We start from the raw sequence: 58,831 nt of genomic DNA on the forward strand, positions 1-58,831 counted from the left end.
AAACCCCTGCCATTATTTCTTCAAATATCTCTTTCACCTGATCTTTCTCTATCTCTTTCCCTTTCCCTCTCCCTCCAGCTCTTTCTCCCTCTTCCTTCTGGAATTCTAATTACATGTGTGCGTTACAATTTTTTAAAAAATGATACCACATCTCCAGATGTTCTGTTTTTCTTAGGGTTTTTTTTCCCCACTCCATTGCTGTTTGCACTTCAGTTTAGATCATTTCTATTGATTGACCAGTGATGCTTTACTTTGCTGTGTCCAGTTTGCATAAGCCTATAAAAAGAATTCCTTATCTTTGATATTATATTTTCTATTTCTAGCCTTATTTCTGTTCCTGTTCTAGTTGTTTGCTTAGTTTGTTTTTGTTTTTAGGTTCAGTTAATGATAGTTGTGAGATTGTTGTCATATTTTTGATCATCTTCTTTTGCTTAGATAAGCTCCTTTAACATTTCATATATAAGGGCTTGGCAATGGTGAACTCCTTTAACTTTACCTTTTCTGGGAAGCTCTGTATCTGCCCATTCTAAATGATAGTGTTGCTGGATGAGTAACCTTGGAACATGGGTTCTTGCCTTTTATGACTTCAAATACTTCTTTCCAGCCCCTTCTTGCCTGTGGGTTTCTTTTGAGAAATCTGCTGATAGACTTATGGGCGTTCCTTTGTAGGTAACTCTCACCTTATCTCTTGCTGCTTTTATCTTCATGTTTAATCTAAATAATTGAGTGAATCAATCAAGACATTGGATACACTTGATATAAATGAATCCATTCAATTAAACAAATATATATTAAATACTATTATGGCCTAGGCATTGTGGACAAGATAGACAGGATCCTTGTCCTCAAGGAGCTTTTAATCCAACAATTACTCTCTGTTTCCCTTGTTTTTTGACATGAAATCTATTATAACATTGAACGAACTATATTGGAACTATTTTGTTTGAAAGCTGCCTCCTGTACTGACCTGTGAGCAGCATGAAGTTAAAAACTAGAGCTTGATCACCTGCCCCCTTGTACAAATTAGTGACTTTACACACTAGCACAATGTTCCATTCCTGTTAGAGGGTTTGCTGTGTCCTCAGGACTTTTCTTCAGTTTGCACAATTCTGTTTCTTGCCTTTTGACAAAAATTCAGGCAAAAGTAGGCCTTAGAATATATTCCTCATGATCAGATGAAAATGGAGCTTTAGGCAATCAAACACTTTTGTGCCCAGCACAATTTATAGATTGGGAGAGAGAGAAATATATATATAATGTATATATGATGTTTTATACATATTATATAGTCATGTGTATATATTGTATATATGTATATGTATGCATGTATATTATATATACATGTATAGTAGTATATATGTATATATTATGTATATGCATATATTTATACACATATTTATGTGTATGTATATATTATGTGTATATATGTATATATAATATGTATATGAAATGTTAGTACGTGACAGAAAAGTCCAAAATAGTATGCCACCTGAAGAGAGCCAAGTGATCAATGAGTGAAAAAGAGCACTAGAAAGCAGGTAATGGTGCAGTGCAGCAAGCCCATGCTGATGTCCAAATTAATTGTGGAGACCAGGAGCCAACACTTTTGTGTCTTTCTACCATGTATTTGAATTAAGTGGGCCCAGATTAAAACTATATAGACACTGTTACTTACCCCAGAGACCAAACAAAATTTGGACCAAGACTGAGTAACTTGAGAGTGGCCACCCTTACCCTGACAGGAATATTTGCTCTGGGTGGTAGACTTTGCTTGACTAAGAAAATAAACTTAATCAGTTGTCAGACACCTGTACCAACAGAATATTCCAAATTTTCTTCACCTTCTTTCTGGTGTCACACTTGTGGAAAGGACAGATAATAAGGACTAACAATAATTTGCACTTAAAATGAATGGAGAATGGGAAGCTTGGATGCAACTGCCTCATCCTTGTCAGAGTTTGAAGCTGGAGATCAGGAACATCTGAGAGCATGCAGATTTCAACTGCTACACAGAGGAACCCTTCAGAGTAGTTGGTACCCATAGGTCATTTCATAAAGCAGATGGTAGCAGACCCCTTGCGCTGGAGTGAGGATATGAGGTTTGGAAGGTGACATGCTCATCCCCCTCCTTGTCCCTTGCCGTTAGTAGGGGTGGGGGGAAGGAAGGAGGCGGGAAGAGAGTGCAGGGAAAATAAAGAGGAGGTTGTGCTTCATCCAGAGAAACCACAATGCTACAGAGCTCTGAGGATTTGATATGCTTTCAAGGTCTTACATGTCAAAACAATGGTGAATGGGAATGATCAGGAAGGAATAATAACTGGCTGTCAGGATCCTTCTTAACCATGGTGATTATCTCCCAGCAAAAGTCAACAGGCAGAAGACTGATAAGACATATCATTTCCTCTGTTTACAACTCATTTAGCACTTTTTTTTTTATGTGGGAGACAATTTGTTCAGACTTTCAGGTCTCTAGTCAGCAAGTGGACATTTGTCCCTTATTCCTCATCCTCTCTGACTTCTCAAAACCAGAGAAGAAAAGGTGCCAGACCAGATGGTCAGAGCTTTGAAGCAGAAGCCTGTGTAACTGCCTTTGCCTGTAGCCAAGCATGTTCAGAGGCCCCCATGCCACCACACCCCAGCTGTGGGCAACTACTTCCCAGCTGCAGAGGATGCCAGCCCTCAGGCAAGAGAAAGGGAAATGAACTGTTGCCATTCATCACCTGTCTAAAATTCAGTCTCCACTTGTCCTGAACATCACAGCCAGACACAAAAAGGTCACTGCAAGTCAGAGGTTAAGAGGACGTGAGGGAGAACCAAGGTGCCTATATCCCACTCTCAGGGAAGGAAACAGGAGCATGACAGAAAGTTTCCCCACTATCTTCCTGTCCTTGAACTAAGTGGGAAAGCAGAGCCTTCCAATGTGTCTCTCCAACAATAAAATGATCTGGCTGAGGGGCTCCATTCCACTGCACTCATTGGTATGACTTCCAGAAATGTACTTGATTCTTCTAAAACCTGGTTCCTTCACCTGTAGAAGGGATATGAACACCTGCCTCTAGGTTTTTGTGAAGGTCAACTAAGAAATATGACAAGCTTTATGAACTACAAACCACTGTGTATATTATCATTAAGAGTACCTAAAGTCTTTCTGAAAACAATCTGGTTCTGAGTGTTTATTATTTTTCTATCCCCTTGTTTCTGCTCCTTCCTGTGTATGACCATGTTTACCCAGTGTGATTGAAGAAATCAAAGATTCAGCAGTGCCAGGTTCAACAGTGTATTTAGATCACCACAGTAGACTGCAAGGCATAATACCAGACTTCACAGGTGGATAGGCTGGGGGTCCAGTGCCACCTGCCTCTTACCAGCTATGTTACCTCTGATACATTTATCTTAAAGTTTCTGTGTCCTAAGTTTCTGTATGACTTAGGGCTAATGACACACATCTTCGAGGTAGCCTAAGTGAATTACTCTCTAAAGGGCCCAGCTTATCATAGTGTTAGGTCTTTACCTTTGTCGCTTAGAAGTATTGGCTCTGGGACTTTGAGCTGTTCTTCTGCTTGAGCCATAATGTTTTGGTCTGTTCGAGCCTGTTACATGTCAAGGGCGGAGCCTTAGATGTTCACCAGGGTGGGGCGACCTAGGTCGCTGGGTTGTGACGTATGTGGGGGCAGGGTCAGAGAGGGAGTAATGGTGTTTTTTCCACTTTCTCTAGTATCTCCCGTCCATTCTGCCCCCTCCCACAAGTAAATTGGGCCCTTCTTGGTGCTGGTTCCCAGATGTGTGGGCTTGTGTACGTTCTAGGTCCCTGTGGGTCTCTCCAACAAACTCTCCTGTGAGGCTGAGAGCCTCTCCCAGCACCTCAACCCCCAAAAGTTTTTTCAATTGGTGCTTTTAGGCTTTATTTCCTAGCACTCAGGCCCTGCATTTCACAGTCTGCCTCACTGTGTTTTTTTTACCTGGTTTATCTGCGGGTGAATGTGTGACCGTGGTCAGCCAGCCACCTTGCGCCCTCACTGGGTCTGCCAACTGCCGCCTGCGTGCCTGGGTCGGTCAGGCAGCCACTGTTTTTTCTGCCACATCCTCTCTCTGAGGGCTGCTGACTCCACCCCTCTTACCGGTCTGGACAAATAGTTCGTTGTTGTCGGACTTCCATACAGTTCAATTTTCTCCGTTTTGGTTGTATTTTTGTTTCTAAATCTTTGTTGTTCTTAAATTTGGTTGTGCGAGGAGGTAGTGTTTTCACCTACACCTCAATCTTGGCTGGAAGTCCTTTTTCCAGGTATTTTTATAACCTCTTTGCAGATATATATAAAAATAATAAATTTTAATTTTAAAAAAAAAGAGGTTATTCATGCCGCTTTTCTCCACAGGGGCCAGATTTCAAACTTTCTACCCCGGTTCCTACCTCAGTACCTTTTATACTGTTTGGGGAAATAAAACAAAATCCCTTCCCAACTGAAAAAACTTCTCCACAAAGTTTGAAGAGAAAGAAAACAAATTTATTGTTGAATAAGGATTAAATCAGAATGCTATGATGGATATCACAGGTGTTCCCTAAAAATAAAATCAGAAAGAAACCTCACCCTTTTATATAGCTAGTGTGGGCTGAATTTTTTCCCTTCAAAATTTTAAAGTTGAAATCCTACCCCAGCACCTCAAAATGTGACTATTTGGAGACAGAGCCTTTAAAGGGGTGATTAAGTTAAAGTAAGGCCTTTAGGGAGGGCCCTAATCTAATCTGACTGGCAGCCTTATAAGAAATTTGGACACATACAGTTACCAGGCATATGTGTGCACAGAGGAAAAACCCTATGAAGACACAATGAAAACGCAGCCTTTTGCAAGCCAAGAGACCTCAGAAGAAACCAAACTTGACTACTTTCAAGTTTGTTTCAACTTTCCCGATCTTGTTCTTAGATTTCTAGACTCCAGAACCATGAAAAAATAAATTACAGTTGCTTAAGCCATCAAATGTTAGTTTGTTATGGCAGCCCGAGCAAACCAATAACCAAGCAGATATAATCCATTACACACATCTTCTCAATATAGACAATAACTAGCCCTCAGCTAAGAGGACTTGACAGCACCAATGGACACAAATAGTTCATCCTAGATTCACCTGGTAATTGAGGTGGCCACTAGTGTGTTAACTGGCTTTAACCAAAGGAAAGATAAACTGAGATCTTCAAAAAGGAGGTAGTTGAGCAGATTGAATCGAGGCACCACTGAAGTTAGGCTCCTCTTATCCCACAGACAGAGCTGCTGTCTCCCTTGATGATTACATTTTGGAGAGATGGCTCACAAGACAGATGGTGGTGGCTGTGGTACAACAGTATGAATGTACTTAATGACACTGAACCATACACCTTAAAATGATCAAAATGGTAAATATTATATTATATATGTTTTACCACAATAAAAAAGAGAAATATGATCCCCAGGTTTTTGAGAAAGACATTCCTGGGTAGAAAAGTGGCAAGATGCATTTAAACATCTACATCTCCAAGGGGCAGGGGAAAATTTGTTTTCTAAAAAAATGCCCTAAGGAAGGGGAGAAGTCTTTTCTCCTACTGTCAACAGGCAGAATCAAGTCCTTTTATTTTATATTTTACATTCAATATATTAAAACTTAAAAACAGTTCACCCTTTTCTCCCACCTCCTACCTTCCACCTACTCTGGCATCCACCAATCTGTTCTCTGTACTGATGAGCTTAGTTTCATTTTCTTTTTAGATTCCACATACGAGAAATCATATGGTATGTACTGTTGTCTGTGTTTTATTTAACTTAGTACAGTGGCCTTGAGGGCCACCTGTGCTGTTGTAAATGGCAAGATTTCATTGTTTTTATAGCTAATATTCCACCCTATACAGGATGTGACAAAACTAGGTTTACAGTTATTCATGTGGAAAATGTAATAACAGATAATAATACAAGAATAAACTGGATGTTTGACACCTTCACAACCTTAAACCTACTTTCCCCCAGCTTGTATATACCAGAATTTCTTTATCCACTTATCCATCGAACCCCGCCTGGTCCAGGTCCCTTCCTCCCCTTACGTCCCTTTCATTTCAACCGCAATCGGCTTCAGGCTCCGTCTCTCTGCTTCTAGCCTTCCTCCGGGAACCACCCCTTTGGTTCGCCGACCGCCCGCCGTACCATTCCCTGGAGCAGAGCCCCCGTTCCACCTTCACGGCTCCACAAACCCCCTCATACAGCTTTCTTCCTCCTTCCAGTCGCCCCGCTCAACTCAGTCCAAGGCACTCCCACCCCTTCCCAGGAATCCCGGCTCGCACGGCGTGGTTCCAAAACCAACTATACCGACAGTACTATTGCTCCGCCAATCCGGAAAAACTTCCGTCAAACCCGCCCCCGCAACCAGTTTGTCGGAACTGGTTGTTCCGAAAGTGTTTACAGGACCTCCAGGTTAATCTCCACCCTCGGCAGCGCCTTCTTCTGATTGGCTCTGAGGAAACACACCCAAACGTCACTTCCGGCGGAAAAGGACGCGGGAGATTCGATTGGAAGGGGCTTGTCGTGCGGCTCGCTCCTGCCGGTTTGCCTTTTTGAGCTTTCGGTGGGCAGGATCCGTGACCTCCTCTGGTGAGTAGCTGGGGGAACAGGTTCTAGGGGAGAGCGAGGGCCGGAGACTCCCAACGAACTCCTGAGCGTCATTGGGATTGAGACTCGGATCGTCTTTGTTACTTTTTTACTGGAGTTAGCCTTTCTATGCGAAGGCGGTCTTAAGAGAGAGTTGAGAGTGAATAAGACAAGCATTTTAATTTTAGACAGTGCTGTCGTAATCGCTCATCCAGCGTTTAGTGATCATTTACTGTCCTGTCGAGTTGCACACGATGAGCGTCAGGAATTGGAAATGCAGAAAAGGAAATTGTAATACTCCAGCTTTGGACTTGCTCAGAGATAAATTTTCAGCTAGCCGCTATGCGACAGTAATATGTACTGAAAATGGGTCTTTTGTACATCGCTTTGATGGCCCAGAGGCAAAAGTGATTAACTGAGCGGTGTAAGCAAACCGGAAACAGGAAAGGTTTCCACATTCCTTCCTTATCGCTCACATCTAATCGGTTCAGTGCCTGCTGCGTAACCATGACAATAGCCTCCCAGCTGGTTTTTCTTCTTTTCAGTCTGGTCTTGTTACCTTCCAAGCCAGTCTCCACAATGCCAGGCTGATAAAGCTCAAATCTGATTAGGGCACTCCGAATTTAAAACTTTTCAGTCACTGCTGTTTTCCCTCATATTTAAGTCTAAACACCTTAATGTGGTTTACAGGGGTCTTCTTGTCTGGCCTTTCTCAACCTCTCCAACTTTTTTCACCACTCTAGCCCTAGGTTCCAGCCACACAGAATATCTTTCTGAGTTCCTAAAATACACCATCCTCCCTCACCTCCAGTTGTTCAATTTGCAGATAGTTTTTAAGTGCTTCCCTCCTCTGTACCAAGAACTGCTAGGTGCTGTGATTACAATGGTTAACAAGGGAGACTCATGTCTTAATGGGATGTAAGTCTTTGACGGATAGACTTGAGAGGAAAAACAGGAGGACCTACTGGTGTTAGGTTGGTGTAAGAAAGCCTTTCTGAGAAGTTGACACTTAAATTGTGGCTTAAGAGATGAGAATTATCTAGCCATTCAACAGAGGAAAGGAAGAACCTTACAGGGTGAATGGGTTGTGCAAAGGCCCTGGGGCATCTTTGTGGTCAAGAACCTAAGGGAAAAAAAGCAATGTTTCTGGAATATATTCAGAAAGTACAGTTGTGTGATATGAATCTGGAGAGATCAGAAGAGACCAGACCACTTGGGAGCCTAATGCAGCAACATAAGCAGGGGATGATGAGGGTTTGCATTAAGGTGGTGGCAGAATATGGGATGGAGGGTGAATGATGGTTTTTAGTTATGAAAATAGACTCCAGCATTTACCTATGGGTGCTATGTGGGACTTGGGGAAAACAGGAATGAAGGATGATTCCTAGGTATCTGGCATGAGTTACTGATGGAGAATAGTAACATTTACTGAAATGGAGAAAAGTACAAGAGGTTAAGGGGAAACTATGAATTAAGGTTTTTTACTTATTAAACCTTGAGATTTCTATGATACATTACATACAGTTAGCACTCAGGTAAACAGTTGAGATGTAGAAGTCAGGAACTTGTGCATTTGTGGCACTTCATTGACAGTTTACATTACCTTAGCTAATAGATTATAAATTCCTTGCGCACAAGAAAGAGCCTGTTTTTTCTCTCTGTCAGCCTGTCCCCTTCCACATTCCCAGAATAGTACTCTACCTATCATACATGCAATGGACAAACTGTGTGTTGTATTCACTACACACAGCGTAGTGTTTCAAAAATATTTTTCAGCAATAATTTTCCAGACAAAAAAAGGTTTTTATTTCCTTGTTTTGCTTATTTAATTTTCTATCTCATCTTCCTCTCCCTTCTCTTTCTAGAATTTTCATATAAGATTAGTAAATCATTTCTCAGGGGCTTGTTATTACTGCCTTTAGAAAAATTAGTCAAAGTCTGTGCCATTAGATTAACACCTTAATTCCTATTTGTAATCCACAGGTTAGGTGTTTATTCTATAAAACACTTTTGTGTAATTTTTCTCCTCTGATCATCTTTGAAAATAGTTGTAAATCATCATTTGTGACATTATTGGACCCACTACTCTCCCAGAGGTGATGTGACACGACTCCCAACTGTTTCATGAAAGGACCTATTTCTACACTCACAGGACCCCCTGCTATCTCAGGGAAGGATCCCTCACGTCACTCACAAAAACCAGAGGTGATATGACCCCCAAATCTCTCAGGGACAGGCCTTTCCTCGCACTCATAGGACACAGCTGATGTGACAGGACACCCTTCTTTTACAGGATGAGACCCCTCTCCACATTCACAGGACTTGGCTAATGTCACAGGTGCTTCTGCTCTTTCAGGCTGGACTCCTCCCAACCCTCACAGAATCCAGAGATGATGTCAAAGGATTCCCCGTGTTCTCTCAGGTGAGCCTCTCCACATTCCATACTAGATAAACAGAGCCAATGTTTAAGGATCCCCATCTTTCATGAGGTAACTCATCCCACACTTACAGGACTCAGAGCTGACATGACAGGATCCCTAACTCTCAGGTGGGACCCCTCCTAACACTCGGAGAACCCAGAGCTGATGGGGTAGGACCCTCTCTGCTCTCAGAGTAGGAGACCTCCTCACACTCAGATGCACACTGCAGGCAATGTTCCCTGCTGCCATTTTGTGGACTTCTTGGGAGTAGCACCTATTTACTAAGCCTCTGCTCTTACCATTTTTCGAGGACCTGGGAATCCCCCAAGGCACCTTACATCTTCCCAAGCTCATGATGTCTTATATACCAATAGTGGTAGGATCCACTACTCTCTCAGTGGGAGTTCTTCCCATAGTAACAGAATCCAAAATTCATGCAACAAGACCTAGTTTTCTCTCAGATGGGACTTTTACTGAACTCACAGGACCAAGTGCTGATTCAATAGGAACCCCTATTATCTCAGAAAGGGACCCCTGTCCACCCTCACAGAACCCAGAGCTGATATGACACTACTCCTTACTCTCTCTGGTGCAGTCCCAGAGCTCATGTGACAGGACTTTTTTCCTCTCTTGGGTAATACTCTTCTCAAAATTTAAGAGGATCCAGAGCTTATGTAAGTGGGGCACTGGCTCACGGAGAGAATGCTTTCAACACGGTGCACACTGCCACCTAGTGTTCATCTTTGTATAAAAATTTTAAAAGTTTTATTAAATTTATTTTTTAGACAGGGGAAGGGAGGTAGAGAGGGAGAGAAACATCAGTGTGTGGTTGCCTCTGTCACACCCCCTACTAGGGACCTGGCCCGAAACCCAGGCATGTGCTCTTGACTGGGAATCAAACCAGTGACCCTTTGGTTCACAGGTGGCACTCAGTCTGCTGAGCCACACCAGCCAGGGTGTGGGTATAAAACTTTTATTTAAAGTTTCAAAAGTGGGAATAGACAGAGCCAAAGTTTTGTGCTGGCATGTTGATTTTAAGCTTGTTGTTAAGAAACAGAAGATTGAGGAAGAACCTATAATTCTCATCTCATTTCTTCCTAAGATATTTAGTTGAAAAAACCTGGTTTAGCTAGAGAACTTTATCATAATCACCTCAGCTTTAGAAATTCAGACTCTAAGCAGGCATTTGTTGACCCACTTACCTTACTCACCCCCATGTCCTGTTGTTTTTGTCATTGTTTAACAAAACATAACCTGTCATATGCCCTGGCTGGTGTGGCTTAGTTGGTTGGAGCATCATCCAGTAACCAAAAGGTTACAGGTTGATTCCTAGTCAGGGCATATAGTTAGGTTGCAGATTTGATCCCCTATTTGGGCATATGTGATTCCTGGTCCAGGCGTGTACAGGAGGAAGCAATTGGTGCTTCTGTCACATTGATGTTTGTCTTTCTCTAAAAGCAATGAAAATATGTCCTCGCATGAGGATTAAACAAAGTTACCTGCATAACACCCATTTCACCTCTAAGGTCTAAGACCCTGTTCCCCCATTTTCCAGAATGTTCTGTATACCTAATATTACCTCATTGTCTTTGTTAGTCATTTGTATAGAAATTCACCTTCACACATATTAAACTTTGAATTTCTTCTGCTAATCTGATTATATTAATTTGATTATTAGCCCAACTATTAGAACTTACAAGGTGTGAGAAAAATAATTACTTTTTTTTCCATCCCACATAGTATTGATGAGTCTGCCACGTGAAATTAGTATCTGGGACACTGCTAACTTCTGGAGACAGCTGCAGCTGAGAGATCATGAGCATCGTCCGGCAAAGGTGAGCGTTATTCTTGTTTGTTTTTTCAACTTTCCTGGTCTATTTCTGCAGCTTTTGGTAGAATTTAGAAGTGCTGCAAGTTAAGTTTCCTCTCTTCTACATTTACATTGGCATGAAATAATATTTGTGAAGCTACCTGCTTGGACTTAGAGAGTCATGAGTTTTCTTTATTGAGTCATGGGTCCGTTTGCATCTAGCAGCTGGGGTCCAGTGTCCAGCATCAGCTCCAGAGTCTGTGTATGGGGTCTTGGTGACAGATCTCAGTTCCATCTCCAGGTTCTGTGTTCTGGTGTCAAATCTGTATTCAGCTGTGTGCCTGGGGTCTGGGGTGTCTTTGGGTGTGGCTTTATGTCCTGCGTTCATGTGTGGGGTCCATATGTAGCTCTGGCTCTGGGGTCTGGTGTATGGAATCTGGTATCTGGCATTCAGGGTCCATTGTCTGCTTTTGAGTCTGGGGCATAGGGTCTGAGGTCCAGGTTTTAGCTCAGGATCCACTCCAGAGTCCAGGTTTCACAGTCCAGGGTCGGTGTCTGAGGTCCAGTCTGGCTCTAAAGTCTGGTGTCTGCCAACCATTGGTCATTGTCACAGCCAATAGGAATTTCCAGATTGGAGTACAGTGAAAAAGGAAACTATATTCAATGCAAATAGCTCAATTGTGATACAGCATGACTGTGAGAACAACACAACTATTGAACAGCTCAATATTGTTACAGATGAATTATGAAGCAACACAGCTATGGAATAGTTCTGTAGCTGTGCTGCTATGGAATGAGTGCTACTTCTCAATAGTGAAGCATCATGGCTGTGAGGAGGCCCCAGGGGTAAGGCAGTCCTGGGAGACAGCTCGGCTGTGCTCTGCTCTGCTCCACAAGTGTTTGTCCAGTTTTGTCATTTCCTCTGTACTCTCCTCCATCTAGATGTCTTCATCAGTCAGTTCAATGTGGGAAGAAGTAATGGGATCAGTGGTAACTATACCCTGAAGTACAGTTTGTGTGAAAAGCCTATGTAAAAATGGCTATTAAGCTCTGCCTAATAATAACTTTTTTAATCCTCAGTTGAGGATATGTTTGTGACTCATTTTTAGAGGGAGAGGAAGGGGGAGGGAGAAAAACATTGGTTGGTTGCCTCCCATACATGCCCCAACTGGGAAGCAAACTGACAATCAAGTCATGTGCGCTGACCAGGAATCAAACCTGCAACTTTCTGGTGTACAGTATGACATTCCAACCAACTGAGCCACCCAGGCAGGGCTATTGTTAAAATATTTGATGCCACTTATCCATCAGGAACCCTCATTTGTAGGCATCTTTTTTGTTAGGATCCACATATCTAGTATGTGAGTTGCATGGGGGGTCCTGCCTGGGATAAGGGTTTATGGGAGATCTAGACACTAATATTCTATCTCAACTCCAACCAGGTATTGAGAAGCAGGGGATATGCCTGGGGAATAAGGTAGCAGAGACCTGGTAGCAAAATCTCCATTCTGGTTCAAGTCCATTGCCTGAAGGTCAGAGTGGGTCCCTGGAGAACAAGGCTAGGACAGACCTGGATGCTTTGATATTTCCCCATCTGCGCTCCACTCAGCATGTTAGGGGCTGAGGAGGGTACCTGAATAAGGAGGTAGTAGAGACCTGAGGGGGAATTACCATCTGGTTCCTGTCAAATGTGTGAAGGGTAGAGTGGATATTCAGGTTAGGGATAAGGAGAGAACTAGAGGTGAATTATTTACCCCCTGTTCTTATAACTTGTAAGGGGCTGAGGGGGGTCTGGGTGAACAGGGAAGGAGAAACCTGGAGACAGAGTCTCTCCTGGCTCCAGCAAGTGTGTGAAAAGCAGGGGGTGTCTTGAGGTTAATGGTCCAGGAGAGTCCTTGAGCGGAATTCTGCATCTCTGCTATGGTCAGCTTGCGTGAGCCAAAGGGGTTGCCTGGTGAAAGAGACAAGACCTGGAGACAAATATTTCATTGTGATTCCACCAAGTATATGATGGGCATAGCATGTCCTGGGGTCAAGGTTACAGAGAGACCTGGAGTCAAATTCTTCATCTCAGACTTAGCCTAGTCAGTGATGGACAGTGGAGCCAGGCTGCTTGGGCAGAAAGGTAATGAGCGACCTAAATGCAGTTTATCCATCCAGTTCCAGTCAGTCTTGCGACAGGTATTGGGGGTGCCTCAGGTAAGAAGCAAGATGAGACTTGGAGGCAATTTCTCTATCCCATCTCCAGCCTGTGTCCAGCCTGTGTTTGAGGATCAGAGGTGATGCCTGAAGTAAGCAGTACATTTTAGCCAGCTGGAGATCTGTGAGCACTTTATTCACTGTGTTTTCGCATGAGCATTTTTTCCTGGATAAGTTTCCTCTGGGACATGTCCCCCGGCCCAATTTAAAGGAGCATTTCTGGTGGGACCACTTTTCATGAGCAAATCCTGTGGACTGGTTCCTCAGGGACATTTTCTTTGGCCCAAATGTAAGTGAGAACTTCCCTTGTGGCCACATTTTGTGAGCACAACTTTGGGACTAGTTTTTCGGGAACATGTCCTTCTGGCCCAAATCAAGTACTTCCTATGGGACCACTTTTTGTGAGCACTGACTCTGGACCAGATTTGGGAGGGCGCTACTTCCTGTCACTTTACCTGAATGAGGAGCATGGTGAGTGGCCAGTAGTCCTGCTGCCATTTGCAGACATTTGTTGGCTTCTGTTCTGAGAGAACTTGCCTTTCCTCAGCATTTGTCCTTGGAGACATGACCAAGGGAAGAAAAGGTGAGGGGACACTTCCTGTGTGCAGTGAGAGGTTTTGATCTTCAGAAGGCCGAGGAAAGGAAGGGCTTAGTGTGGAAAAGGATCAGTTTTTCAGTTAATTTTTAGTGCTGTTTTGCACATGGCTTCACACCAGTGTATGAGGGCACGGCTGGTCCTACCTTGAGGATCTAGAGAGACCTGGGTGCAAATTCTCTGTTCCAGCTTTAGCCAGTGTGTGAGGAGCAGACAGGATCCTCAGGGTAAGGGGTGGAATTCAGCCAGCTGGTGTGCTGTGAACACTTTGTCCAGGCTGGTTTCTCCTGAGCATTAACTCTAGACTGGTTCCTACAGCACACATCCTCATTGCCTAATTTAAGTGAGCACTTCTGGTAGGAACAACTATTGTGTTCACTTCTCTGGGACAGGTTTGCTGGGCCTTTTTTTAATGCCAGTTTATATGAGTTCTGTGGGATCACTGTTCATGAACGCAAGCTAGGGACCGGATTCAGGAGTACACTGGTTCTGGTCCTGGTTTCTGTGAACGTGGAGAAGAGAGTGAGAACTGTCCACTCTGGCTTCAGGCCATATGGCTGCATCTGTTCTGAGGAAACTTGGTTCACCTTAATGCTACTGCAGCTGTGGGGAAAATGGACCACATCTGTGCTCAGATGACCTAACGTTTCCCCCAGGAGGCACTGCCAAGCTTTCTGTCCGCAACAAGTGCTGACGGATGGCAGCAGAGTTGTCAGTCCTTCCAGGACCCAACAGAGGAAGTGTTTGTTGTGAAAAATTAGTGGGTTTTCACTTCATTTTATTTTTTAAATTTTATTTATTTTTAGAGAGGGGAGAGAAAAAGAGAGGGAAAGAAACATCAATGTGTGGTTGCCTCTTATACGCCCCCTACTGGGGGACCTAGCCCAAAGCCTAGGCATGTGCCCTGACTGGGACTTGAACTGCAACCCTTTGGTTCACAGGCCGACACTCAGTCCACTGAGCCACACCAGCCAGGGCTCAGGTAGTTTTTAGTGTCATTTTGCCTTGGCCGTCCAGGGTTCTCAGTGCCATTAATGCGAGTTCATTTTTGGGTTCTCCATTCTGTTCCATTGATCTACAGATCAGTTTTTATGCCAGTACCAGACTAATTTTGTCATTATCATTTTAGTGGTATTGTGATGTGGAAAGTTAGAATTTAAAAAATCCTATAATGTCTACACCACCCTAGTCATCCACAACACCCAAGGCACAGTGGCTTCAAACACAGTCTTCCCACCCTGCCTTTTGATGACATGTGGACTGCTACGGGGGACTAGCGTCGCCACTTTTGGTGAACTGGGTCTGCATAGGGCTTCGTCTCTGTAATGATTTTGGATTTCTCTGCTTTCCAACTTTGTATCGGCATGGCTGCTTCAAACAGTGATTTACCTGACAACGTTTTCAAAACTCCAGAAAACTGCCCACAGCAGTGCAGACACTCCCTCTGCACGCAGATTCCCCAGCTGTCACCCCTTCACCACATTTCACGTGGAGAACTACAGTGTGTTTCCCCCAAAACAGGGGCGCTGCCCTGGGGAATCAGCACCGAACACCCGAGTGTGGAAATCATGGTGGTTTCCACATTAGAATCCAATCCACAGCCTCAGGTTACCTTTTACCTGTGAACTTTGGTGAACTACAGTGACCACAACAGGCTGGTATTGTCATTAAAACAGACACACTGATCAATGGAGCGGAATGGAGAACCCAAAATGGACCTGCATGAATGGCGCTGAGAACGCTGGGCAGCCACAGGGAAAACGACACTGTCCGACCGTGTGAAAGTGTCTTCTTCCCTTCTGGAAGCTAGTACTCTTGCCAAGACGTTCCCTCATTTTCACAGCCTTTGTGGGTTTCAAGTGCACAGATGACTTCATTCTGGGTGGCCTCTTTGCCCGGCTTTTTTCACTTGAAATATTTTCAGTTTATCCATGTTTAGACATCAAGTAACATATATCAATATTTCATTTATTTTTTTCACTGTGATTCATTATATGCAACATAACATGTACCATTTAAACCATTTGAAGTATACAGTTCTATGGTATGAACTGCATTTACATTGTTATGTAAATATCAACACCATACAACTTCAGAACTTTATTTTCCTTACATGAAACTGTTCATTAAACACTACCTCCCCATCCCCATCACTTGGCAGCCACATTCCACTTTCTATCTCTGATTCTGATTTCTGTAGATAACAATATTTATGTAAGTGGGAACATACAGTATTGGTCTTTTGGAGATTATCTTTTTTCACTTAGCATCATGCCCAAGGTTTATCCATGTTGCAGCCTGTCAGAATTTTCTGTTTTTAAGGCTGCGTAATATTCAGCTGGGTTTCTTTAGGTTATTGTGAATCATGCTGCCATGAATATGGATGAACAGATCTGTTTGGGTACTGGTTTGAAATGTTTTGGTTATGTGCCCTTAAGTGGAATTGCAGGATCATATGTGAAATCTCTGTTTCAGTGTTTGAGGGGTCTCTGTACTGTTTTGGGTGCAGCAAATGGTGCAGCCACCATTTTACTTTATTCCTTTATGTGGCAGAACAGGAATTCAGTTTATGGATTGATCACATTTGTTCATTCATTTACCTGTTGATGTAAATACACATATTTACATGTGTGTGGGGGTGACTTTCCTCGAAAGTCCCCCCAGCCACCATGGATGAGAGTAATCATGACTGAGACATGATGTGATCTGCTTGGGGAGGAGAGGTGGCCAGTTTCCCAGAGGAAAAAGGCCATGAGCAATGGCCAGTTTCTCGGGGGGAAAAGGCATTGAACTCCCTCCTCCAGGGGCCTTTATTGGGTTGTAATACACAGGAATACAGGGCAGCAAGGATCAAACAGTAGATAACATTTCGAAGAAATCTGAGAACTTAGTATGAGTCAGAGTCTGTCAGAAACAAAGTTTTAGGGTTTCTTGCTCGAACCCTTAACATATGAATGAAAGCACTCTTAGCAGAGCAGATTTCACAGGTTTATCAGGAAGTCTTTGTGATGCCAGATTGTTCCCCAGGACATGCAGGGCAAGGAGCTGCACCTCTCCCCATCAGGTATTCAGGCTTAAGGGGATTAGAGCCAGGAAGTGCTTCTCCCAGAGAACATGGGGACTACGGCTTTGTCAGAGTTGGGGTAGGGTGGGGTAAGAGTCCATTGCTCTTTGTTGCAGCCCCCCCTCCAGTTCTTCCATGCTGGCCTTCCTAGTGATTGAGTCTGGCTTAGGTTGCCCCCTGCTGTGAGGGGTCTTACCCGTCATTGACTTCCGACTAAGCTTTGGGGGCAGGGAGAGGAAACTGAGGCAGCATTTGCTACCAGAGACAAGCTTTGTCTCCTGCGGCTCACATTTCAAGGTCATCCCTCGCCCTTAGCCACAGGGGGTCGAGATACAATTCCTAGAACCAGGCAGAGTGATCTACAACACAAGTGGAGCTGTTGAACTGTTTGGTAATTTTTTGAGGAAATACCAAACTATGATACACACAGGCTGCACCGTTTTACATTTGTAAAAGCAATGCTTAAGGGTTCCAATTTCTCTTTATTGTTGTCAACACTTTTTATTTTTAGTTTTCTCAATTATAGTTTTAGTCGGTGAAGGGAGTATTGCATTGTGATTTTAATTTGCATTTACATTGTGACTAATGACATTGAACATCTTTTCTTGTGCTTGTTTGCCATTGATATGTCTTCTTTGGAGAAGGGACTATTCAAGTTCATTTTTAAAATTAGTTGTTTGTCTTTCTGTTGATGGGTTATAAAAGTTCTTTGTATATTCTGAATGACAGAGTTGTAGGAAATATAATGTGCAACTATTTTCTTCCATTCTGTGGGCTGTATTTTTCCTCTCTGGTTAGCTTCTTTGAATGCACAGAAGTTTTTAATCTTGAGGAAATCTCATTTATTTATTATTCATTGCTTATACTTTGCTAAATCCTAGGTCATGAAGATTCAGCCCCATTTTCTTTGCGAGCTAATGCTTTTACCCCCTATATTTAGGCCTTTTATTTATGTGAGTTAATTATTGAAGTGACATGAGGAAAAGGTCTAGTTTGAACTCTAGGTAGTCAGTTGCCTAGCACTATTTGTTGAAAAAACCCTTTTTCATTGTTGTCAGCACTTGTCAAACATCACATGACTGATGGATTGGTCTATTTCTGTGTCCTCAATTCAGTTCCAGTGATCTATGTGTGTCGTCATGGGTTGCACCTTCATGTTTCAGTCAGTAACAGGCCATATGGTACCATCCAGAACAATTTATGAGTCAGTCTGGAGTTCTCTCTGATATCTACAATTAGTTTGAAAAATAATTCCAGTGCATATTCCAGTTTGCTGGGACGAAGATGGTGGATGAGTCTGGCTCTCCAGCAGTCGTTAATAAATTGAAGCCCAAACCCTTTGGTGGCTGAGTAATGTGATTCTCTTGAAGATCTTGCACCTGTTCTCCTTCCTAATCCTGAACTGGAAAACCATAATTCATGCCATTCTTGTTTTTTGATTTAATTCAAAACTGTAATTTTGCCCTATATTCCCAATAAAGGGTAAGAACAGAACCAAAGTCGAAAAATTTAAAAAAAAAGTAGCTGCTTGCTGTTTCTCTTCTGATTAGGGCACAATCAAGCTACCTTTGACCAGAATGCTGCTGGTTTGAGAAGTTCATTATAAGGACCCCTTATAATGCCAACAAAGCAAAGCAAATACCACACATTGTCATGGGGTTGGGAGTGAGAAACAAAAATTCATTTTCTGGTTCTGAAAACCTAGGATTTAAATTCTATTTGAAGGTGAAGTTCAAGAGATTTATCAGTTACTCATTTGTTTGAATCATCAGTTTTGTTTTTTTTTCAGGGAAGTTTCTAGATGGGAAGACGGACAGAGATTATTTCTCTTTGAAAACTAAAGTTATAAACCACTCTGGCCAGCTGGCAGGAAAGACAACAAAAGTCCTCCAAATAATATTCAAAATAAGGAAGGGGCGTGATAACCAGACTCAACATCAAAATCCACGTTGTTGCAAAAAGGTGAAGAGTGTGTGGCTGGTGCTGATACCTTCTCAGAGGCAGTCACACTGACACCATAAAGAGACCATATAATTCAGAGCCCAAACCAAGAGCCATTTAAAGTCTTAGTATGGCCCTGACTGGTGTGGCTCGGTTGGTTGGAATATTGTCCCATAAACCAAAAGGTCACGAGTTCAGTTCCCAATCAGGGCACATGCCTTGGGTGGTGGACCAGGTCCCTAGTTTGTGGCATGCATGAGGCAACCAATTAATACTGTCTCTGTCTCTCCCTCCCTTCCCCTCTGGAGAGGAGACAAATAGAATGACAGTTTATAAAAATAAAAGTCATAAGCCAGGGGTATCAAACTCATTTTCAGCGGGGGCCACATCAGCCTCAAGGTTGCCTTCATTGGACCGAATGTAATTTTAGGACTGTGCAAATGTAACTGCTCCTTAACAGTTAAGTAAGAGCTCAGCGCTGCTGCTGGGTAGAAACAAGGTGCCTGTCAGGATGAAACAAGGTGGAGGGCCGGATTCGGCCTGTGGGCCTTGTGTTTGCCACCTGTGCCATAGGTATAAAAGAGATGATTTGAGACAATCATTAATTAGGCTTACTTAAGTTTAATTGCCTTTTTTTTCTTGCTGAAAGTCGGAGAAAGTATCAACACTCAACATTTTAGTAAGAACAAACTTTTCCCTTTATCAAATCAGACTGGGGAATTTGTAGAGAGGGTCAAAAGCTGCAGCCCAGCGTGGATGGATTGCTTACCATCCACAGCAGTGAGCAGCAGGAAGCGTCTGGGAGAGGAAGCTGGACGCTGCCTGTCCTTTGGAGCTTCCTCTGCCCGTTTCTGTGAACTGGCCCAGTAATGGGGATGCATTCCCCCGGATGGTACAAGGGTTTCCTGAAAGCTGCAAAGAAGGGATGGGGTAGGAAGGTGATGGATCAAAGTTACGTTAAAGGTACAAGTTAGGTATAAGACACTGAGCATTAATTGGTTGCCCTTCCATTTAAAAAAAAGTGGAAAAATATAACATAATTAGGGTCTGATTATAGTAGAATAAGACTCTACTAGATTTAATCATACACCTTGCTGTGCAGGAATTTATTTAATTGGAAATTGGTGGCCTCTGCTTCAGGATCGGCTTCTTTCTCTGTTCGTGCTTTTTTTTATTCCGTCCTGCATTCTGTTCCTTAGGAGAAGTAATGTGGATGCGTTTCCTCAGTTCACTGACTCTGTTCCTGGTGCTCGGTGAAAGCCCTTGTCTTTCTTCCTCTGAGTCCCCTCCCTCCCCCTTGTTTTGTGGCTGATGTTAGATTGATGGTTGCAACAAGATAGAAGGGTTTTTAACCGGGGATTCGAGGGTCCTACACATGCGCCTCGTCCTGCTCCAGCCCCCTGTGTACCTGCTTCACTTGCCCACCACACACCCCACTCACCTCCTGCAGGGCACAGGCAGCGATGCCCCAAGGGAAGCCGACTCATGGAAGACAACGCCAGTCCCTCAGTGAAATCCTACGCCTAGGGTTTCAGTTTTGGGTAACAAATTCAGTTTCTTGACTTGACATAAGATGTTTGTTCAGCCTTTCTGGGGGGCAGGAGAGGGTGGTGTACCAATTTTTTAAGTTGCATCTTTCAAGAAATCTGTCCATTTCACGTAAGTTGTCACATTTGTGAGCCCGAAGTTGTTTATAGAATTCTCTTATTCTTTTAATGTGTACAGTCTGTGGTGGCATATCCCTACACATGAAACATCATTACTGATGTTTCATGTTCTCTCTCCTTTTTTCATGAAAATTCTTATTTTTTTTAAATCCTCACCTGAGGACTTTTTTCAATTGCTTTCAGAGAGAGAGAGTGAGAGAGAAACATTGGTTGCCTTCTCATACGTGCCCCCACTGGGGATCAAACCCACACCCCGAGTATGTGCCCGGACGACCCTTCAGTACATGGGATGGCACAAGGCTCCAACCAGTGAGCCACATGAGCCAGGGCTCTCAGGAGATTCTTCATAGAGGACCATCAATGTTGTTGATTTTCCTCAAAGAACCAGAGTTTTACTTAGTTAATTTTCTCTAGCATCTATCTCTTTAATATAACCTATTTCTACTCGTATCTTTGTTAATAACTTTCTTCTACTTTTGTTCTTGCTTTTCTAGTTTCCTCAGATGGAATTGGAGATTTTCTTTCCTAGCTTACGCATATAAAAATTTCCACTTACCAGTCCTTTAGCTGCATTGTACAAATACGGATGTTATATTTTAATTTTCTTATCAGTTCAAAATACTTTGTATGTTTTCCTGTATTGGGTCTTTCATGACCATGAATTATTTTTAAAGGTGTAGTTTTATTTCCTGATATATAGGGTTTAACTAAATATTTATTGTTATATAGTTTTGATTTAATTTTATTGTTGTGAAAGAATATAACTTTTCTTTTTAGTAATCTAAAAACCATACTTATTTTCATATCATATTTAGTGGTTTCTAAAACATTTACTCATATATTTTCTCACTTGAACTTTATAGCAGCCTTGTGAGGTAGTACAGATACTCATTGAACTTTGTGTGAACAAATTAAGGTTTAAGAATTTAGGTAATATGCAGGATATTGTTTCAGAAATAAGCCTGGAGCTAAGATTTTAACCTGGGTCTTTTGACTCCGGGAGCTCACCAGAAGCCATGATGTTCATGGAGTGTCCGATGTTAATACTAACCAGGCAGACTTCTCTGAGGATACTCTGTGGTCCTGATCCTGAGTGATTTACTAGTAGATGCTATTGATTCTAAACAGAGTCACAAGGGTGGGAATACCTGCCTCCACCATTACTTTCCTGCCATAACTACATGTTTTATGCCAGCAGGGCAGGATGCAATCCAAGTGTATCTAACACAGATGGGAAGTAGTTATTTATCTTAAATAGTTTTAATTGCTAATCATAGCTGAGTAGGGGTTGAAAAATGGATATCTCGGCCGGCCTAAGGCAGGGCTGGCCTTGGCGCTGGCAGGCACTCAGTGCTGCAGTACCCTCCTGCCAGTGGTGCCTGGTGCAGGTGGCAGTATAAGACCTGAACAGGAGACACCTGCACAGGAGAGAGCGACTCTAGGAGCCCCTGCCTGCTCTCGGGGCTGCCTGACACCTGCACATTCTTTTCCCTGGACTCTGGTCCCGCAGACATGACTGCCTTAATCTCCTCCTGGGCTGCGGTTTTCTTCATGGAAGCAATGTCCCCAAGCAGACAACTGTAAGAGGCAGCTCTACACTAGAAACACTGCAGTAAGAAAGTGAGGACACTGAGCTGGCCCAGCTGGTCCCTTGCTGGAGCCATCACCCAGCAGCAGACCTGCTCGGTACACACACCCTCCCTGCCTGACACCAGGGCATGCAAACTGATCGGGCCCTGGTTTAATGCTGGAGGCTTGAGGGTCTTTCTGTTCTAATTGTAGAACTTTGTACCTTAACTGCCCTCAGGACCAGACCAGCAGGACCACCATTGCCTAAATCACCTCCTCCCTCCACCCCCTGTACCCTTTGCCTTCTTTCAAATCTCCCTGGTACTGCTTGCCTGCTCTTTGCATTTGAGTCTAATTGCTCTTTGAGAGGACCCAGCAGCCTCAGTCTTCCTCTCCATCCACTGTCGGGTAGCCAGGCAGTCCCACTCCTCGGCTGGGAAGTGGGGCTTCCCAGGATTGGGACTTTTCCCCAGCCCCTCAAGATATTGGAACCCTGGGTCCTTCCCAGGGCCCCTGGGGCACACCCTGTCTTTTTACCAAAAGGTCAGCTCCCAGGCCATCAGGGCTGGTGGCGTCCAGCAGGAATCAGCCTCCCAGAATGAAGAAAATGAAAGCACTAACAGAAAGGAGGAGGAGTGCTCCACTTCCTGCCCAGGATAAAGCCCTGCAAAAACAGCCTTTTTGTCAAGGGAAGGCCTCTGCCTGCTTGGACACATGTGTGCATTTCTGTCATCATCTGTGTGCTCCAGTAGGACTCTGCTATTTAATGGCCCTTCGAACTCAAAAGGGGCCTGCAGAGGCAGGAGCAGCATCTCGTCCTGTTCAACGATCTGTTGGTTGTAGCCAAAATCATACAACAATAACTTTAAGATGAAAAATACCATTAAGTGGCGTGGATAGCGAGCCGTGTGGGTGAAGCGGGAGGAGGCAGGGCTGATGCCATCAGATCCTCAGTCCTGGGCTGACCCACAGAGAACTTGGTGTCCCCAGAGCAGTTCCCCTGAGCCACTCAGTTCCCCAGAGCAGAAGGACAAATGGCTCTCTCCTTCAGAGACACATTGGTCTAGAGAAAGAGAAGGACAATCCAAAGAGCATTCCCCTCAAAATCTTCACTAAGGTCATTGGCAGTTGTGCCTGTTCTAAAATGATAACAATAATGCCCTGACCAGCATGGCTCAGTTGGTTGAATATTGTCCCACAAAGTGAAAGGTTGCTGATTCGATTCCCAGTCAGGGCACATGGCTGGGTTGTGGGCCTATACCCCCGATTGGGGTGTGTATGCAAGGCATCAATCTGATCAATGTTTGTCTCTCTCTTCCTCCCTCCCTTCCTCTCTAAATAAATAAATAAAACCTTTAGAAAAATTAAATTATAACAATAAGGGATTCAGATATAGCGAATGAAGTTATCAACATGTTGCTACCAATGCTAAGGATGACTGGCTCCGAGAGAGATCGCCAGTTCTGGGTCAGTTCTGGAAAAGAAGAAGAACCATGTCCACTTACTGAGCATGACTATTTCTACAGAATTAAATAGAGCCACCGTGGGGACTCTGCACTCCTGACACAGGGATCAGAGGACTCCACCAGCCCTCCCAACCTCCGAGAGCCCTTCCTCATGGAACAGCTGCCCTGGCAGATGCAGTGCCGTTTTACCCTGCAGCCCAGATGCCTGGATGCAGCCCAGCAGCTGAGTGACTCGGGTCAGAAGACATTTAAAAGGAGAAGATATAAAGTGGGCCTTTTAACTCGCCCATGTTACAACCTCTCCTATGCCAGGACGGCTCTTTGGAGTGTCTCTGCCAAATATTTGTGAAAATGATAATCTGTCCAAGCCTGTCTCAGACACATGATTCTTTCTTTTCTTTTCTTTTCTTTTCTTTTCTTTTCTTTTCTTTTCTTTCCTTTCCTTTCCTTTCCTTTCCTTTCCTTTCCTTTCCTTTCCTTTCCTTTCTTTCTTTCTTTCTTTCTTTCTTTCTTTCTTTCTTTCTTTCTTTCTTTCTTTCTTCCTTCCTTCTTTCTTTCTTTCTTTCTTTCTTTCTTTCTTTCTTTCTTTCTTAAAATATTTTATTTATTTATTTTTTGAGAGAGGGGAAGGGAAGGAGAAAGAGTGGAAGAGAAACATCAATGTATGGTTGCCTCTCATGCATCCCCTGCTGGGAACTGGCCTGCAACCCAGGCATGTGCCCTCACTGGGAATTGAACCTCGATACTCTGGTTCGCAGGCCCGTGCTCAATCCACTGAGCTATGCCAGCCAGGGCCGATTCTTTCTTAATCAGAAAGGACCCCTCACAAAAGTCATCTTCAGTCATTGTGAAATCTTACAGAGAGCTGAAAGAAAAACTGAATTCTAGAATTGAGGTATCCCTGGACTGTAAATCTATTTTTGTAATAGCATCCGTGTTAAGGATTTTCTACAAAACATTTCTGGAAGTATTTTGTCATCAGATCTCTGTCGTCACTGGGTCTGTGTAATGGATCAAAGTAATGATGAAGAAAAAATAAGTACAATTCAAAGGCTGTTAGACCAGATCCAAGAGCCAATGTTACTCTCCTTAGGTACCTTTTGGGGATATTATACAACATCAAGTGACATTCCCCATTATATCAGACAACTGTTTTTAATTTAGCAATGTGTATCACTCAAAGCATTCTTTAACCTCTTACTCCCTTCAGCCCAGAACTAGAAAGTGAATTTACAAAAAAGGTTATTCTGCTCTATTTCGGATTGAAAATTGCTGTAGAATATTTGAAGAAGAAATCATCCCGCTCTTTGGAAAGGTTTCGGTGAGATGTGATACTAGAGAGAACGCCTCCAGTATCTCTTGATTATAAATGACTGACTTCTGTTATGACGTCCTGGAAAATGAGCTGAATGGGGATGCCGATGCTCTCTCTGTGTAGGGACTTGGTAAAGAACAGAAGCATGGACTCTGTCTTAACCCTTAGTGACAATGACCTAGACCAGCATGAGAAGGAAGGTCATTTAACCCTGAGTGACTCTGGCTTAGACCATTCTAAACATGAAGACATTCAAATGCAGTGACCCCTTGGATCTAAGCCTGTGGCCGTCACAGTACAGGCCGCGCTGTATCACCATGCTGGTCTCCATGTGGCATGACTATGCCCAGCTATCTGTCCACAGCTGCAGCCAATGCTATGAAAAGCCCGATGGGAAGATGGCACTGCTTGGAGTCCAGCACGAACTATCTAGATCAAAGCTTTCTCCTCTCTCAGGCAGTTTTACCAGAAAAAGTTTTGCAAGTCCAGCTGTGATATAATTCTCTCACAAAAAGATGAGGAGCATGTGAAAGAGAATCAACCCCTACAGGATGAGAGTAAAATGTATTTTAAACAGTTTAGTTATAGGTACATATCAACAAAAATGCCACCAGTAAAAATACTAAGAAGAAAAGCTCGCTTGTTCATGAAGGAAATCATGTGAAGCTTCTCCCTAAATCCAAGCCAGTGGCCATTTCTGTGGCATCCTATAGTCACATGTCCTCACATGATTATCCTTGGAACCAGCCCTTTGATTCAGATACATTTGCACACACACCCCGCCCAGCAGATGCCCTCAGGCATTCCAAGAGGCGGGCCTAGAGCCCAACATTGATGACCAGCCCTCCAAACCGATCTACCTCAGGAAGACATTTTCTTTTTTTAAAGTATATTTTATTGATTATGCTATTATAGTTTTTTCTCCCCTTTATCTCCCTCTGCCCTGGACCCTTCATCCAGCATTCCCCGATGCGCCCCTCTTAATTCATGTCCATGGGTCATACATATAAGGTCTCTGGCTTCCTCATTTCCTATACTATTCTTAATCTCTCCTGTCTATTTTGTACCTACCATTTATGCCTCTTATTCCCTATACCTTTTCCCATATTCTCTATCTACCCCCTCCCCACTGATAACCCACCCAGTGATCTCAATTTCTGTGATTCTGTTTCTGTTCTAGTTGTTTGCTTAGTTTGTTTTTTTTAGGTTCAGTTGTTGATAGTTGTGAGTTTGTTGTCATTTTATTGTTCTTAGTTTTGATCTTCTTTTTCTTTGATAAGTCCCTTTAACATTTTATATAAAAAGGGCTTGGTGATGATGGACTCCTTTAGCTTTCCCTTATGTGGGAAGCACTTTATCTTCTCTCCCATTCTAAATAATAGCTTTGCTGCATAGAGTAATCTTGGATGTAGGTCCTTGCCTTTCATGACTTGGAATACTTCTTTCCAACCCCTTCTTGCCTGTAAGGTCTCTTTTGAGAAATCAGTTGATAGTCTTATAGGAACTCCTTCATAGGTCATTATCTCCTTTTCTCTTGCTGCTTTTAAGATTGTCTCTTTATCTTTAATCTTGAGTAATTTACTTATGACGTGTCTTGGTATATTCTTTTTTGGGTCCAATTTCTTTGGGACTCTCTTAGCTTACTGAACTTCCTGGAAGTCTATTTCCTTTGCCAGATTGGGGAACTTTTCCTTCATTTGTTCAAATGAGTTTTCAATTTCTTGCTCTTCTTCCTGCTTCTGGCACTCTTATGATTTGGATGTTGGAAGGTTTAAAGTTGTCCTGGAGGTTCCTAAGCCTCTCCTCATTTTCTGAATTCTTGTTTCTTCATTCTGTTCTGGTTGAATGTTTATTCATTCCTTCTGATCCAAATCTTTGATATAAGTCCCAGTTTCCTTCCCTTCACTGTTGGTTCCCTGTATATTTCACTTTGCATAGCCTTCACTTTTTCCTCTATTTTGCGACCATATTCAACCATTTCCGTGAGCATCCTGATTTGCAGTGTTTTGAACTGTGCATCTGATAGGTTGGCTGTCTCCTCATCACTTAGTTGTTTTTCTGGAGTATTGATCAGTTCTTTCATTTGGGCCATATTTCTTTGTCTCAGTGCACCTGTTGTGTTGTAAGGGGCAGAGCTTTAGGTATTCACCAGGGCGGGGAAACCCACTTTGCTGTGGTGTGGCTCTATATGTGGGGGGAGGGGTCAGAGAGGGAACAGTGCCACATGCTGGGCTCTCACCCTGCTTTCAGTCACTTTCCCTGCTACCCACAAGCAGACCGATTCCTTTTCGTGCTGATTCCTGAGTGGGTGGGTTTGTTTACATTCTAGGACCTTGTGAGTCCCTGTAGGGAATTCTATGAGGCTAGGAGTTTCTCCCACTGTTGCAACCCCCACAGACTTTTATAGCCAGAGATTTTGAGGCTTTATTTTTCTGTGCTGCAACCCTATCTGCACGGTCTGTCTTGCTCCCCAGTTGTTCCTTTCACATGAATGTGGGACCACCCAGTCTGTCAGCCTTTACCTTGCCTGCCTGGTCCATTGCCTTGGTGCATGTCCTGTCTGCTCCGGCTGCCCATTTCTGCTCCTCCTACCAGTCTAAATGAATGTTTCTTTAACTGCTTAGTTGTCGGACTTCCATACAGTTTGATTTTTCTGGCAGTTCTGGTTGGTTTTTGTTGTTAAATTTGTTGTTGGCCTTCTTTTGGTTGTGTGAGGAAGCAAGGTGTATTTACTTATGCCTCCACACTGGCTGGAAGTCTATTCTCAGGAAGATATTTTCAAAGAAACAAAATTAAACTAGCTAGAGAGCTGCTCACTTGGATGGAGAGAACAGTGATCTCCAGCAGCAAAAGTCTTTGCAAATGGAGGGGCAAAAGCTTCTTTACCAGGGTTAGGTCATGGGGATTGAGGTGGCAATAGGGCCACAAACCAAAACACTCAGAAGTTGTTACTCCCAAAATTAAGCACTTGCGTGTCCTCCCCAGGCACTTCCCCATCTGGCTCAGCATCGAGCTCCCAGGGCGCTTTTTCTGAGATTGCTGAATGTTCCTTGTTTACACCCACTGAAACTTCCTCTCCAATAGGTTGTACTTTTTAGGCTCAAAGAAACCAGGAAAAAGTCTCTTCTGACTTTTGCAGTTCCAGTCTCATTTCTGGACAGCCTGGTACCTCCTCTGGGCAGGCCCCCAGCTGAAAAAAAATGACACTGTAGAGTGTCGTTCACGAAGGCATTCTGTAACTCTTCACCCCAGCACATGGTTAAGACGTGGTTTTGTCACAGGAGAAACTCCCAGGAACTCAGTTCCTCTTACCAATGCAGTAAAGAATCACAGGTCAGCACATCTACTAGAGTGCAAGCAAAGTATTAGTGCTACGTTTCCATGGGAGAACAAAAGCAAGGGTGGCCAGGGGCCTCCTAGCTAGAGACCAGCTGGCCAGGGTCCCTGGCCCCCCACCCACTGTGTGACAGAAAGAGCCAGTGGAGCCAATAGCTTGAGTTCTTTGTCCTGAGGACAAATAGTTGGGGGCATGGGGGTGAGGGAGTTACATTTTGATTGCCAGGTAATGGTGGTTCCAGCTCCCCCGCCCCAGGGAAATGTGACTACCCAAATGTAGGTATGGGGGGTCTGTTAGCCCAAACCTTATCTTGCTCTAGGCTCTATTTGTTCATTTTGCATATGTGATGGGAGGCAAGCAGTTAACCACAGTTGCTTTATGAGGTTGTTTTTTTTTTTTTGCTTTGGGCATTGTTGTCCCCCTCCCCTTCTCCCTTCCAGGCCTTGGGATGAACACAGTCTCAAGGCTTTCCTTTTCCCAGCTAGTGGAGATGACAGCACACTGACTTTCAGTGGCTACCCCCCTCCTACACTATCTTGTTGTTTCGAATTCCTGGCAACATTATCAGATCAGGCTCAGGACTACTGGGTCAGCTGGTGAGACACGTATTCCTTTGCTTTTAGCTTCCAGTATTAAGTTCTTTGTTAGATTGCAGTGGTGGGGGCCCTGCTTTTATTTCCATTCTGGCCACTCATTCTGCCATAACAGTTTGGCCAGTTTGAAAAAGAACCCGTGTCAGAGGAGATAAGAATTGCATCTCTATAAGAACCCATAGAGTCACCTCCCCATGCTTCCAGTGTTCCAGGAGCTAACTCACTGCAGGAGAAGCAAAGACATGTTCCTAAGGGCAATGGAAGGACCTGGGGCTGTGCAGATAGCCCAGCAGTGTAGCTCTTATCCTAGCCAAGACTGAGAAAAACACCTCAGCTCTCCCTTCAGCCTAGTGGAAGAGAGACTCGAGCTTTGTCTGAAATCACACAAGGAAGGAGAGAATGACGGGCAGTGCTGTCCTGGTGCTCTGCCTTGTGTGAGATCCTCACCCAGCTCTTTGAGTGTGGATGATGTGTGCAGACCAGACTCAGTACCTATAGAGTAGTTACTGATATTGGGGACAAACTTCACCAAAGACATTTAACCACAGGAATCTGGTGTCTACAAGAACAGAAGCTGGGCTAGTGATAGCAAGGCAATTTCTGTGACCTCTATGTGTAAAATATCTGCGCTAGTGAGCATAAAGATAACCATCACTAATACTTAGGATAACAATGTGATTCTCTTTATTGAGACCACTTGGCAAAATGGTTAGACTAAAAAACTGTATCACTTGTTTGGGAGGGTTTTTCTTATTAGCGTGTGGGATCAGTCCTGGCTTGTGATTTTAGAGATACCATCAGAGAGTTAGAGAAAGCGTCTTCTCTACATGCCTTATGTAAGATGAGTCTCCTGGGAAAGCCAGGGTATCATAAGTGAAGAACAGGGACTGTGGAGAGAGGGCGGGGGTGCAGAGAAACCATCCTCATACTGTGGAATATTTTTAATAAATAGAAATGCTACTTAGTAAAGCATTAGGTAGAAAAGCATGTCTGGTAATGGAGAAAAATCTTGTGAAATATTTTTCTGAAGTCAAGCTAGTAGTTATTTTTCTGATTTACTGTAGTCACATGCCCTCACAGGATCACGCCAATAAGCAGCTCATTGATGTAGGTAGACTAGAATAAGCTAGAGTGATTCAAGAACCATAAGTATCATGATATTGTTTTGTTAGTAGGGGTGGTAATGGTTATTAGGCTGGGTTCTTTTTCTATTAGTGTTGCATTGCTCCACAGCCTTCAGAAAACAGCTGGGAAGAGAAAGAAGGAAATGGCTGCTCATCGCAGTGTCTTTCCAAAGGTACCTGTGCTGGGAACATTCTCCAGAAATGCAACTTTTACTATTTACAAGGTGATCTTTTGAAAGCATTTGCTACCTGAGTGTGAGGACGGCTGCAACAGGGCCCTTTCCCTGCTACAGGAGTGCTATTGCCATCATGTGACAGAAGCCTGGCTCCTCTTTGCTGAACTGTTTTCCTGCAGCCAGAAAACATTACTGATAAATCACGTTACTCTCATTCCCATGTGGCCGTGGAGAGAGCAGTTTAGAGGACGCCAGTTTATGAAGAGTTAAGGACAGCACACCCACCAGAGCGGCCGCGAGGCCTTCTCGGTCACTGGATTTGGATTTCCATACCTCCAGAAGTCTGTACGTGTTTTTGTCCCAGATGAGTGATGGTTTATGCTCCAGAAGTTTATTTCATATCCGCAAACATTTCTCCTCTCTCACCTTAAAGGTTACACTGGTACATGTCCTGGATTATCGCCTTGCCGGCTGGTGTGAAGGGATGGGGTCAGGAATGGAGATGCATTTCCCTCATTTGAGCTTAAAAGAAGTTGCTTAGAATCCATTGGGTCTCTTTAGTCCACCATCAGATGGACCTCTCTCTCACAAACTAGCTTATTCCAAATTATTTTTCTGAGCCACCAGCAAATTTCATGTCAGATGTTCCTCCTCTTTTGTCTTAAATGTTGCATTTGTCAGTTAAGGGATACAAGTAATGTTTTCTGTAAGATAGAAGTTTTTTCACTATTAGCGATCAGTGCCACCTATCTCTAGAGTACTTAGCCCTGTTTGCCCGAAGCATTATAATTAATTTAAGAACTCAGGGTCCAAAGAACTCCTTTGTGACACTGGCCCTCTCAGTCACAGACATGAAGTAGCTGTCACCTTGTAACCCACCACCCCTACAGTTAGACTCCTCAGGGTCGGTGTACAAAGGCAACAGGGAGTTCTCCTTCCCTTAGGGCGGTGGTGCCATCAGCACTGCCAGCTGGGGACGCAGCCCTTCCAGCCTACAGCGCCCTCCTGGGAGAACGTTCTTCTCTCCTTAACAAATGAGTAATTCCAGCCATGTATATATTGATGAGTAGAAAATCACTCACCCACTTTGAATCTTAGGAGAAAATAGATATTAAGATTCTTAAATAATAATTTCTACTCTCTGTGTTTCCTTAGATACTTTTGTGATAATGTGGATAGTTTGTTAATATTGCTACAAAGTATTATATTGTATGATCATGTCATTTTATTATACTCTGTTGACTTGTAGTAATTAGACTGATGCTTTAGGTAAATTGCTTTGAGTTTATTTAATGTATCTTGACAGATTTTACTACCATATGTTCTGTAATATATGTGTATTTTTGTACTTGCAGAAGCTGTTGCTAGCTTTTAAAGTTGTTTGGTTTTCAAGGCACTGATAATGGATATGTATGAAATCCACGCTGTCAATTAAATAAAACACCGTTCTCCAGAGTTAACAATCTCACCAGGGCAGTATTGCCTTTGTATTGGTAGAATAGTTTGAGTTAACAAGCCCAGTTTCTGCTTAACATTGGAAATTTCATTTAGTGTAATTGATGTAAATTTGGAACTTCGAGCTGTTCATAGGCCACAGTTAGTCTTCCTAGAAAGACCGATTTTTGTTCATATTTTTTCTAATTTTACCATTCAAAGCAAGTCGTGCTTTAGACACAGTTTTTATTATTTTAGGCATTATGTCTTCATTGTGTTTTTAGAATCAGGTACAGTCCACATTTTCATTATCAAAGGAACCATCAACGGAGTTTAATTACCATATTTTGCTGTGTATAATGAGCTCCCATGTATAATGTGCACCCACATTTTCAGCCCAATTTTTCAGGAAAAAAAACTTTTGTTTTAATTTGTTATTCAACTTTTTATTTGTTTATATTTTGATACTTGTTTTTTATATTATAAAGGAATTTTAGCATTTATTTTTAACATATTATGGTACAAGGAATTTTATGTCCCAGAAACAAATTTATGGTGTTTATGCATCATAGAAGGCCAAGAACTCTTTGTCACTGTCAATATCAGAAGTGTCATCTCCTTCAATTTCTACATTATCAGTGTCTTCTGAAGAGTCATTCTCCTCATCCAGGAAATCTCGTCATCCTCAGTTCCATCCATAACATTGCTGATGCCGCGTATTTTAAATGATTTCCCAACCACTTTCTTCTTGGCATCGTTCCATGACCTTAGGATCCAGTCACAAACCTGGGCAGTGGATGTTTTCTTGATCCTGCCTGTAGGGGTTAAATCATTACCAGCTGACTATGCCCACTCTCTCTTCATTAGGGCCTTAAAGAGCTGTTTATTGACACATCAAGAGGTTGCAGTTGGCTGGCTGGCCCACCAGGTATCACAGCAAGTTGGATTCTCAAGTCTGCTGCGATTGCTTTTGCACTTTGTGTAACATTGGCTCTGAAGTGACCAAAAACAAGCAAAGCTGGTATTTCAAGTAATCCTCCGGGACTTCCTGACCAGACTTTGTTAAACCAGGTTTTCACACCTTCTCCATTCATCCATCCTTTTTCATGCACATGGATAATAACTCCACTTGGAATCTTTTCTTTCAGAAACATTTTTCTTTTAAGGCTGATTGTGGGTGGTAGCTTTGTCCCATCTGCACAACAGGCTTGAACAACAGTGAAATGTGTTTTCTCCTGACGAGTCATTTTAACAGGCATGGTCTTTCCTCCTTGGATGTCCTCAGTTCTGTCGGATGGCACATCAGATGTGAGTGGGACCTCACCATACTGGTGATTTGGAACAGCTCAAAGCTGTTAGTCTTTCTAAGATTTATAACACAAGAATGAAATTCCAGAACTTGATCTCATAGGCTGCTGGAAGTTTGTGGACAGGTCTTGTTCCTGTCCTCACACTTAAACCTTCTCTCTTCATAAAGTTAAAGCACCAGATAGGTGTCCCTGAGAAATCATCAATGTTTTTTGCTTCTTGTATCATCTTGGTGGAAACAGAGACCCCAGTCTGACCCTGCTCCAGAACCCAGGTCTCCACCTCCTGCTCCACCTCCGGCCCCTTTGGAGGTTCCCCTCGCACTGCCTTCTTCTGTCCTGGCATCTGAAGAAGCTTTTCTTCCTGTCGCCCCACAGTCTGATGGCGCTGTCTGTGGGAGGAGGTCCAAAGTGAATCTTCAGCAGCTCTGTTGCCATGCTTTTTAGCACATTTAATAACTTTTAGGGTAAACCTTGCAGTGTACGAAAACCATTTTGACATTTTTCCAAGGGATTTTCCAATAATTTCTCCCACCTAAAGGGTGTGAAGAGAAATGTCACGCTGTTCACCCTGGGGTAATGAAGTCGGCATCACCTATCTTATTAAGTGGATAACAGTCAGCATCATCTGTTGTATCAAATGGCTAACAATACATTGTTCTTCTGTCATTTCCAAAAGAAAATTCAACTGAAACTGCTTTCCTTGAAAGTTCAACAAAACCTATTATCTTATTCCAGGGTGTTATTTTGCATACAGATATCTTTATTGCTTTCTACAGTTACATTTTTAATGCATGAACATAAATAAAAAATTCAAAACATTTATATAGATGTGGAATTAGTACTACCCACGTATAATGCTCATCCTTATTTTTCCCTCAAAAATTTGGGCAAAAGTTCATGTTATACATGGCAAAATATGGTAATTGTATGAGATTTTCTTACCTAAATTTGAGTCATTTTGACCAAACTGACCCAGCTGACCCCACACTCACCCAGACAGCAGTACTTCTTGGGTCAGGCAAACATGAAATGTTACTGGTTTCTCCTGACTGCACATCTTCACTTCTCAGCATCTTTACTTCACTGAGGTCGCTCTGTGTAAGGCTCACCACCATGTCAGAGAGATTCGAGGACACACACCGCCTTAGGGCCAGGCCGAGCGCTCCTCCGCTCTGACGGCAGTGAGGACCGCACCCTGCTGTCGGAGATGGGAGATGTCAGCCATTAGGTTTGGGCAGTGCACACGTACCCTGATGTTAATCCTCCCTAAATGATACAGAAATACAAAGATTACTGTTAAAAAAGAGTGTAAATGTACTAAAACCATTGGATTCAGGAAATTATCTCACGTTGTCATTTCTTCTTTCATGGCCTGACATTGAATTGAAACTACCCAGTGTTTCCTGGAACCAGTGTTGTATTTTGTGGGTTGAAAACAAACTCAGAATGTTATGTGCCTTAATCCAAATTATGGTGGTGTTTAACTTATCTTTTCCCACCTGGTCATGTTTTGATTATGTGAGAGGAAGTCTCTGCAAACGGCTTGTTTTAATACAATGAAAAAAGTGAAAATTTGAAATGGTTTTTAAAAATGGGTATCTGACTTATACAGATAGAACTAGATCAAATATCTAAAGTATAATAAACTTATTAATGATAAGTGAACAGGGCACTCCAAATATCTAGCTTAAGCAGCAAAGGGGAAAATTTGGAGCCTCTAAAGCACACCTCAAACAGTTAAGAATTCTTTGGGGACTTGGCAAATACTTCATAGAAGGCAGTGGTTTTAAAATATTTTTAATGTATTTTAGAATCATTTCTATTTACAGAAATGTTACAAAGATAGCACAGGGGGTTTCCCTGCTGTTAATCATATATCACCATGGTATACCTGTCAAACTAAGAAACCAACATTGGTAAATTACTATCATCTGCACTCCAGGCTGTATTTGCATTTCACCAGTTCTACCAATGTCCCTTTTCTGTTCCAAGATCCAATCCAGGACATCACACTGCATTTAGAAGCTGCTAGGTTTTAATCTCATCTTTTTCCTCCAGAAAGTTAACTACAGAGAACGACCCATTTTGTCCGTTTCATAAGGTACAATTTACAGCAGTTTCTACATGTTGCCAGAATTTCAGTTTGTAAAGAGATACATTCAATCTACTGATTAACTGTGTCTGAAGTTCTCCAAATAACTTGTCTCCAGGAGAACTGATTATTTTGGTAGTGGGAAGACAGACTATGTGTCAGGAAGTTTTCTGAGACAGCTCAGTATATAGTAGTGACGTGGATGCTGGGTGTCTTATCTCCCAGGTTAGACTGTGCTTCTCACTCGATGACATTCTTCCTAAATCAGCACTACCATTAGTGCAGATTAATGTATTTGAAGTCTAGGTTCCGTAAACAAGGAAAAGCTGTGACTACCTTTTCTGTTATTTGTATGGTTATTTGTCAGAAATGTTTCCTTAGTGGTAAATTACATTTTAAACAGTCTGATCAGTTGTATCATTCTCAATTAGATTCATATTTTCCATCAAGTAGTTCTTAAAAACTTTCCACTATAGGATCCTGATATGAGAGAGACGGTCCAACTCAGAGCCTTGAAATTTGGGAGCTTGTCATACAAGCCTGCCAAAAGCAAACAAACAAAAAAAACTTTGAAGTCTTCAGCTTTAACTTAAAAATTCATGTAAGTTTTGCATTCTACTGATACAATTGCATTTGTTTTGTATAAAATTAATGTTTTACGTTATTTACTAACAAGTCAAAACCGAGTCCTATTTCTCTGGTGCTTTCATACTGATGGTGGGCGGCACAGAGGTTCCTGTTAACAATAGTCTTGTCCTAGTTTGTCTGTGATAGTCCAAGCAGATAGTGTCTTGACTATCACGTCCATGATAATCAAGATTTTTTTTACTGTGACCCCAATTAACCTTTTAACCAAATCACATTATCTACAAATAATAGGTTTTCCACACAGGCAAGGTTGTTCATATGCTGTTAAGGTGCTTTCTAAGAATTTGGTGATAGAGTTAAGCTGAAAAGTCACAGATAACACATTACAGCAAAGAATTACAAAGCATTCTGAAAGAGATGAGATGCCCTCAGGCTTTATGATTTAACTATAACCACATTCATCATAAGTGCTGTTCACCATCATGTAGCCCCAGTGGCTAGGCCTGCAGTTATTAAGTGCGAGCAACATAAGCCTTACCTGGAAACACACAGGTTCTGGGGCCCTCATCCCAGACTTACTGAATGAGGCCCTAAAGTTGGGGCCCAGAAATTGGTGTTTTTTCAAGCCCTCCAAGTGATTTTGATGCATGCTAAACTTTGAGAACTACTTGGCTAGTATAAGAACGGGATGTGGGGATGGTTACATATTGGGCACGTTGAGAAAATAATCTCTAATGCAAAAATGCAATGGCTGTATTAGCCTGATTCCATTAAACTTTTTATTCACCTAACACCCCTTCTCTAAGCAACTTCATAATTTGGTGTAATGTGTAGTTAGACCCAAAAGAAAATATGGGCTTAAGGTGTATCCCTTCTCTGTGGAGGTAATTTTCCATGGTAAATTACTAAAGCATCTTCGATGATGGTTTAGCTCCCCATATGGCCTCAGTAGAAAGAGAAAAGTAAAGTATTCAGTAGTATTCTCTATTAAATTAAAAATGTACTTTGGTGTTTCCACCTACACCCCACATAAGTATAAGTTTACCAGGGTCTTCATTCCTAGACACTGACTTGGGCAATCCCTGGGCCTTCAAAACGGTACCCAGGGCCCTAATCTGTTCCCATCAACCTACCCTAACGTTTGCACTGTTCTGCCTCTGTCTCCGTCTCAGCCCCTTGTTTCTGCTTCTATGTGTGAGACTGAGAGGACCCAGGGTCTCTTCATATGTTGTTCCTAATTTCCCTCCCTGGTATTTTCCCTATGTGTTTTTTAACTTCCTAATTAGAGAAGTGATTGATTTAGAAAATATTTTAAAAATATAAAGGAACTAAAAAATTAACTTTAATCTGACAACTCAAATAAAATATTTTTAAAAGAAAGGTTACATTTCCCTATCTTCCTCTATCTCTCCCCATACTTCCAAGCTAACACTATAGATAAGTCCCCATGTTATACTTTCATATTCCTTCTAGAATTCACCACAATTTCACTTAAATTTTTTAAAGATTTTATTTATTTGTTTAGAGAGAGAGAGAGGGAAAGAAGCATCAATGTGTGCTTGCCTCTCATGCAACCCCCAGCTGGGGACCTGACCCATAACCCAGGCATGTGCCCTAGACTGGGAATTGAACCAGCGACCCTTTGGTTCTCAAACTGGTGCTCAATCCACTGAGCCACACCAGCCAGGGCTAATTTCAGTCAAATTTTATGTGTGGTTTATGTAATACTTTTTCACCATCTTTCCTAATGAAGTCAAGAAAATAAATTGCGACAAATACCACATGTGAATTTGTTCTCAAGTCTGTCACTGTGTTTGCCCAACTGTAGTATTTACTCATTCCTGATACCTCATTTAGTTGTGCGTCACACCTGGATTCACTGTGCTGTAAGTCAAGCAGGAGAGAGAGCAAACTATGTGACAGTTACAGTTAAGGAAATACTATGCAAACAGCAAAGGCAATAATTAACACTGAATTCTGAAAGGATATTGTTGTATTTCTGTCCACCAGACAGTAAGTGGGATTTTTTTTTTGCAATTTTCTGGGGTTTACCAAGTGAACCACAAATAGTACAAATAGTTTTTTAATTACCTTTTTTGTGTCATTTCTCAAATTTGCATTATAGTTTTCTAGATATACTTATTTTATCCAGTAGAGGGCAGTAAACCCTTAAAGACAATATAAGCAAACTTCCTTTAAAAATACAGCAATTATTTCTTAGACAATTAATTTTGAAATTAATTTCCAAGTATTTCTGTTTGTATATTTTTCATTTATTGATAAGTAGTCTGCCCAAATAAACAGTGAACATTTTAGGACAGGAAGTGTCTTATTTTATTTTTTATTTTTGGTTTATTTTATTTTATTTTTACTTCTAAATATTTTTATTTTATCTTATTTTTTTTTAAGATTTAATTTATTTATCTTTAGAGGGGAAGGGAAGGAGATAGGAAGAGAAATATCAATGTATGGTTGCCTCTCATGTGTCCCCTGCTGGGAACTGGCCTGCAACCCAGGCATGTGCCCTGACTGGGAATTGAACCATGATACTCTGGTTCGCAGGCCTGCGCTCAATCCACTGAGCTACACCAGCCAGGGCTATTTTTTTAAATATATTTTATTGATATGCCATTACAGTTCTATTTCCTCCCTTTGTTCCCCTCTACCCTGCACACCCCCGCCCCCACCATTCCCCCCTTTAGTTTATGACCACATGTCTCAAGTTCTTTCGATTCTATATTTCCCCTACTATTCTTGCCCTCCCCCTATCTATTTTCTACCTACTGTCTATGCTACTTATTTTCTGTACCTTCCCCCCCTTCTCCTTCTTCCACTCCCCTGTTGCTAACCCTCCATGTGATCTCCATTTTTATGATTCTGCTCCTGATCTAGCTGTCCTCTTAATTTGCTTTTGTTTTAGGTGTGGTTCTTAATAACTGTGAGTTTGCTGTCCTTTCACTGTTCATCTTTTTTATCTTCTTTTTCTTAGATAAGACCCTTTAACATTTTATATAATAAGGGCTCGGTAATGATGAACTTGAATTTGGTTTTATCTGAGAAGCACTTTATCTGCCCTTGCATTCTAAATGAAAGCTTTGCTGGATACAATAATCTTGGATGTAGGTCCTTGGATTTCATGACTTGGAATACTTCTTTTCAGCCCCTTCTTGCTTGTAAGGCCTCTTTTGAGAAATCAGCTGACAGTCTGATGGGAACTCCTTTGTAGGTGACTGTCCTCTTATCTCTTGCTGCTTCTAGGATTCTCTCCTTCATTTTATTCTTGGGTAATGTAATGATGATGTGCCTTGGTGTGTTCCTTCTTGGGTCCAACTTCTTTGGGACTCTCTGTGCTTCCTGGACTTCCTGGAAGTCTATTTCCTTTGCCAGATTGGGGAAGTTCTCCTTTATTATTTGTTCAGATAAGTTTTCCACTTGTGGCTGTTCCTCTTCCCCTTTTGGTACCCCTATAATTCAGATGTTGGGATGTTTAAAGATGTCCTGGAGGTTCCTAAGCCTCTCCTCTTTTATTTTTTTGAATTCTTGTTTCTTCATCCTTTTCTGTTCGGTCATTTTTGTCTTTTTTCTGGTCCACTCCCTTGATTTGAGTCCCAGTTTCCTTTCCATTACTGTTGGTTTCCTGTGCATTTCCCTTCATTTCAATTAGTTTAGCCTTCATATGTTCCTCTAATTTGTGACTAAAATCAACCAGTTCTGAGAGCATCCTGATCATCAGTGTTTTGAACTGTACATCTGAAAGTTTGGCTATTTCTTCATCGCTTAGATTTATTGGCTCTGGGGCTCTTAGTTGTTCTTGAGCCATGTTTTTATCTGTTTGTGCCTGTTATGTATGAGGAGCGGAGCCTTAGGTGTTCACCAGGGCGGGGTCACCCAGGTTGCTGGTTTATGACGCTGTATGTAGGGGCAGGGTCCGAGAGGGACAGTAGCAGTCCCCTCTGCTGCTTCCCACCGCTGGGGCCTGAGTGGTCTGTCTCACTGCTCACTCCTTCCCCAGTTTATCTGTGGGAGAATGTGTGACCGTGGTCCGCCCTCAGTGGGTCTGCCCGCTACTCCACACCTGGGATCCCCCATGGCTGCCTGGGTCTCCTGCCCTGGTTGGTCCGGTGGATCTTTCCTGCCCGACCCTGCTCTGCAGCTGGCTCTGCCCCTCTTACTGGTTTGGCTGAAGGGTTCGTTGTTGTCAGACTTCCATATAGTTCAATTTTCTGTGGTTTGGCTGTGTTTTTGTTGCTAAAACTTTGTTGTCTTTAAACTTGGTTGTGCGAGAAGGCACAGTGTGTCCACCTATGCCTCCATCTTAGTGGAAGTCCCAGGAAGTGTCTTATTTTTAAAATTTCCCCACAACTCTAGGCACAGTATCCTGGTCATCATATAGGTTTAATCCTTGCCCTAAAGTTTTAATTTGATAACAGTTTTGCGAAGAACATGATTTGATGAAAGCCAGTATAGTTTGGTACAATATAAAATGTTATTTTAGAGGCATGAATAAAATAACCCCCGATTATATGGTCTCAATTAAGAAACTAAATTAGAAATGACAATAAATTATAAATAATAATTAAAATGTATTTTAAATAAAATACTATGTATGAAACTACTCTGTGTACTCCAATGTATATACATAGATAAAATTACTTTGTGATTTGGTAAAATGGTGTTTTACATATATTTTTAAAGATTTTATTTATTTATTTTTAGAGAGAGGGTAAGGGAGGGAGAGAACCATCGATGTGTGGTGATTGCTGCTCAAGTGCCCCCAACTGGGGACTTGGCCTGCAACCCAGGCATGTGCCCTGACTGGGAATGAAACCAGCGACCCTCTCATTCACAGGCCGGTACTCAATTCACTGAGCCACACCAGCCAGGGCTGTTTTATGTTTAATGGTATATGGCAGAACAGAAAAAAGGAAATCTGATAATCAGGAAAAAAGTGAGTAGCTGAAGTTCGGATTGTCAAGTTTTGAGCTGGGCATTGGGAATATAAAACGATGGTCCCAAGATTTTACTCTGGTTCCCCAAAACCAGTTATTAAACAAATTAACTATAATTTGGTAAGTGGTAAATTAAAAAATAGGGTTACTTAACTTGGGGTATCTTCCTAGAGAAGAAGACCCCTGAAAAGAAGTTTAAAGAAAAATAAGCATTAGCTAGGAGAGTGAGAGAACATTGTAGACAGAGGAAGAGTGGAAAAAGGCAAAGAAACGTGAAACACTGTGGTAAGGGGATACTTGGGGGCGGAGGAGGCAACAAGGAATGCAACTCAGGTTACTTTGGTGTGTTCTCTAACATAAAGAACAAGGAGGAGAGACTCCAGAAAAGGTGTTAGGGAGAATAAAACCAAACGAAATAGCAGAGACAAAGAAAACATAGGAAGTCTATGTACAGTAGTGTAGGATGTGGAGAAAAAATAGAAGCCATTCTTTTTCTTAATGGAGAAAGACTTTTTAAAAGGGCTTTCAATGAAAAGGAAAATCCTATTACATAGCATTTACCTACCCCGTTATAAAAGTTTTCTTAAATTGCCTGATTCTGCTTATAGTTTTTCATTTATTCACTGAATATTCATAGAGAACTTAATACGTGCTAAGCGCTGGGGGTCCAGTTGAGCACAGGATAGACCAGGGCCCTGTCTCCACAAAACTGTCAGACTAGTGTGGGAAGAACAAGCAAAAATAAGTCAGCAGGGGCATATGCGGGGTGTGTGCATGCTCTTGCTTGCTTATATCAGGAGCATGGTTAGTACCATGAGGAAATAAAATGGGTGGTGTGTATCATAGACACTAAGAGGTCCACTGAGATAAAGTGGGGCTCTCTGAAGGGGGTGACATTATAGTTAAAAACTGGAAGATGAGAATGAACCAGCTATTTGAAGAACAAAGGAGAGAATCTGTTAGTCACAGAGAAAGGAAGCTCCAAAGCCTGAGAAGAGAAAGAGATCATTTGGTGTATTTGAGGCTTGAAGTGCAGTGGTCAAGGTAAGGTCAAGTACTGGGAGCTACATGACCCAGGGCCTCATAGGCCATTGTTAGGGATTGAGGCTTTGTTGTAAGGATTTTAAGCAGGTAAGAGATGACATTTTCAGGAGGGAACTTTGCCCCATTTTATCTCCCCCAGCTCACAGGTATTACCATCTTGCTACACCCCTGCCCTAAACTGGAGTTGAGAAGGGGTGCAGAGGGCAGGTGCTTTTTGCGGTGACCCTTCTTTTTGCCTGTACCTCGATCCTCTGTCACCTTCTCTACCTTGTCCTTAGAGATTGCCATGTGGCCTAAGATGCAAACCTAGGAATACATATCTGCATTTGGTGCAACCTTACTAATCTTATGTATTTAAGGATCTGAAAATAAGGATAATGACAAAGAATTAGGCACTGAGAGCTTTTTTCTATACTCCCTTTAATAATGTAATACAATGATTTATAGAAATCTGTTTATCTTTCATCTTTGTAAGTTTCCATCTTACTGTTTAGGTGGCAAGATTTTACTTTCACAGAAATATCATTGTGATTGATGGACGGGGTTAGTATCACTTCACGATCTCCCTTCTGTCATCATATTTCTATGTTTCTCAGTATCTTGTGAACAGCTCTGCCTGAAAGTTTCTATTATGATTTTTAAGCTGTGACTTCCACTTTTTCAAAATTTGCAGGTGCCAGTCTCAGAAACAGTTCCACTGAGGTTCAGAAACTGAAAACTTTTGCCATGAGTGTACAAATGGGAACATAATGGTATAGTTTTATCTTGGACATGTACAATACATTTATTTTATACTACATTTAAGCTAATCAATTTTTAAATGTTGGTAAGCAGACCAACATTTAAAAATTTTTTAAGTATAAAAGAGGAGAACATTGCTATTCTGTGGTCTTACTTCTCTGCTACGTTTTATACAAGCATCTTTTTAAAGCACTTGGAACTCTCACCATAGAACATGTTGCTTCCTCTGTTTGCAAAATGTGAGTTTCTTGTATTCTCTTTAAAGCTGTATAAAAGCTGTGCACACTTATGTTTAATAAAGTTAATTTTCAGCTAGCAAGGACCATTTTCCACCAATTAAGTTCTCTAAAGAGTCACATAGGTTCACTGAAGTTTCTTCCTATAATGGTAGAAACAGGTTCTGTGTAGGTTTTCTTATAAAGATGTGAAAGAAGCTAAACGACAATTTTCCTGAATTATTCACATGGAGTGTTTGTTCAGAGACGGTAGGTTTTTTTGAACTGTCCTATTTAAATTGTATTTTCTTTGTAGTAATACTTTTAATTAAGCATGAAAAGAAAATTGCTCTCTCAGTATGAGGACATTCACTACCACGGACATCTGTTGGCTTTGCAGTGGAGGTGAGGGGCTTCCTCAGAAGTGAGCTGTCACCTGCAGCTAAGGACTTACCATTGCTCAGTGACTGTTCTGTTTTGCAGGCCGCCGTGTGAGCACATGAATAGGAGAAGAAAATTTCTTCTTGCCTCAGTTCTTGCTCTGCATAATTCAAGTTTCATCTACCCTTCATGTCAAAAGTGCTTCTCTCGGATAATCCTACTCTCCAAAAGGTACAAGCCAAGCCTGTAAGCATGAGATGGGAAATATGAGTGAGGTGCAAGCCTGTGCAGGAAGCAGAAATCCCCCACTTTGATTGCCCCATTGCCACAGCACCGCAAGTTTGTGGCCTTGGGATCCTGAACTCCGCCTTTGCAGGAGATTTTAGAGACACTGAAGAGCAAAAAGACTGCTGCCTGAAGATTTTCTTTGGTTTCCCATTTGATGGGCTTCACTCTTCTTTTTTTTAACCTCCAGGATTTAGAGCAGTGGCGGTTTTCACGTTACATTCTGCAGAGCCTCAGGGCTCCGTGCTTGTGGAAGGAGGTGGGGACTGGAGAGGGAGCAGTGGACAGTGCTGGCGAGTAGGGTGGGTTCTGGGCCCCACTGCAGTTTCAACAAGAGCTCCGTCCTCATCCTTGTACTGGGGTCTCATGATTTCATTTGAAAGGTTTCGTGACATATATAAAGATGCAGACACATAGACATACAAATATGAGGAATATATATATAGAAATTTTTTATTGTTCATATAGGATTATCATATTTACATACATAAGTATGTATATACCTATATATGTACCTGTATCTTTCATATGAAAGACCAAATTAACACCCTGGCTGGTGTAGCTCAGTAGATTGAGCGCAGGCCTGTGTGAACCAAAGGATCGAGGTTCGAATCCCAGTCAGGGCACATGCCTGGGTTGCAGGCCAGTTCCCAGCAGGGGACTCACAAGAGGTAACCATACATTGATATTAGTCTCCTTCTCTCCTTCCCTTCCCCTCTAAAGATAAATAAATAATAACTTTAAAAAACTTTAAAATTAAAAAAAAAGACCAAATTAACTTTATTTTTATAATGTGTGTGTGTGTGTGTGTGTGTGTGTGTGTGTGTGTGTGTGTGTTCTTCCAAAAAGTATGAGCAAGAGATGGTACTTATTTTTTTAGATTAGTTATCCCCCCAACCCAAACAGATGTGATTTGCCCTTCTAGGTTACTTAATGGGACCCATTGTTACTTTAGTCTAGAAATTTGTCTCTGATACTAAGAACTTCGTTTTCCTGTTTTAAAGTGGGAATCAGAGCTCAGAGACTATCTGCCCATCCTCTCCTGTCCCTCCTGCCCCTCAGCCACCCAAAATGTTTGTGTCATTCACTACACAAGTCAAACTGAAGTTCACGTACATCAGTCATAGTTTTCTCCTTTTGGAAGAAAGTGATATGTAAAGCCTTAAACATATATTTTTTTACTGATTTTAGAAAGCACAGAGAAGGGAGAGAGAGAGAGAGAGAGAATCATCGATTTTTGTTCTACTTATTTATGCCTTCATTAGTTAATTCTTGTATGTGCCCTGACCAGGGATATAACCTGCAATCTTGGTGTATTGGGACATTGTTCCAACCAACTGAGCTACCCAGGCAGGGCCAAAGATACATTTTTTAAATTTTAGTTTTCAATTACAGTTTACAATCAGTATTGTTTTATAGTAGTTTCAGAGGTTCAGGTGTATGGCATAGTGGTTAGACAATCATGTACTTTACAAAGTGTTCCCTTTGATATTTCCAGTACCCGTCTGACACCATACAGTTATTACATTATTATTGACTGTATTTCTTGTGCTGTACTTTACATTCCTGTGACTGTTTTGTAACTACCAATTTGTACTTTTTAATCCCTTCGCCTTTTTTCACCCGGTCCCCCAACATTCCTCCCCTCTGGCTACCATCAGTCTGTTCTCTGTATCTATGAATCTGTTCCTATTTGCTTTGCTTTTTTATATTGTTCTTTAGATTCCACATGTAACTGTAGTCATCCGGTATTTTTCTCTCTCTGCATGGCCTCTTTCACTTAGAATAATACCCTCTAGGTCCATCCATATTGTCACAAATGGATTTCATTCCTTTGTGTGGCTTAGTAGTATTCTATTATATAGTGTTGGCAAAGTAGGTTGGTAAACGTACATGAAACACAGTTTATTCTTATATTATTATTTATTGTATTATTTATTTGTTGTTACCATTGTAAATCTACATTTGCCCCATGTATATTTTTCCCACCACAACTTTTTTATCTACTTTTGTATTGATGGGCTCTTGAGTTGCTTCTATTAAATATACATTTTTTTAAATATATTTTTATTACATTGTATACATTCAATTGAATATGGGACTATAAATTTGGAAGGGATATTATTTGATTATCTAGTCTAGCTATTCTTAACCTGGAGTCTGTGGATGCTCTACAGTTATATATGAACCCGCCAGTCCCCCAAATATGTAAAGTATCGAGTGTTCTGGTTGTGTGTGCATTTTTCTGGGACAGAGTCCATTGCTGTCATCAGACTTCCAAAGAGCTTCAGGACCAAGGCAGCACTGAGAGTCACTAATTTCACCACTGGTCCTACTTCAGGAATATCTACAGCTACACTAGAAAAGTAAACAAATGAAACTTGCTGTTTTAAGTGGTATCACAAAAAAAATAGTGAATTTCAGGTGTTATTTCAGATCTTTTCAGAGGCTTTTTGAGATCAAAACCCTTTTCATAACCCTAAGGCATTATCCACCTTCTCACTCGCGTTCTCTCGTGAATGCATAGTGGGGTTTTAGAGAGACAGCGTGACACGGGACAGCACCACAGACTGAGTAGAAAGAGAAATAGGAGAATCCCACTGTTTTTATTAAACCAAACAGATTTGCAAATGTAAAACAATGTGGCTTTTCTCACTAATTGTTTTTGGGGGACACATAGTAATTTATTTATAAAACTGTGTTCCTTCTGTTAACCATATAATGGGTCTCTTTATTTTTCATGAACTATTAATACTTTTTAGATTTATTTTAACTTTCTCATTTAATCTTTATAATCAGTTTAAAATACAGAGATTACTTACATAAACAAAACCTCTGGTTTTTCTCAAAATTTTTAAGCATATATAGTTTGAAAACTACTATTCCATAACAGATAATCTTTTGGAAATAAGTGTGTTTCTAGAAGTTAAATCAGAGTATTATAATTTAATGTGTTGTCTCTACCCTTGCTTCTCTACATGTGGTCAGGGGCGCAGTTGCATCCGTATCACCTGGGAGCTTGTTGCTAGGAACACAGGGTCTTGGGCCCTGACCCAGACTTACTGAATCAGAATCTTCACTTTAACAAGATCCCAGGTGACTAGTATGCATATCAAAGTTCAAGCCCTGGCTGTGGCTGGGTGTGGTTCAATTGGTTGGAGCATCACCCCGAACAGCCCCCAAGAAAAAGGTTGGATATAGGTTCATCCCAAGTCCAAGTGCTTATGGGAAGCAACCGGTTGATGTTTCTTTCTCACACCAGTGTTTCTCTCTATATCTCTGTCTGTCTGTCTGTCACTCTCTCTCTCTCTCTTTCTTTTCGTCTCCCTCCCTCCCTTTTCTTTTCTCTCTAAAATCATAAAACATATCCTCCGGTGAAGATTTTTCTAAAAGTTTAAGCTCTGATGTGTATTACTCCATGCTAATATTTATTTCAGTCCAGCCTTATTCCCAACAGATTAAAGGAAACCATACACAAATATTTTCATTATACAAATATTAAATAAAACCATATACGATTTAGCTTTGGCCAGTTGGTTCAGTTGGGTGGAGAGCTGTCCCTTTCACCAAACAGATTTCGGGTTCCATCCCTGGTCCAGGCACAACCTAGTTTGCAGGCTTGAGCCCCCCTCGTGTGTATGGGATATGAATGGGAGGCAACTGACCAGTGTCAGTCTCTCATACTGATGTTTTCATCTCTCTCCCCTCTTCCTGTCTCTCTAAAACCAATAAAAAACATATCCTTGAGTTAGAATTTAAAAATAATAGTAATGAACTATGTATATAATTTGGTGTTCATATGCATTCATACTAGTAAACCTAATTTTTGTTAGGCTATCACTGATACTATTTGCAAGACAGTTCATTATTAATCCTACTGTTCTTATAGTTATTATAAGACATTATACAAGAAACATCTCCTGCCTAGAAATGCAAAGCCTTGGATTTGGGTCATAAAGTTCACTAACTTTGTCACCTTGGACAAAAATTTACCCCAATTGCCCCCTACATAAATGGGGGTAAATGGTCTTGCTTACCTATAATAATGAAATAGTATGTGTTGCAAATATATTTATAAACTGCAAAATGCTGATGCCTATTAACTAGTCTAGGATTTGCTAAGAATTTTACATTACACTTGAATGTTAATACATGACTTTTAAAAAAGCTCTATTTTTGGCCAAACTACAGCACAAACTCTAGCAGATTCGGATAAGATTATAAGAGAGAAGCAGACTAACACTTATTGGTAAGATCTGCAATAGATCATTTCTTTACTTTCTTTTCTTTTACTTTGTGTCCTCTTATCCTTCTTCAGCCTTGAATTTTATAGATGAGGAAATTAAGGTTTAAGGGATTTAAACCTTAATTTGTATCTCCAGACCAGACATCTGGTACATGATAGTAGAGTTACACTTGATATGTAGTTTTACCAAAGACACTGTGCATAATGACACGTAGCCTTAAAAATAAGTTCAATGAGATGTTTTGTGCCTAACTTCTTAAAATCCAATAAATTCTTAGTATATTCTAATACATTAAAGAAAGTTAAATTATTCTTATAATGGTGAAAAAATATAACTGGGTACTCTGTGTATAAGTTTTTATTAACTTTCATGATTATTTTAGTAGAAGATAAACATCAATTTTTAGGTCTTCTGTTGGTATGGTATGTACTTTATTATATTTAGTTTCCACACCTCCTGCAACCCCAGACTATAGCATGCCTCACTTTGTTCATGATTTAGCTACCGAGTAAGAACATCTGCCTCTCTCCCCCATGCTCCCCTTACCCACGTGTGCACAAACACACACAGAGTTTTCCTTCACCTTTCTGTCAGTTTGGCGCTACTTAATTCAAGTTGGTGAAGGTAGCTGCTATGAATAAAGAAATTCAAAAGAGATTGGTATGAAATCGTTTAAGAAGAATGTAAGTTGTATAGGAACATTTATACATATAGTGTTATTTTTAATTTTTATTTTTCCAAATTTGTTCATCATATAAAAAAATTTAATGAGCATTTCTATCTTTTTTTCTTCCACTTTTCCAGGTCTAATTGTCCCAAATGTGGTTCTACTGGTGAAGCTGAAAATGCCAGTTACAGATATAGGCTTTCCATAAAAGTCGCAGAATCAAACAAGTTATTTGCTGTTACTGTTTTTGGAAGCTGCTTAGATACATTTTTTGGTCTTGCAGCCACTGATTTACACAGGTAAGGTCATTTAAAGCATTCTCTTTCTTAGCTACTCCATTAGTAGAGTTTATTAACAGAATTTGAAGATGTGTGTGTGGGTTTTTCTAAAAGATTTTATTTCTTTTTTGAGAGAGGGAGAAGGAAAGGGAGAGAAACATCTATCAGTTGCCTCTAGCACACCCCCAACAGAGGACCTGGCTCACAACCCAGGCATGGGTGTCCCAACCAGGAACCAAAAGTGAATTTTCAGTTTACAGGACAATGCCCAACCTACTTTGCAAGACAGTGCCCACCCCACTAAGCCACACCGGTTAAGGCTAAAGATAATGGTTTTTAAGGTAATATGTATTTGGTAAAAAGATGACGACTCAACCTCAGATCATCAGTTACTTTAAAAGATAATCAAGAAACATTTATTTTCTGCATGTGTATTGTGATAATGTTAAACCAGGCTCTTTTTATTCAGGCCAACTAAGCTGTAATTAGAATATTAAATTACAAAATTCTAATCCAAGTTAGAGAACGTAGAATAAGGAAGTAAAATTGTTTCAAACTGAAGGACTACCCAAATCGAGGTTAACACTCAAGTGGCTAAAGTCCCTTGAGGCAGAAGCTGGCTGTGGGGACATTTGCACATCAGAAGTTGAAATTCCATCCCTTCTCTCATTTGCCTGCCCACTTCACCTGCACAGTTTGCCCTGCCATGATGATGTCCTGAGAATGCAAGGATATGTCCTGGCACCTGGAGCTCTTTCTCCCCTTCAGTCTTCTCTCCTCCTCCTGCTGTCCTTGACAGAAGAAATGTCTGTCTCCTTCCTGTGCAGAGCCAACTCATTTGATCAAAGGAGAGCAGAGGGACCAGGGCCATGATTGCCAGGGAAGAGGAGAAGGGCTAGAGATCCCACCACTGCTTCCACTGCCACTTTTAGAAAAGTTGCTGGGCCTGATGGCTAGGTTGGCATCTACTCAATTTATACTTGATCAGTTGTAATCGTCTCTCTAGCTGTGGGAAACTAGAGGGAAGAAATGCCTAAATATATAACTCAGAAGGTTCATGCTGCATTTTCAAGCTAATTGTTCATATCTTCTGACTTTATGGCAAGTTAAAATTTCAAAGTTTATCTCTTCACCTGTTTTATTTTCTTTCTGATAGATACATCCAGGATCCTAATGAAATCCCAGGAACACTGGATAGTGATGCAACTCAGAACCTATTAACCAAAGCAGTTGAAACCTGCTTTGTTGGACAGAGCTTTATATTTGGAGTGACGGTAATGGAGACCAGCTTTTTTTGTGTGTATTCTGTTGACATTTCATTTTAATGAAATCATTTGAATTCTCTAAAATGTTTTTAGGAGTCATAATAACTGTGGGAGCCTATAAGTACTTTAGACTATAAAAATAGGCTGTAGGTGAGCTATTAAAACACCATGTGTGACCACTTCTTTCAAAAGTCAGAAGAGCCTAGTTTAAATGTTTTCAGAGCTTAAAAATCTAAATTTATATAAATTCAGAAGTGTTAGATATTTGTTTATCTGCATATTGATAACTCTAAGAATAGGTTGGGAAAGATGGTCTTAAATAATTATAAAAGCAATGATAGAAGTTAAAAAGGATGTACTGACTCTGAAGTGATAATGGTTTCCTGTCTCATCTGTGCTAGCGGGAACAGACAGAAATTTTATCCACATTTCAGTCAGGGTTTTAAAAACAGGAATAGAACACTCTGTAATTGAACAGTGAAGAAAGACCCACAGGGAAGGTGAAACCAGGAGTTAAAGAGGTTTAAAAAAAAAAAAGCTGAGATGGCTCTTTATCTTTTTTTTTTTTTAAACAGGTGAGGACATTCCTTTAAGCACTCAAAGTTTATGGAAGCTAATGAGAACTATTATATAATAGCTACATTTATTGAGCAACTACTATTTGCTAAGCACTGAAATTTTCCATATTATTGCAAATACAATAATCCTGTATTTTAATATTTATTTTAGAAGTGAAAAAACTAAGATTCAGTAAGGTTAAATAAGTTGTCCAAAGTCACAACACTAATAAATGTTAGAACCAGGATTTGAATACAAGTCTCTTTATCCCAAGGTTTACTTATCTTACTTACACTGCTGTGCCTGTGAAACTAGAGGAATTGAAATTAATTTAAATCTTTGTTTCATAATCTAGTCAAAGAAAGACGATTTTATTCTCATTTAAATTTATTCTTTCACAGAATTTTGAAAACCTACATGGGCGAGGTTCAGATTCCAGTAACTTCTTAGAACAGTGCCCTGATGACAGGAGAGACATTAAAGAGCTAGTAGCTTGCCAGATGGTCCTACCAGACCCGGGTGTCGTAGGCTTCACAGTCATCGACTATTTCCGGCAGCTTTTGCGGCTTTCTGATTTCAGGAAACTTCACGGTGGCTCCCAGATACCTAGTAGCCACTCAAGTAGTGATCTCAGCAGCGCATGTGGCCCTGACGGCAGTTCTTGTTCTTTTGAGTCCAGTGGCAGAGAGAATTTTTTAATACTCTGGCAACCATCACTTGAACTCACTTCCATTGTTTCACAACAGATGATGCCAACAGATGATGCTAATTTTTCAGCTTCAGGTCAAAGCAAGGCTGTTGATACTCTTCACCAGAACAGAGAGTGCATTTCCTTGTCTGAGGCCACTGGTTCCAGTGGTTGCCATGAAGCCATTCAGTGTTCATGGAGTCTTGCTTCCTATATGGATCAAAAGAGTACAGCACAAAAGCTAGGTGAAGAACTTGACCTACAAGCTAATCAGCCAAGTGTAGTTCACAGCAGTCAGCATGCTATTGGAGTTACTGGCTCTAATTTATTCCCCTTGAAAACGGAAGAACCTTGTGAGCCAAGTAATACAAAATCCTCCCTCAGTGCAGTGGAAGTAGAAAACAGGTATTCCCAGCATGAGCTAACATGTCACCAGCATCATGAAGTCAATAGCCCACTGAGCCTTCAGGAAAGACCAGTGTGTTGTCCACCTTTATCCCTCAGACCTGAAGAGATAGCTGGTGGCTCCCCAGATTATGACCCTACAATTTGGGATGATCTGCCACTCTCTGAAAGCTTGAACAAGTTTCTGGCAGTTGTTGAAAGTGAGATTGCTATAACCCAGACAGATGCCAGCAGTAGGAAGTGTCGTCCAGACAGTGGCATCGATAAATTACATGCAGACCACAGCAACTTATCTGTGACTCCCCAGAGAACTACAGAACCCCCACATACTCCACCCATAGCTTTAAGATCATCACAAGCAACGGTCGAAACAAACTCTGGCAAAGGTAACTTGCTTTCCAACTCTGAAGCAAATCCAACTGCTTGTGTTCAAAAAGAGTCAAAACCATGTAACCCAGCAGAGGCTATCTCTATAAGTAGAAGTGGAAGAGATACTTCTCAAAATTTCTTGCCAAACACTTGCCTGCCAGCTCTGTTTCCAGCTTCAAAAGGTTTAGGAACATCATCTTCTCTTGTGAAGTCTACCAGAATTCTACCACACAGGGGTGAGATTTCAGTTACATGCAATAATTTGGAGAGTGACCATTCTTATCTCAGTGACCATTCTTATCTCTTAAAACATTTTAATGGGTGTGGAGAGGAATCACTTCTGGAAACAAGTGAAAAGTTGACCACTTTAGGTTCTAGGAGGTATAATGATGTTTCTGACCTTTGCAACTTAGAAAATAAACAATATAGTAAGTGGCTGGAGAACCAAGGTGATGGTCTTACAAGTTGCAAGAAACTTACGTATCCCTTAGAAGCTCTCTGCAGTAGTCCAAGGAGAAGTACAAATACATTGAAAGAAATGCCTTATGGACATATTGATAATAATTTAACACAAAAGTATTTTTCTGGTCATGAAGGTAGCTACAATGCTTCTGCTGATCTCTTTAATGATAGTGTGAAAGAAACAGACATTGCAACAGAGATCACCAAAAAATCACAGGATATTCTGTTAAAATGGGGACAGTCTCTGTCCGAAAGTCATCACACAGAGCCTGATTCATCACTGAGATCACTTTCTGAAAACTCCAGCCGATCTTCACAAAAAGTATCCTCGCAAAACATGCCTGCCTCCATGAACCCAAAAACCTGCCCTTCCCATTTTCCATCAGATTCAGAAAGTGATTTTGAAGATAGCCAAGACTTTGTTCCGTGTTCACAGTCAACTCCTGTTGCAGGATTCCACCAAACAAGAATTCATGGGATGAAAGGAGATTTCAAGAAATTACTTGCCTTTTGTTCAGATCTTGATGCTAACTATAAAAAAACAAGGATTTCCTCTGAAAATAAGGCACAGCAAGCCATTCCCAGCTGTCCAAAAAATATAAAAACACCCGGTCAGAAATCCAGAAGCCCTGTTATATCTAGTATTACACAACCGGAGGTTTTCCAAAACTGTCCTGGTGCTGAGTGCCTTGAATCTGACATCGATGAATGGGTCCCTCCTACTACAAAAAAAGTACTTCTTTCAGATGGGCTTGGATTCCAAGCCACGGGTCCAAGGAAATGCCCTGCTGCATGTAATTCTCCCAATCAAAACGAATTACCCAGAAAGAAACTGAATCATATCCAAAAAAGAACCAATAAATGCTTAATTAAGAAGGAGTTAAATTTAAAGAATGTGTTTACAGCTGTAGTTACAAACCAGAAAACTCCTAACTATAATAGTACGCACTCAGGGTGGATTTCCAAAGGGTCGGTTTTGGGACTTGGTTCTTGTTCCGAAGTCAGGTGTTGCCTTTCATTTTCAGAAAATGGGCCACCTTCCGTGGCTGAAACTAAAAGCGCTTGGTCTCCTGAATTGTTTTAATAAAATGCCACCTTACCCCAATGGCCGAACTTTTAAAGATAAGTCTGCTTGGAAACTTGCCTCCACTGGCATGGAGAGCATTCTTAATATTTTTCACCCTTAAAAGAGATATGAATAGAAAAGAGGTGCTGTTGTGTCTTTTAAAACATTTGTAAAGCAGTTGTTTTCCAGATGTTTTGTCCAGAATGCTCTGTTTCAGATAGTTTGGCACTTTATATTCTTAACTTACCTCAGTAATATTGTTAGTTTTGTGTGTTAAAATTTGTTAAACTCACATGTACATTCAAAAATAAAGACTTTGTGAAGCAAAACTTAAAAGTCTTCACTAATTATTCAACTCAGTTCAGCTCAAAAATACCTGTTATGTTAGACCAACTACTGTGTCAAGTTTGTGATGCCAAGCTATAAGATTACTGATCTCAAAAAATTTTGTTCTACTGGGGAAGACCCACACTACAGACAGTCTCACTACAATGCAGCAAATGCAATGAAAGAGGTTTTTAGTGGGTATTACAAACCTTTATGTCACTGTGGGATTGTGATAGAGAAGCAGTTAACCCAGCAAGATCTGGGCTGGGGATAAGAAGGTCAATAAAAATGTACTATTTAGAGTTAAATGTGAAATTGTCACTATTTTATTTAATAAATATTCACCATGTGCTTACTACATTCTAAGTGCTGGGAACACAAAGAAAGCCAAGCCTCTTCCCTCAAGACACGAAGGGTCTAGCTTCCAGCCAAGATGGAGGCGTAGGTAGATACACTGTGTCTCTTCGCACAACCAAAAGGATAACAATTTAAAAACAAAAAACAACCAGAACTGACAGAAAATTGAACTGTATGGAAGTCCGACAACCAAGGAGTTAAAGGTGCATTCATCCAGATTGGTAGAAAGGGCGGAGACAGACAGCCTGGTGGAGAGGGCTCCTGGCCAAGCGGCAGTGGAGGACCAGGGTGGGCAAGGCACCAGCTGGTGGAGCGGGTGGTCCCACATTCACCTGCTGATAAATCGGGAGGAACACCCGGGGAGTGGGATGGACTTTGAAACCTGGGGTCCCAATGAGGGGAAGTAAAGCCTCAAATCTCTGACTGAAAAAAACCTGTGGGGGTTGAGGCAACGGCAGGAGAAACTCCCAGCTTCACAGGAGAGTTTGTTGGAGAGACCCACAGGGTCCTAAAACGTACACAAACCCACATACATGGGAATCGGCACGAGAAAGGCCCAATTTGCTTGTGGGTAGTGGGGGAAGTGACTGAAATATGGCAGAGAGCAGAGCAAACGCCATTGTTTCCTCTCGACCCGTTCCCCACATACAGTGTCACAAAACAGCAACGAGGGTTGCCCCACCCTGGTGAACACCTAAGACTCTGCCCCTTATACATAGATAGCAGGTGCACTGAGACCACACACACAAAAAAGGCCCAAAAGAAAGAACAGATCAAAGCTCCAGAAAAACATACAACTAAGCAACAAAGAGGTAGCCAGCCTATCAGATGCACAGTTCAAAACACTCGTAACCAGGATGCTCACAGAACTGGTTGAATTTGGTTGCGAATCAGATGAAAAAATGAAGGCTACACTAAGTGAAATAAAGGAAAATGTTTGAGGAACCAATAGTGGTGGGAAGGAAATTGGGACTCTAATCAACAGTGTGGACCAGAAGGAAGAAAGAAACATCCAATCAGAAAAGAATGAAAAAACAATTTTAAAAAATGAGGGCAGGCTTAGGAACTTTCAGAACATCTTTAAACATTCCAACATCTGAATCATAGGGATACCAAAAGGAGAAGAGGAAGACCAACAAGTGGAAAACTTATTTGAACAAATAATGCAGGAGAACTTCCCCAATCTGGCAAAAGAAATAGACTTCCAGGAAGTCCAGGAAGCTCAAAGAGTCCCAAAGAAGTTGAACCCAAGGAGGAACACACCGAGGCACATCATCATTACATTACCCAAGAATAAAATGAAGGAGAGAATCCTAGAAGCAGCAAGAGATAAGAGGACAGTCACCTACAAAGGAGTTCCCATCAGACTGTCAGCTGATTTCTCAAAAGAGGCCTTACAGGCAAGAAGGGGCTGAAAAGAAGTATTCCAAGTCATGAAAGGCAAGGACCTACAACCAAGATTATTATATCCAGCAAAGCTTTCATTTAGAATGGAAGGGCAGATAAAGTGCTTCCCAGATAAGGTCAAGTTAAAGGAGTTCATCATCACCAAGCTCTTATTATATGAAATGTTAAAGGGATTTATCTAAAAAAAAGAAGGTAAAAATTATGAACAGTAAAGTGACAGCAAACTCACAGTTATTAACAACCACACCTAAAACAAAAAGATAAACAAACTAAGCAAACAACTAGAACAGGAACAGAACCATAGAAATGGAGATCACATGGAGGGTTATCAACAGGGGAGTGGGAGGAGGAGAGAGGGAGAAGGTGCAGAGTAAGCAGCATAAACAGTAGATAGAAAATAGACGGGGTGGTTAAGAATAGTATAGGAAATGTAGAAGCTAAAGAACTTATGTATGACCCAGGGACATGAACTAAAGGAGGGGAATGTGGGTGGGAGGGGGTGTGCAGGGTGGAGGGAAAAAAGCATGAAATAAGGGACAGCTGTAATATCATAATAAAATATATTTAAAAAAAGAAAAACTCAGGGTCTAGTATAGGGGTATAGGGGTGTCAAACTCATTTTTTCGGGGGGGCCACGTCAGTCTTGTGGTTGCTTTCAAAGGGCCAAATGTAACTTTAGGACTGTATAAATGTAGCTACTCCTTAACAATTCAGCGAGAGCTTGGTGCTGCTATCAGGTAGAAACAAGGTGCCGGGCTGGATAAAACAAGGTGGAGGGCCGGATTCAGCCCACGGGCCTGGTGTTTACCACCTATGTCTAGTAAACAATTGGTACCTGGTAAATTCTGTGATTGAAGATAAGCTTGAAGTGGTCATAGCAAACAGCAGGAGTAGTTTCTAGACACTCAAGTTCTCAGAAGCACCTTAGCTAAATTTTAGCTTTGAGACCTTAGCTATTTCTGTTCAGCTCCGTTTGCTGTTCTCCGCAGCAGCTACTCCAAATCTCCATTTCATACCCCGACCTACTGCTGCTCTCCTTGCCTCCTCCTCCACGGAGAAGAGTGAGATCAGTGGGAATTACCTCAGCTTCCCACACCCACACCTACCCGCTTGTCTGTATCTGTACCGACTCACAGCTCCTTTCCTATAATTTCAGAAAATGATGCACACCTTCTAATTAGTGCTGAACTTTCTAGTATTTGTGCTGTTAATCAATTACATTCATCTTTACCTTCTCACTCTATTGTTTCTCTTCCTGTCCCCAAATTTGTATTTTGAAAATTTACAAACACATATGTGTGTGTATGCATTTAATGTATCTATGGATCTATACAGTTTTTGCTGAGCCATTTGAATTTAAGCTGTGGATAGGACATTTCATCTCAAAATACTTCAGCATAAATTTCCTTAAAGTTTTTAACCACATAGTTACAGTATCGTTGTCACATCAAAGAAAAACAACAGTAATTCTCCAATATCTAATATTCTGCTCATGTTCAAATTTTTCTGCTTGTCCCTAATTGTCTTATAATTGTTGATGTTGTATAACCGGGATTTTGTTAAGGTTTGTCCGTGGTATATGATTATGTTTCCTTTCTTTTCTAGAAGTCTTATTCTCTGCCACATTAACTTGATGAAAAAGACCGTTGTTTTATAGACTATCCTAATTTAGATGTTTCTAACTAAGTTTAGTTTATCCTAACTAAGCCACACCAGTCTTTTTTCTTTTTTTTCACAGTAAAGAGTCAATATTATACTTCTCTACTAGGGGTGTTGAATGAGTTTTCTTTTCCTTCCATCACTATATAGTCAAGAATTTTTTTGGTGGTTTGAGTCCGTTATAGTTAAGTGTTCTTTTTAATACCACATAATACTCCATGCTACCTCCCTGCTAGTATACTTGTTCATAGCCAGCATCTTAAAAAAATAGTTCCCATCAACTTTAACACAATTTACTATTCAACTTGCTGCGTGTGTTCTCTTCTCCACACCTTTAGTGGCTGTGGTGTCGGTGGTTTTCTAACTCATCTAATGAATTTGCCATTCCTTATTGTGTTTCTGTATTTCCTCTATGTTCAGGATGCCATTCTCTTGGTTCCTGGTTTCTGCTCTGCTTTGATCAGGGCTGCCTGCAGGGCAGACATTTCCTTTGCAGGGCCCTTGTGTATGTAAACAATTTAATTTAAAAATCCGTTATAAAGTTTATGGGCCCATGAAAGGTAAAGTGGTTTGTCGATGAAGATTTAGAATAATGAATAGAGAAAGCATGTATGTTTGTTGTTCAATCACTGCATGTAGAGATTTTTTTATAGTATATAGACACCATCTCTTCCTCAAGCCTAGAAAAGAGTCTCATGTTCTTTATTGTCACATGTGCAGTTTCTGGCTAATTTCATATCCCCACTTCAATAAGAGGAGTAATGCTGTTATTACAATGCCATCACTCTTACGAACCTGTTTGTATTGAACCATGCAGTTCCTGTCTCCACAGTTCCCTTATACCACTTCTTTAATGCCAGTGACATCATCACTCATTATGCTACATTCACTGTGCCTGCAGTTACAGGCTTCCAGTAACTCTTAAAGGTAAAAGCTTCATCAATAATTACCAAAAGTGCAAATTTTACCCAGAGTTTGCAGTAAAGTGTAGATACTAATTTGTTTTCTGGTCATATTATATTTACCATTCAGACTTTGGTAGCATAAGCATAGAGCATGTATTTCATCATGTCTTCTCCTGAGTGTTTTAAGCTGTAATTACTGCATTCCTGGCCACAGTGGGGAAGAGAAAGCAAGAGGGCCATGGGTGGAGCAAGAAGAGTGGTTTTATTTGTGCAGGGAACGTCCATTCCTTCATCCACATGTCTTACGCTGAATCCTGTAGAGAACAGTCACCAGACTTGTGAGCCACCACCCTCGTGCCTGGCGGGTCTACTGACCAGAGGCAGCATTATAAATGGAATGAAGAAAATTGAGAGCCAATTAACAGCCCCTCCCCCACACACAACACAATCCCAAGGGTCCGTGGTGACTTTTTGTAGTCCAGAACCCTGAATTTATCCAGGTTCCAATATGATAGTCAGCTAAAAGCACATCAGCACCTTTCTGGCAGCCTAATTTCATACTATTGTGTGAAGGAAATATTGCTCAGCTAGTGAGAATGTTCCACTCTTCAGACCCAGAACTCCCTGGGGCATTTGGTCCACACCAAGCATGAGTCCAAGGAGAGAAAAGACACCTATTTCAGGCACCAAAGTGAGACTTAGAAACTCTCAAGAGATGGACTTCTGGCAACCAAATCCAGCCTTGAGGTGCCTTTCTAAGAATTAGGAACTGGAACAGGATTTATCAAATCTTGAAGAAGGCGAATTAAAGCATGGTATCCCTAAAGTGTGGGGTCGGGCAGGATCCCTGCTTACTCAGGTCTCAAAGGTACAGTGTAATCTCCCTCTTTGTCCTTGACTGTCTCCTTATTTGCCTGCCTTTTAAAAGATGGTGCCTTGTCCTCCCTGGTGTGGCTGAGTGGGTTGGGCATCGTCCCACAGACTGAAGGGTCACCCAGTGCGAGTCCCAGTTGGTACACGCCTAGGCTGTGGGCCAGGTGCTCAATTGGGGGCGTGCAAGGAGCAACTGATTGATGTTTCTCTCATACCAATGTTTTTTTCTCTCTCTCTGCCTCCCTTCTCCTCTCTAAAAATAAATAAAATCTTAAAAAATTAAAAAAAATTTTAAATGTCAATGAGTTAGAGGAAGAAAAGAAGATAAAAGGCAGAATTTTTTTTAAAAAGATGGTGCCTTAATTTAGTGTTCTATT

General features: G+C 41.4%; 1 protein-coding gene and 1 pseudogene across 2 annotated transcripts; both read left to right on the forward strand.

Annotated features, from left to right (window-relative positions):
• Nucleotides 1-6,521: 6,521 nt before the first annotated feature.
• On the forward strand, nt 6,522-53,188 carry DDIAS (DNA damage induced apoptosis suppressor). 2 transcript variants are annotated; one of them, XM_053670721.1, is made up of 7 exons: nt 6,522-6,609; nt 8,963-9,028; nt 10,767-10,861; nt 42,739-42,867; nt 47,973-48,134; nt 49,270-49,387; nt 50,338-53,188. In XM_053670721.1, exons 3-7 carry the CDS (start codon nt 10,842-10,844, stop codon nt 52,942-52,944), a joined length of 3,036 nt encoding a protein of 1,011 aa, XP_053526696.1. In that variant the 5' UTR covers nt 6,522-6,609; nt 8,963-9,028; nt 10,767-10,841; the 3' UTR covers nt 52,945-53,188. The 2 variants fall into 2 exon arrangements, with proteins under 2 accessions (XP_053526696.1, XP_053526697.1); XM_053670722.1 differs by having other exon boundaries at nt 6,535-6,609; nt 8,900-9,028.
• LOC119063960 (rho GTPase-activating protein 20-like) lies at nt 22,479-29,085 on the forward strand (annotated as a pseudogene).
• Nucleotides 53,189-58,831: the final 5,643 nt, after the last annotated feature.

Source organism: Artibeus jamaicensis, unplaced genomic scaffold (genome assembly GCF_021234435.1).
Source record: "Artibeus jamaicensis isolate MK-2021 breed Jamaican fruit bat unplaced genomic scaffold, CSHL_Jam_final contig_64, whole genome shotgun sequence".
Lineage (NCBI taxonomy): Eukaryota > Metazoa > Chordata > Mammalia > Chiroptera > Phyllostomidae > Artibeus > Artibeus jamaicensis.

Excerpts from the sequence above, each read along its gene's own strand:
- DDIAS (XM_053670721.1), top strand. The coding sequence starts at position 10,842 with ATGAGCATCGTCCGGCAAAG. Across the intron at positions 10,862-42,738 it reads ATGAGCATCGTCCGGCAAAG|GCCGCCGTGTGAGCACATGA; the intron begins GTGAGCGTTATT and ends TCTGTTTTGCAG. Across the intron at positions 49,388-50,337 it reads GCTTTATATTTGGAGTGACG|AATTTTGAAAACCTACATGG; the intron begins GTAATGGAGACC and ends ATTCTTTCACAG.